Source organism: Micromys minutus, assembly GCF_963924665.1.
Source record: "Micromys minutus genome assembly, chromosome: 4".
NCBI classification, from domain to species: Eukaryota; Metazoa; Chordata; class Mammalia; order Rodentia; family Muridae; genus Micromys; species Micromys minutus.
This window is the reverse complement of record NC_137973.1, coordinates 40746409-40818497: the sequence shown is the minus strand read 5'-3', so window position 1 is coordinate 40818497 and position 72089 is coordinate 40746409. Positions and strand designations below refer to the sequence as shown.

General features: G+C 36.4%; 1 protein-coding gene across 1 annotated transcript; it reads right to left on the bottom strand.

Moving 5' to 3' along the window:
• Window positions 1-27873: 27873 nt before the first annotated feature.
• LOC308420165 (ligand-dependent nuclear receptor-interacting factor 1-like) lies at window positions 27874-41736 on the bottom strand. The gene is given in 5 exon segments (XM_080916067.1): window positions 27874-29022; window positions 29733-30002; window positions 31206-31542; window positions 31544-32662; window positions 41543-41736. Coding segments are annotated over 5 exon segments (2232 nt in total). The 5' UTR covers window positions 41605-41736; the 3' UTR covers window positions 27874-28578.
• Between the last annotated feature and the right edge of the window lie 30353 nt (window positions 41737-72089).

The window sequence follows — 72089 nt, the reverse complement described above, 5'->3', positions numbered from 1 at the left end:
TCCCAACCTTTTACTCTGAGGTAGTTCCTGTCTTTGTTGCTGAGATGAGTTTCCTGTATGCAGCAAAATGCTGGATGCTGTTTATGTATCCAGTCTGATAGTTTATGTCTTTTAATGGGAAATGAGTCCATTGATGTTAAGAGATATTGAGGAATAGTGATGTTTTCTGCTATTTTTCTTGCTAGAGGTAGAATTATGTTTGTGTGTTTTTCTTCTTTGGTGTTTGTTGCAAAAGATTAGTTTCTTAATATTCCGAGGGTGAAGTTTCCCTTTTTGTGATGGAGTTTTCCATCTATTATTCTTTGTAGTGCTGAATTTGTGGATAGATAATGTGTAAATTTGATTTATGGTAAATCTCCATCTATGGTAATTGAGAGTTTTGCTGGGTATAGTAACCTGGGCTGATATTTTAGTTCTCTTAGGGCCTGTATGACATCAGTCCAGTATATTGTAGCTTTTATAGTCTCTGTAAATATCTGATGTAATTCTGATCAATCTGCCTTTATATATTACTTGTCCTTTTTCCCTTAGTGCTTTTAGTATTTTTTCTTTGCTTTGAGCATTTGTTGTTTTGACTATTATGTGTCTGGAAGAATTTCTCTTCTGGTCCAATCTATTTGGGTTTCACTAGGCTTCTTTTATCTTCCTGGTCATCTCTATTCTTAGGTAAGGGAAGTTTTTTCCCCCATAATTTTGTTGAAGATATTTACTTGGCCCTTTAGTTGGAGTCTTTGCTCTCTTCTACACCTATTATTCCTAGGTTTTGTCATCTCATTGTGATTTGGATTTCCTAAATATTTGGGGTTAGAATTTTTGTAATTTTTGCATTTCCTCTGACTGTTGTGTCAATGATTTCTATGGTATCTTCTGTTCATAAGATTCTTTCTTCCATCTCTTGTATAATGTTAGTGATGTCTTTCCTAGGTTTCACACAACTTCAGGGTTGTCTCCTTTTATGATTTCTTCATTGTTTCTATTTCTGTCAGTTTCTTCACCTATTTATTTGTGCTTTCCTTTAGTTTTTTAAGTGATTTTTGTGTTTCCTCTTTAAGGGCTGCAACTTCTTTGCATGCAGTCTTCTGGCTTTCTTGTACTTCTTTAAGTGTGTTATTCATGTGCTTCTTGAGAGTTCTCAATCATCATCATGAAGTATGATTTTATGTCTAAATCTTGCTTTTTTGGTGAATTGGGATATCCACTATTTGCCATGTTGGGAGAACTGTGTTCTGATATTGCCAGGTTGTCTTGGTTTTTGTTTCTTAGATTCTTATGCTTCCCTCTTGTCATCATGTTATTGGGGATGCAAGGTGATCTTGTTGTCTCTTATTGGAGCTTGTGTCTTCTTGGGTCTGTGGGCCCATGGTCTCCAGAGGGAGATTGTTCCTGTGTATTAGGCTCTCAGGGTAGGCGATGAGTTCCAAAGGCAGTCCCTAGTTCTCATACAACAGGGCTGGCTCAGACCTTGGCCCAGAAGTGTCTGTTTCCAGGCAGCACTGCCCCATGAACCCTGAGAGTTGCAAGTTGCATCTCCAAAGAAAGACAGTGGGGAGGGATGTGTACTGTGGTCAAGAGTGGGGGTTCTCCTTCAGCTCTTCCAGAAACCTGGAAACCTGTGGGCAAGCCATCAGTCCTAATAGGTGTTCAGCTCTCTATGGAAAGTATGTGAGTTCCAATGGCAATGGGCCAGCACTAGCTCTGGCTGCAGAGGGATTCCCATGTCCTCCATAGGGAGAGCGCTTCTGAGTCTTCTCTGTACACTCAGTTCTCTGTGGACAGGTTCTCTGCTGGTAGGCAGTGACTCCTGATGGCAGTATGCCTGATCTTTCTGTGGCTCTGGGCTGAGATGGAGGCCATAACAGTCTGATCCAAGACTGCACTGCGATACCTTCATCATGAAAGTTCGCTGTGGTCCTCCTCAGACAATCAGTGGAGAGAGAGCTTGGGCTCACCTGTGGGCTCAATGGGGAGAACATTCCTGTGTGGCCCTTGGGTGCTCAGTTCTCTGCAGGCAGGCCTCAAGTTCTGATGGCAATATGCCTGATCTTCTTGTCGCTCTGGGCAGAGATGGAGGCTCTAGGCTTGTTTTGGGACTGATTATATAGTTAATTTTGAACAAAGCACCATGAGGTAATGAGAAGAAAGTGTCTTCTTTTGTTTTAGAATGAAATGTTCTGTAGATGTCTGTTGTCCATTTGGTTCATAACTTCTCTTACTTTCACTCTGTCTCTCTTTAGTTTCTTTTCAATGATCTGTCCATTGATGAGAGTGGGGTGTTGAAGTCTTCCATGACTATTATGTGTAGTGCAATGTGTGCTTTGATCTTTAGTAAAGTGTTTTTTTTTTTTTAAATGAATGTGGGTGCCGTTGCATTTAGAGCATAGATGCTCAGAATTTAGGGTTTATATTCATAGGTTTCTCTCTTTGATGAATATGAAGGGTCCTCCAGTTTTTTGGGGATTTTTGATAATTTTTTCTTGAAAGTCTATTTTATTCAGTATTATAATGGGTACTTCAGTTGGTTTCCTGGGAACATTTTCTTGGAATTTTTTTCCAGCATTTTACTTTGAGGTAGTGCCTGTCTTTGTCACTTAGGTGTGTTTCTTATATGCAGCAAATGGCTGAGTCCTGTTTACATATTCAGTCTGCTACTGAATAGACATTCTTCCATTGAAGAATTGATGTTAAGAGAAATTAAGGAAAGCTGATTGTTGCTTTCTGTTATTTTTGCTGTTAGAGGTGAAAGTGTGTTTCATGGCTAACTTTTTTTGGATTTGTTTGAATTTTTTTGGATTTGTTTGAAGAAGATTACTTTTTAGTTTTTTCTGTTGTGTACCTTTTTTCTTGGATTGGAGTTTTCTATTATTCTTTTTAAGGCTGGGTTTTGGAAAGATATTGTGTAAAAGATATTGTTGTGTCATGTAATATCTTAGTTTCTCCATCTATGTTAATTGAGAGTTTTACAGTGTATAGTAGCCTGGGCTGGCATTTTTGTGCTCTTATGTTTTCTATGACATCGGTCTAGGATCTTATGGCCTTTAGAGTCTCTTGTAAGAAGTCAAGTGTAATTCTGTAAGGTCTGTCTTTATATATTATTTGACCTTTCCCCCTTACTGCTTTTAATATTCTTTCTTTTTCTTTGTACCTTTGGTGTTTTGTTTATTATGTGATGGGAGGAATTACTTTTCTTGTCCAGTCTATTTGGAGTTCTGCAGGCTTCTTGTATGTTCATGGGCATCTTTCTCTTTAGGTTAGGGAAGTTTTCTTCTATAATTTTATTGAAGATATTTACTAGCCCTTTAAGTTAGGAATAGATTATTATCCTTAGATTTTGTTTTCTCATTATTTCTTGTATTTTCTCAATGTTTTAGGTTAGGATCTTTGTGCATTTTGCATTTTTTGGACTGTTGTTTCAATGTATGCTATGGTATCTTCTTCAACTGAGATTATTTCTTTTACCTTATGTATTCTATTGGTGATGCTTGCATCTATGACTCCTGATCTCTTTCCTAGGTATTCCATCTCCAGGGTTGTGTCTTTCTGTGAGTTCTTTATTGTTTCTATCTCCATTTTTAGATACTGGGTTGTTTTGATCAATTTCTTCACCTCTTTGGTTGTTTTTTCTTATAATTCTTTAAGGAATTTTTGTGTTTCCACTTTAAGTGCTTCTAGTTGTTTTCCTCTGCTCTCCTGTATTCCATTAAAGGAGTTATTTATATCTTTCCTAAAGTCCTCTATCTTCATAATGATATCTGATTTTGAGTCTGAATCTCACTATTATTGGTGTGGTGATGGGGTATCCAAGACTTGCTATAGTACGAGAACTGGGTTCTGATGATGTAAAGTAGCATTGGTTTCTGTTTCTTCTGTTCTTGTCCTTGCCTCTCACCATCTGGTTATCTCTAATGCTACAAGCTCTAGCTGTCTCTGACTGGAGCCTGACCTACTTGTTATCTTTGTTGTGTTAGAACTCCTCAGAGTCCAGCTGTCTTTATGATCCTGTGATTCTGGGATCCCGTAATCCTGGGATCCTTGTTGTGTCAGAGATTTTGGGAGTCAAGTTGCCTTTGAGGTACTTAAATTTTTGTTTGACCAAGCTCCTGGGAGTCAAGATATTTCGAGGTGTTGCAGGAGTGGGATGGGAAGAGCCCTTAGTTTGCTCCGGGCACAGATACAGACTAGAAAAAAAAAAAAGGTTTTGGTTGTTTGACTGTTTTTGGTTCCCTTGTTACTGGGGGTGTAGTTATTCTGGGTGCTGGGAAAGATGTTGATCTTGAGTGTGTCAGAACTCCAGTGTTCCTGGTATGTTTATTCTCCTGGGGGTCACACATCCTCTGTGATCCTATGATCCTGGGAGTGTTGTTATGGTACTTGTGAACCTGGGCATGTTAGAGCACCTTGGATACAAGCTTTCTCTGGGTATTGTGGGAATGGGTATGGAACCAGTGCTCAAGTATTTCTCAAGGCACAAGTTCAGAACAGAGGGACCCCATGCCACTACTGGGTTGGGTTCCTGCATCCTTGGTTCCTGAGGGACCCAGTTATTCTGGACATTAGGTCCTCCTCCCTTGTGATCCTAGGCATGTTAGAGAATCTGGGTGACAGATTTCTGGGTGTTTTGGGAATGGGTGCGGAACCAGCACCCATTCTGCTTAGGGCACAAGTTCAGACTAGAAGTAGAAAGGATTTATTTCATCTTTACAATGTATAATCCATCATCCATGGAAAGTCAGGGCAAGAATTCAAAACAAGGACATGAAGACAGAATCTAAAGACCCCATGGAAGACTGCTCCTTATGGCTTGTTCAGACTGTTTTGTTATTATCTCAGGAAAACCAGTGACACCACTGACAGTGACTTGAGCTTGCCATATCTATCATCAAATAAATGTACCACAGACTTGACTAAGGAAGAACTTAAGGAGGTATTTTGAGAGTAATGTTATCAGTAACTTGACACAAGATGATATAACTAATTAGTACAACATACTCCTTGCTAACTTGACAGAAAAGCACATTACTAAGAAGCCATTACCCTTCTTTTTTTGTTCATCTCCTACAATCTCATGTTAATATAAATATCACATGGTAAACATTTTGACATTTAATAATTTACAGCATTAGAAGAAATGATGGAAGGGAACACACAAATTTCAGTGAGAGGGGAAATAAGATAGATTTGTATGGGTATACTAAGTTCATGGGGCCAGGAACAAGAAAATGTAATGGGGAAGACACAACAGGATGAGGGAGAGAATACAGGCAGAGAGATCTAGAAGTAAGGTGTGTTTGAAGTACAGTAGAAAAGTGGAACAGTAGAAATTTCTTAGAATATATGAAGGCAATCCTAATGAAATCTCCAAAGAATGAGGGAAATGTATTTCAGCTGGCTATATTTTGTCACCAAACAAAACTTTCCATTACTGGGACTGAATCACATACAATTGTTGGCTAAAAGGATCCCATAAAAATTCTCAAATAACCCAAGCTGTTACCAGATAATAGGCTGCTCTCCAACATTTGACAATAAGGTCCTCCTGCAGACAGCAGCCACACAACTCTTTGATAATGGGGAGGTAGACCTGCTGTCTCCATAAAACCTTTACCCTATGCTCCATGTTCTAGTATCTTTGATACAATAAAGTAGTATACAGGCTAGCAAAAAAAGAAATATAAACTCAGCCTCAAAAATCTTTGATCTATAATCTTTGCTGCCCTCAAAATATGCTAGGGTAATGGTGGCACAAACCTTGCTGTGAGTAAGGAAGTGATGTATGATTTACTTAAAGACAAGTTCATGTTTAAAGTCCATACACAACACTGCTTGGGTAACTAGGAATTAGAGACTATATAGTCCATATATCTAGAATAAAACTAAACAATACTACTTTAAAAATAAAATGACAACTATTGATTATTCTATATTCATAGATCAATGCCCTGTTTAACCATCAGCAGAGAAGCTTCCTTATGTAACAGATGAGAAAAAATACAGAAACCCACAGGTAGATATTGGAGGGGGGAGGAGGGAAAGAAAGGAAAGAGAGAGAGAGAAAGAGAGAGAGAGAGAGAGAGAGAGAGAGAGAGAGAGAGAGAGAGAGAGAGGGAGATATTGGAATACACATCTCTAACTGAGATGTGTCCATCAAATCTTTCCCATCATAGCTCAGGGAACCATGTGGAAGAGGAAACACAGGAAGTATGAAAATCAGAGTGTAAGGAGTAATCCAGGAAAACATATCTCTCTATATAAAATAAGAAGAGCTCATATGAACTTACACAGACTAAAACAGCAGGCACAGGTACTACATTATCTAACCGAGTTTTCTTTGTGTTGTGTATGTGTGTGTATGTGTGTGTGTGTGTATGTATGTATGTATGTGTATGTGCGAGTGTGTGCATGTGTGTGCATGCATGTAACTTTCACCTTAGTTCTTTTATGGAAATACTGTATGTGTGAATATGTGGGTATCTAATTCTTGTGTCTTGTTGCTCTTTTTCTTCTGTTTGCCTCTTTCAACTTTGATGTGATAACTTCTGTTTAATCTTATTCTATTTTACTATGTTTAAAAACTAACAATTTAAAAAGTCCCACAGTCTTAAAAATACTGCAAAGTTCAGTATTTTATGTCCAAAGTATTTTTAAAAGTTCAAGACTCTCTAATATAGCCAAATGTCTTAGTTAGTTTTTTTTCCTGTGAATAAACAACATGACTACAGCAGCACTTATATGGAAAATTTTTTATTGGAGCTGGCTTGCAGTTCAGAGCTTAGTCTGTTGCTATCATGACAGGGAGTGTAGCAGCATGCATGAAAACATAGTACTAGAGGGGTAGCTTATAGTTCTACATCTGGATCAGCTGGCAACAGGAAGAGTGAGCAAGCCACTGGTCCTGGATTTAGCTTCTGAACCTAACCACAGTGACACACTTCCTTCAACAAGGTCACATCTACTCCAACAAGGTCACAGCTCTTTGTAGTGCTACTTTCTATGAACCACCAGGGGGCCATATTTAGTCAAACCACATTAAACTTTTGGTTGCTGTAGACTTGTAGTTATATCTTAATGCAAAACTGCATTCAATCCAATTTCTAAAGTCCTCACCCACAATCTATAATGGCCTCCACAGTTCTCACTTTCAAAGTGTCTTACAAGACTCATGGCAATGTCTTAACTATGACCTCCTTTAAAATTAAAATAAAAATCAGATCACATACTTCCAACATACAGTGTCACAGGATGTACATTACCATTCCAAAAGAGATGAAAAGGAGCATAGCAAGGAAATGCTGGACTAAATCAAGTGGGAAAACTCCAAATCCTACATCTCCATGTCTTCTGTAAAAGCACTCTTCAGATTTATAACTATTATCTTTGTTAACTCCCAAGTGCTTCTCCTCTTCCTTGGTCTGGCTCTGCTTCTTGATAGCAGCTTTCTTTATCATGAAACTCACAACTCTGGAATGTTTTATATCTTGGGGTCTCCAATGCTATCCAAGCTTCAGCTTTACACAATGGCCTCTCTAAGACTCCATACAAGGACACACCTAACATATACCTAGTCTCAAAACATTTCCTTAGTTGCAGAGGAAGGCTCCAAATTGTATTCTTGACTCTTAACCTAGGTCAACATGGCTGAAGCTTCTAAGTTCTGCTGAGTGTTGGGGTTGGAAAATCCACCAATCATTCAGATAAATTTTTTATCAACATTTTATTTTCTATGGTTTGCTTCACTAGCCTAAGCTTTGCTGTGATGAAGCTCCTTTAGTAGACCAAGATGCATCAAACTCAGAGATCAATCAGCCTCTACCTTCTGAGCACTGGGATTAAATAATATACCACCATGCCAAGCCTTGATATTTTTAAATTCATTTTCACTTTAAAAAATTCTTCAAGAACACTGACACATATACAACAGAGGACTACCTGGGCTCACCTTAGTAAGAGAAGATGCATCAACCCTTGTTCTTTTCTTGTTCATGTCCCAAGATATCATGCTAATATCAATATCATATTATGAACATTCTGACATTTAAAATTCTACAGCATTAAAATATAGGATTGAGGAAAACACACAGATTTCACTGAAAGAGGAAATAAGATAGATTTGTATGTGTGTTCTAAGTTCAGGGGGCCAGAAACAGGAACATAGGATGAAAGAGAAACATGAGGCCTCAGAGTGAGAAGGTCTGGTGGAATGTATGTGTGTGTATGTATGTATGTGTGTGTGTGTGTGTGTGTGTGTGTGTGTGTGTGTATGTGTGTGTGTGTGTGTGTGTGTGTGTGTGTGTGTGTGTAGATATACTTTTGGGGAATGGGGAGGACGAATGTAATGAAGTATCAGAGAGAAGACCTTTTCATGGGGCATACCCAGCTGCCCTAGATAGCTACAGGATCTCCACCTTGTGAGTTCTATTGTCTGCCCACCAATTTGCTGGTCTCCATCAGGCCCAATAAACAAGGCACATTCAGGCCCTCTGCACAAGGAATAACCAGGCCTGTTACAGCAAGAATATCCAGCTCAAGGCTGGTCACTGGAGGCTAGCTGCATAGGTAATTTCCTGTTTTCTTAATACCTGCTACACCAGAAATAACTTGAGACAAGCAGATGACTAAAGACTACCATAAGAATACTAACAACAAGAGTCCGGGCAACATGGCATCTTCAGAACAAAGTTATCTCACTACAGCAAGCCCTGCATAGCCTAACAAAACAAAACCACAAAAAAATGAGATTAAATCCAACATTATAAAGATGATTGATGGACCTGGACCAGTGGAGCCCCAGAGATAAAGGCCTGGTGAGAAGAGGAACAGGGTAACCAGGGGGCAGAGAGATCTCTGCTGAGCGTGCACGGAAAGCGCGCTCCTGCCCTGAATGATCCAGGGACCAGGAACCCAGCATTGGGACCTCTGTTCCTACCCAGCAGCTTTGGGGCAAAGAACAGGGCTCAGACCAACCACCACCTGGACCAGCCAAGATCCAGGGACACAGGCCAGGTACAAGGGAAAGCCGAGAACATATCACTGACAACAAGATGGCAGGAGAAAAGCAAAAGAGCATACACCAGGGAAACCAAGACAACCTGGCAACACTAGAACCCAGTATTCCCATCACAGCAAACAGTGGAATGCAAAACACGCCAGAAAAAGAAAACTCAGTCCTGAAATCCTACCTCAAGATGATGATAGAGATCCTTAAACAAGAGCAGGAAGAAAAGGATAAAGACTTAGAAACTTTTAAAAAAGAAACAAGAAAAAACACTCAAAGAACAAGAAGAACAGAGAAACAAAGGTATGAAGGAATGGAAGAAGGAACCTAAAACAGAAATGGACACAATAAAGAAAACATTAAAAGAGACAATCCTAGAAGTAGAAATCTTAAAAAAGAAATCAGGAGTTAGAGATGGAAGCATTTCCAACAGGCTACAAGAGATGAAAGAGGGAATCTCGGGAGCTGAAGACAACATTTAAAAAATATAGACAAAACAGTCAGAGAAGATGAAAAGCCAAAAAGGTCCTAACCCAAAATGTCCAGGAGATCCAGAACACAATGAGAAGGCCAAATCTAAGGAAAATAGGAATAAAAGAAGGAGAAGAATATCAACTAAGAGGCATAGTAAATATCTTCAACAAAATTGTAGAAGAAAACTTTCCAACTCTTAAGAATGAGATGACCACAAGCAAAAAAGAGGCCTTCAGAACTCAAAATACGTTGGACCAGAAGAGAAATTCCTCCCGAAACATAATAATCAAAACACCAAGTGCACAAAGCAAAGAAAGAATACTAAAAGCAGTCAGGGAAAAAGGTCATGTAACATATAAAGGCAGACCAATCAGAATCACACCCGATTTCTCAACAGAGACTATGAAAGCTAGAAGAGCCTAGACATACATCATGCAGACCCTGAGAGAGCACAAGTGCCAGCTCAAGCTGCTATACCCAGCAAAACTATCAATCACCATAGATGGAGAGATGAAGATATTCCAAAACAAATCTAAATTTACACAATATCTGACAACAAACCCAGCATGACAACAAATTATAGGTGGAAAATCCAATACAATGAGGGGTATTATGTCCTAGTAAAAACAAGAAAACTCCTAAGAAAAAACCAAAAGAAGAAAGAGACACAGACACAATTCAACCTACAAAAGCAATAATAAAGGGAAACATCAGCCACAATTCTTTGATATCTATTAACATAAATGGACTCAACTCCACAATAAAAAGACATAGGCTATCAGAGTGGATACATAAACAAAAAGCAGCATTATGCTGAACATAGGAAACACAACTTAGAGACAAAGACAGATACTATCTCAGAGTAAAAGGTTGGAAAAAAATTCCAAGTAAACATCCCCAAGAAGCAAGCGGGAGTGGTTATTCTAATATCGAATAAAGTAAATTTCCAACCAAAAGTTATCAAAAGATATAAGGATGGACACTTTTTACTCATTACAGGGGAAATCTGGTAGGAGGAACTCTCAAAGTTAATATATATGCTCCAAATACAAAAGCACCCACATTCATAGAAGAAACCCTACTAAAGCATAAAAAATACATCTCACCCACAAAATAATAGTGGGAGACTTTAATACCCCACTCTCACCAAGGACAGATCAGGGAAACAGAAAGAACAAGGACACTCTAAAACTAATGGAGACTATGCACCAACTGAAATTAATTGATATCTACAGAACATATCATCCTAAAACAAAAGAATACACCTTCTTCTCAGCACCTCACAGCACTTTCTCGAAAACTGACCACATAATTGGACACAGAATGAGCCTCAATCCATATAAGAAAATTGAAATACTCCCACGCATCCTTTCAGATCACTATGGGCTAAGGCAGATTTTTAATAACAACAAAGAGAAAAAAACCCCATATATATATGGAAACTAAACAATGCTCTATTAAACGATAGCAGGGTCAAAGAAGAAATGAAGAAAGAAATTAAGGATTTTCAAGAATTCAATGAAAACAAAAACATGACATACCCAAACCTATGGGATACAATGAAAGCAGTACTCAGAGGAAAACTCATAGCTCGGAGTGTTTCTATAAAAAAACTGGAAAAAGCATACACTAGCCACCTGACAGCACAATTGAAAGTCCAAGAACAAAAGGAAGCAGATACGCCAAAAAGGAGTAGACAGCAAGAAATAATCAATCACAGAGCAGAAATTGACCAAATAGAAACAAAAAGAACCATCGAAAGAATCAACAAAACCAAGATCTGGTTCTTTGAGAAAATTAACAGGATTGATAAATCCTTAGCCAGACTAACTAGAGGGCAAAGAGGGAATATACAAATTAACAAAATCAGAAAGGAAAGTGGAGAAATAATGACTGAAACTGAGTTAATTCAAGAACTCATCCGATCCTACTGCAAAACCCTATACCCCACAAATTTGGAAAATTTGGAGGAAATGGATGAATTCCTAGAGAGATACAAGATACTAAAGTTAAACCAGGACCAGGTAAAGCATCTAAATAATCCCATAACACCTAAAGAAATAGAGGCAGTCATCAAAACCCTGCCAACCAAAAAAAAGCCCAGGTCCGGATGGGTTCAGTGCAGAATTTAATCAGACATTTATTGCCAAAATAATACCAATACTCTCCAAACTATTCCACAAGATGGAATCTGATGGAATACTACTTAACTCATTTTTTAAGGCTACAATAAACCTCGTTCCTAAACCACACAAAGACCCTACAAGGAAAGACAACTTCAGACCAATCTCACTTATTATCATTGATGCAAAAATACTCAACAAAATCCTTGCCAAATGAATCCAAGGTCATATCAAAACAATCATTCACCATGACCAAGTAGACTTCATCCCTGGGATGCAGGGATGGTTTAATATAAGGAAATCCATCAATGTAATCCACCATATAAACAAACTCAAAGAAAATAATCACATGGTCTTCTCACTAGTTGCTGAGAAAGCTTTTGACAAAATTCAACACCCCTTCATGCTAAAAGTCGTGGAAAGAACAGGAATCCAACGTCAATACCTAAACATAATAAAAGCAATATACAGCAAATCAACAGCAAACATCAAACATAACAGTGAGAAACGTGAAGCAATCCCACTAAAATCAGGGACTCGATAAGGCTGCCCAATCTCCCCCTACCTATTGAACATAGTACTGGAAGTCCTGGCTGGAGCAATTAGACAGCAAAAGGAAATCAAATGTATACAAATCGTAAAGGAAGAAGTAAAAACCTCACTTTTTTCAGATGACATGATACTGTACTTAAGTGACCCCACAAATTCCACCAGAGAACTCCTACAGCTGATAAACAAGTTCAGCAAAGTCGCTGGATATAAAATTAATTCAAACAAATCAGTAGCCTTCCTATATTCAAAAAAAAAAAAAAAAAAAAAAAAAAACAATGTGGAGAAAGAAATTAGATAAAATATACCATTCACAATAGTCAGAAAAACTATGAAATACCTTGGTGTGACTCTAACTAAGCAAGTGAAGGACCTGTATGACAAGAACTACAATCCTTTAATGAAGGAAATAGAGGAAGATCTCTGAAAATGGAAAGATCTCCAATGCTCATGGATTGGAAGGATCAACATTGTAAAAATAGCAATCCTACCAAAAGTAATTTACAGATTCAATGCAATCCCCATCAAAATTCCAACCCAGTTCTTCTTGAGTTGAAAAGAGAAATGTGCAATTTCATCTGGAATAACAAAAGACCTAGAATAGCAAAATCCATCCTCAACAACAAGAAAACATCTGCGGAAATCACTCTCTCTGTCCTCAAGCTATATTACAAGGCAATTTTGCTGAAAACTGCATGGTACTGGTATAGAAATAGGTATGTAGATCAATGGAATAGAATAGAAGACCCACAAATGGCCCCAAGTTATATGGTCACCTGAATTTTGACAAAGGAGCTATAAACATTCAATGGAAAAAGGACAGCCTATTCAACAAATGGAGTTGGTCCAAGTGGCACTCAGCATGCAGAACAATGAAAATAGACACTTTTTTATCTCCTTGTACAAAGCTGAAGTGTAAGTGTATCAAAGATCTCCATATTAAACCAGATGAACTGAAACTATTAGATGAGAAAATAGGGAAAACTTTAGAACACATAGGCTCAAGAGAAAATTTTCTGAACAAAACACCAATGGCTCTAGCTCTAAGGTCAAAGATTGACAAATGAGACTTAATGAGATTTCAAAGTTTCTGTAAGGTCAAGGACCCTGTGAAGCAAACAAAATGGCAGCCAACTGAATGGGAAAAGATCTTTACCAACTCCACATTAGAAGAGGCCTAATATCCAAGGTATACAAAGAACTCAAAAAGCTAGACAGCAGAGAACCAAACAACTCTATTAAAAATGGGGTATAGAGCTAAACAAAACATTCTCAATTGAGGAATATCGAATGTCTAAGAAACAACAAAGTAAGTGCTTAACAATCTTAACAATCACGGAAATGCAAATCAAAGCAACCATGAGATTCCACCTCCAATCAGTCAGATTGGCCAAGATCCAAAACTCAGATGACAGCAGATGCTGGCAAGGCTGTGGAGAAAGAGGAACACTTTTCCACTGTTGGTGGGGTTGTAAACTGATACAACCACCCTAGAAATCAGTATGGCAATTCCTAAGAAAATTGGACATAATACTACCTGAAGATCCAGCTATTCCACTTCTCGGCATATACCCAAGAGACACTCTAATATACAAGAAAGACACATGCACCACAATGTTCATAGCAGCTCTATTTATAATAGCCAGAAGCTGGAAAAACCCAAATTTCCTTCAGTAGATGAATGGATACAAAAATTGTGGTATGTTTACACAATGGACTACTACTCAGCTATCAGAAACAGTGACTTAACCAAATTCTTAATAAAATGGTTGCATCTAAAGAATATCATCCTGAGTGAGATAACCCAGTCACAAAAGAACAGACATAATATGCAGTCACTGCTAATGTGATACTAACCCAAAATAGCTCGGCCTACCCCAGAAACAACTCACAGACTGTGTGAAGTTCAAGAAAAAAAAAAACATTATACTCAGTCCTTACACACCAAGAATACTTTGACTTATTCTGGGTTACATCCTGTTTTACATGTACTTTTTGCTCATTGTAACTAGTAAGACCTTAATGCAAAATATCAAACCTTAAAAAATAAAAGCCACGCTCTGACAAAAAATGTATTCATATACAATTATGCAAAAATGCTTAAAATTTGTTTTTATCTTTTTTTAAAATAAAGATTAAAAAACCAACAAAAATAAATTAAAGTTTTTCAATTAAAAATAAAGAAACAATATCAAACACTAAAAAGCTAGAATGGGAACAATTTGCTGAATATATATATATATATATATATATATATATATATATATATATATGTATATAATTAGTAATGTGGTAGGTATAGAAAAAAAGGGTAGTTGATGGCTTCAGTAGGAAATAAATAAATCCCTTGAAGTCATATGAGTAAATACAAAAAACAAAACAAAAGCAAAAAATGCAAAAAAAGCAAAAAAAAAGGAATGGGCAAAATACATGAACAAATCTATTAAATATCTAAAAATGGGTATAGAAGCAATAAAGAGAACACAGATAGCAGCAACCCCAAAGACAAAGAACTACTAAAAAAACAGGAACAGAAAAAGCACGCATCACTAACAATATAAGAAATGAAAGAGAGACTCTCAGGTGTATAAGATCCAATTAAAGAAATTGAACATTAGTTAAAGAAAATGAAAATTCTAATTAATTTCTGAAGCAAACCATTCAGGATATCTGGGGAAATATGTAAAGACCCAACTTAAGAATAATATGAATGGAAGAAGGTAAGGACTCTCAGCACAAGGACAAAAAATGTTTTCTTTCTTTTTGTTAATAATAATAATAATAATAATGGTTTAATTAAAATATTTTTTATTTTAAAAACCAAAGATAGGACTTCAGTGCGCAGAACAGGGCGCGGCCCATCTGCCACAGGGATCAGCAGTACCTAAAGCTTTAAAGACTGGTGAGTAGGAGACCTGGGCAGCCAGGGAGCAGAGAGATCTCTGTGGAGTGTGCACTGTTAGCGCACCCCCAGCCCTGCCTGATCGAGGAACAAGGAACAGAACTTTGGAAATTCTGTTTCCACACGGCGACTCTGAGGCAAAGAACTGGGCTCGGCCCATCTACCACCTAGACCAGTGAAGACCCAGGGACACAGACCAGATACAAGGGAAAGGCGAGAACATATCACTGACAACAAAATGGCAAGAGGAAAGCGAAAGAGTATATCCCAAGGAACCAAGACAACCTGCCAACTCCAGAACCCAGCACTCCCACAACAGCAAACATAGGAATGCCAAACACTCCAGAAAAAGAAGATGCAGACCTGAAATCATACATCAAGATGCTGATAGAGATACTTAAACAAAAATGGGAGGAAAAGCAAAAAGATTCAGAAGCTTTTAAAAAGGAAGCAAGAAAAACACTCAAAGAACTCAAAGAATTAGAGGAAAACAGAACCAAAGAGATGAAGGAATGGAAGAGGGAATATAAAACGGAAATTGACACAATAAAGAAATCACTACAAGAGATAACACTAGAGGTAGAACACCTAAAAAAGAAATCAGGAGTCACAGAAGCAAGCATTTCCAATAGATTACAAGATATGAAAGACAGAATCTCGAGGGGGGGGGGTGGCAGAAAAAAACATTGTAAACATAGACAAAACAGCCAGGGAAGATTCAAAAAACAAAAAACTCCTAACCCAAAATGTCCAGGAAAGCCAGGACACAATGAGAAGACCGAACCTAAAGATAATAGGAATAGAACAGGGAGAAGAGTATCAACTAAGAGGCACAGTAAATATCTTCAACAAAATCGTAGAAGAAAACTTCCTTACCCTCAAGAATGAGATGACCACGAGCATAAAAGAAGCCTTCAGAACTCCAAATAGGTTGGACGCGAAAAGAAATACCTCCCGACACATAATAGTCAAAACACCAAGTGCCCAAAGCAAAGTATGAATACTAAAAGCAGTAAGGGAAAAAGGTCAGGTAACATATAAAGGCAGGCCAATCAGAATCACACCCGATTTCTCAACAGAGACTATGAAAGCTAGAAGAGCCTGGACAGACATCATGCACACCCTAAGAGAGCACAAGTGCCAGCCCAAGCTGCTATACCTAGCAAAACTATCAATCACCATAGATGGAGAGATGAAGATATTTCAAGACAAATCTAAATTTACACAATATCTGACCACAAACCCAGCAGTACAACGAATTATAGGTGAAAAACCCAATACAATGAGAGAAAATACAGCCTAGTAAAAACAAGAAAAATCCTAAACAAGAAAACTAAAAGAAGAAAAAGACATAGACACAACTCAACCCACAAAAGCAATAATGGCAGGAAACAGAAACAACTATTCCTTGATATCTATTAACATAAATCGACTTAACTCCCCAATAAAGAGACATAGGCTATCAGACTGGCTACATAAACAAAATCCAGCCTTTTGCTGCATACAGGGAACTCATCTCAGAGACAAAGACAGACAATATCTCAGAGTAAAACGGTGGGAATAAAACTTCCAAGCAAACAGCCCCAAGAAGCAAGCTGGAGTGGCTATTCTAATATTGAATAAAGTAAATTTCCAACCAAAAGTTATCAAAAAAGATAAGGAAGGACAGTTTTTACTCATTACCGGGGAAATCTGTCAGGAGGAACACTCAATCCTTAACATATATGCTCCAAATATAAAAGCACCCACATTCATAAAAGAAACCCTACTAAAGCTCAAAAAATACATTTCACCCTACACAATAATAGTGAGAGTCTTTAATACCCCACTCTCACCGATGGACAGATCATGCAAACAGAAACTGAACAAGGACACTGCAAAGCTAGCAGAGTCTTTGAACCAACTAGAATTAATAGATATATACAGAACATATCATCCTAAAGTAAAAGAATACAAATTCTTCTCAGCACCCCATGGGAACTGCTCGAAAATTGACCACATAATTGGACACAGAACGAGCCTCAATCGATATAAGAAGATTGAAATACTCCCATGCATCCTCTCAGATCACCATGGTCTATGGCTTGTCTTTAACAACAGCAAAGACAACAAAAAGGCCACATACACATGGAAACACAAAAATGCTCTGTTAAACGATAGCAGGGTCAAAGAAGAAATAATGAAATAAATTAAGGATTTTCTAGAATTCAACGAAAACGATAACACAACATACCCAAACCTATGGGATGCAATGAAAGCAGCACTGAGAGGAAAACTCATACCCCAAGTGCTTCTAAAAAGAAACTGGAGAGAGCTCACATCCTCAACTTGACAGCACAGCTAAAAGCCCTAGAACAAAATGAAGCAGATATACCCATAAAAGTAGATGGCAAGAAATAATCAAAATTAGGGCAGAAATAGACCAAATAGAAACAAAAAGAACCATTGAAAAAATCAACAAAACCAAGAGTTGGTTTTTTGAGAAAATCAACAAGATTGATAAACCCCTAGCCAGACTGATGAGAGGGCAAAGAGAGAGTATACAAATTAACAAAATCAGAAAGGAAAGTGGAGACATAACAACTGAAACTGAGGAAATTCAAGAAAGCATCAGTTTCTACTACAAAAACTTATACTCCACAAAATTGAAAAATCTGGAGAAAATGGACAATTTCCTAGACAGATACAAGAACCTAAAGTTAAACCAGGACAAAGTAAACCATCTAAATGACACTATAACACCTAAAGAAATAGAAGAAGTCATCAGTAGCCTCCCAACCAAAAAAAGGCCAGGTCCAGAGTGGTTCAGTGCAGAATTTTATCAGACATTTATTGCGGACATAACACCAATACTCTCCAAACTATTCCAAAAGATAAAATCAGATGGAATACTACCCAACTCATTTTTTGAGCCTACAATAACCCTCGTACCTAAACCATACAATGACCGTACAAGGCAAGAGAACTTCAGACCAATCTCACTTATTAACATTGATGCAAAAATACTCAACAAAATCCTTGCAAACCGAATCCAAGAACACATCAAAACGATCATTCATCATGACCAAGTAGGATTCATCGCTGGGATGCAGGGATGGTTTAATATAAAGAAATCTATCAAGGTAATCCACTATATAAACAAACTCAAAGAACAAAATCACATGGTCATCTCACTAGATGCTGAGAAAGCATTGACAAAATTCAACACCCCTTCATGTTAAAAGTCCTGGAAAGAACTGGAATCCAAGGTCCATACTTGAACATAATAAAAGCAATATACAGCAAACCAACAGCCAGCATCAAACTTAAGGGCGAGAAACTTGAAGCAATCCCACTAAAACCAGGGACTCGACAAGGCTGCCCACTCTCCCCCTACCTATTGAACATAGTACTGGAAGTCCTGGCTGGAGCAATTAGACAGCAAAAGGAAATCAAGGGGATACAAATCGTAAAGGAAGAGATAAAAACATCACTCTTTGCCGATGACATGATAGTGTACTTGAGTGACCCCAGAAATTCCACCAGAGAAATCCTACAGCTGATAAACAAGTTCAGCAAAGTGGATGGATACAAAATTAACTCAAACAAATCAGTAGCCTTCCTATACTTAAAGGACAAACATGTGGAGAAAGAAATTAGGGAAAAGGTACCCTTCTCAATTGTCACAAAAACTATGAAATACCTTGGTGTGACTCTAACTAAACAAGTGAAGGACCTGTACAACAAGAACTTCAAACCTCTAAAGAAGGAAATTGAGGAGGATCTTAGAAAATGGAAAGATCTACTTTACTCATGGATTAGAAAGATCAACATTTAAATAATGGCCATCCTACCAAAAGAAATCTACAGATTCAATGCAATCCCCATCAAAATTCCAACCCAGTTCTTCACAGAATTGGAAAGATCAATGTGCAATTTCATATGGAAAACAAAAGACCCAGAATAGCGAAATCCATCCTCAACAACAAGAAAATATCTGCAGGAATCACTATCCCTGACCTCAAGCTATATTACAAGGCAATTATGCTGAAAACTGCATGGTACAGAAATAGGCATGTGGATCAAAGGAATAGAATAGAAGATCCAGAAATGAGCCCTCCTGAATATGGTCACCTGATTTTATACAAAGGTGCCGTAAACAATCAATGGAAAAAAGACAGCCTATTCAACAAATGGTGCTGGTCCAACTGGCACTCAGCATGCAAAAGAATGAAAATAGACCCTTTCTTATTTCCTTGTACAAAGCTCAAGTGTAAGTGGATCAAAGATCTCCACATTAAACCAGATACACTGAAACTATTTGATGAGAAAATAGGGAAAATTTAGAACATATAGGCACAGTAGAAAATTTTCTGAACAAAACACCAATGGCTCAAGCTCTAAGGTCAAAGATTAACAAATGAGACTTAATGGGATTACAAAGTTTCTGTAAGGCGAAGGACATTGTCAAGAAAACAAAATGGCAGCCAACAGAATGGGAAAAGATATTTACCAACTCCACATCAGATAGAGGCCTAATATCTAAGGTATACAAAGAACTCAAAAAGCTAGACACCAGAGAATCAAATAACCCTATAAAAAATGGGGTACTGAACTAAACAAAATGTTCTCAGTTGAGGAATATCGAATGGCTGAGAAATATCTGAGGAAGTGCTCGACATCCTTAGCCATCAGGGAAATGCAAATCAAAACATCCCTGAGATTCCACTTCACAGCAGTCAGATTGGCCAAGATCCAAAACTCAGATGACAACAGATGCTGGCGAGGTTGTGGAGAAAGAGGAACACTTCTCCATTGTTGGTGCGGTTGCAAACTAATACAACTACTCTGGAAATCAGTCTGGCGACACCTCAGAAAATTGAACATAATACTACCTGAAGATCCAGCTATTCCACTTCTGGCCATATACCCCAGAGACACCTTAGTGCACAACAAAGATATATGCACCACAGTGTTCATAGCAGCTCTATTTATAATAGCCAGAAGCTGGAAAGAACCCAGATGCCCTTCAGATATGAATGGATACAAAATTGTGGTACATTTACACGATGGAATACTACTCAGCCACCAGAAACAATGGCTTGACAAAATTCTTAAGAAAATGGCTGCATCTAGAGAATATCATTCTGAGTGAGATAACCCAGTCACAAAAGAACAGACATAATATGCAGTCACTGATATTGGGATGCTAACCCCCAGAGGCTCGCACTGCCCCAGAAACAACTCACAGACTATAGGAAGTCCAAGAAATAAGGAAAACAAAACAAAACAAAAAAATCTTTACACTAGAAAACTTTGACTATTTTCATGTTACATTTTGTTTTGCATGTACTTTGTGCTCATTTTAACTATTGGGTTTTCAATGCATACAAGTCAAACCTTTAAAAAGGTCAAGTACTGACTATTCATATAGATTGATGTAAAAATTATTTTAAAATCTAAAAAAAAGTACTGCCAAAAATGTATTGTATAATTTTACGAAAAAAATGCTTGAAATCTGTACATTTATCTTTGTTTTATAAAATAAAGATGTTAAAAAAACAATGATAAATGTACAATTTTTCAGCATTTTTGCATAAAAGTATACAAATACATTTTTAAGGTTGCAATTAATTATTTGTGCATACACATACATACACATATGTATATATGAAACAATAATGTAGGAAAAAAGGCTATTAATTTGAGGGGATAGGATAGAACCTAGGAGGGGCTGTAGGGAAGAAAGGGGGATATGATACATTTCTTTTTTAACTAAAATATATTTGTTTTTTGTTGTTGAACTTCACACAGTCTGAGAGTTGTTTCTGGGGTCTTCAGAGATTTCTGGGGTTAGTATCCCATTATCGGTGACTGCATATTATGTCTGCTTTTGGTGACTGGGTTATCTCACTCAACATATTCTCTAGATGCATTCTTTTTCTTAATTAATTCATAAAGTCATTGTTTCCCGATAGTGATTCCCATAGTTGTTTTCTTTTTGTTGAGGATGGATTTCACTATTCTAGGTTTTTGTTTTTCCAGATGAAATTGCACATTGATCTTTCCAACTCAATGAAGAACTGGGTTGGAATTTTGATGGGAATTACATTGAATCAGAAGATAGCTTTTGGTAGATTGGCCATTGTTTAAATGTTGATCCTTCTAATCCATGAGCATGGGACATCTTTCCATTTTCTGAGATCTTCCTCTATTTCCTTCTTTAGAGGTTTGAAGTTCTTGTTATACAGGTCATTCACTTGCTTAGTTAGAGTCACAGCAAGGTATTTCATCGTTTTTGTGACTATTGTGAAGGGTTTCTTTGCCCTAATTTTTTTCTCCACCTGTTTGTCCTTTGAGTATAGGAAGGCTACTGATTTGTTTGAGTTAATTTTGTATCCATTCACTTTGCTGAACTTGTTTATCAGCTGTAGGAATCCTCTGGTGGATTTTGTGGGGTCACTTAAGAACACTATCATGTCATCTGCAAAAGGTGAGGTTTTTACTTCTTCCTTTATGATTTGTATCCCTTTGATTTCTTTTTGGAAATCAAATTGTGGTACATTTACACAATGGAATACTAGTCATCGACCAGAAACAATGACTTGACCAAATTCTTAAGAAAATGGCTGGATCTAAAGAATATCATTCTGAGTGAGATAACCCAGTCACAAAAGAACAGACATAATATGCAGTCACTGATAATGGGATGCTAACCCCCGAGGCTCGCACTGCCCCAGAAACAACTCACAGACTGTATGAAGTCCAAGAAATAATGAAAACAAAACAAAACAAAACAAAATTCTTTACAGAACAAGAAAACTTTGACTATTTCCATGTTACATTTTGTTTTACATGTACTTTATGCTCATTGTAACTATTAAGTTTTCAATGCATACTATCAAACCTTTAAAAAAATCAAGTATTGACTAAAAAATATATTCATATAGTTTTATGTAAAAATTATTTTAAAATCTGAAAAAAAGTACTGACAAAATATATTGTATAATTTTATGCAAAAAATGCTTAAAATCTGTACATTTACCTTTGTTTTGTAAAATAAAGTTGTTAAAAAGAAATTCATCCATTACGTCCAGATTTTCCAGCTTTGTTGCATATACGCTTTTGTAGTATGATATTATGATTTCTAGAATTATCTTAATTTCAGTTGTTATGTCTCCACTTTCCTTTCTGATTTTGTTAATTTGTATACTCTCTCTTTGCCCTCTAGTTAGTTTGGCTAGGAGTTTATCAATCTTGTTGATTTACTCAAAGAACCAGCTCTTGGTTTTGTTGATTCTTTCAATGGTTCCTTTTGTTTCTATTTGGTCAATTTGTGCTCTGAGATTGATTATTTCTTGCCATCTACTCCTCTTGGGTGTATCTGCTTCCTTTTGTTCTAGAGCTTTTATATGTCCTGTCAAGTTGCTGATGTATGCTCTCTCCAGTTTCTTTTTAGAAGTGTTCAGAGCTATGAGTTTTCCTTTTAGTACTGCTTTCATTGCATCCCATTGGTTTGGGTATGTTGTGTTTTTTTTTTTTTTTTTTTCATTGAATTCTAGAAAATCCTTAATTTCTTTCTTTCTTTCTTCTTTGACCCTGCTATAGTTTAACAGAGCTTTGTTTAGTTTCCATGTGTATGTGGGCTTTTTGTTGTCTTTGTTGTTGTTAAAGACCAGCCTTAGACCATGGTGATCTGAGAGGATGCATGGGTGTATTTCAATCTTCTTATATCGATTGAGGCTAGTTCTGTGTCCAATTATGTGGTCAATTTTCAAGAAGGTGCCAAGGGGTGCTGAGAATAAGGTGTATTCTTTTACTTTAGGATGGTGTGTTCTGTAGATATCTATTAATTCCAGTTGGTTCATAGTCTTTGCTAGTTTTACAGTGTCCCTGTTCAGTTTCTGTTTTCATGTTCTGTCCTTTGGTTAGAGTGGGGTCTTAAAGGCTCCCACTATTATTGTGTGGGGAGAAATGTATTTTTTGAGCTTTATAAGGGTTTCTTTTATGAACGTGGGTGCTTTTGTATTTGGAGCATATATTTTAAGGATTGAGAGTTCCTCCTGACATATTTCCCATGTAATGAATAAGAAGTATCCTTCCTTATCTTTTTTGATAACTTTTGATTGGAAATTTACTTTATTTGAGATTAGAATAGCCACTCCAGCTTGCTTCTTGGGGGTGTAAGCTAGAGAGTTTTTTTTCCAACGTTTTACTCTGAGATAGTGTCTATATTTTTCCCTGAGATGAATTTCCTGTATGCAGCAAAATGCTAGATTTTTTTTTTTATGTATACTGTATGTTAGCGTGTATCTCTTTATTGAGGGAGTTGAGTCCATTTGTGTTAATAGATATCAAGGAATAGTGTTTTTTGTTTCCTTCCATTATTCCTTTTGTAGTTTTTTTTCCGCCTATAATTTGTTGTAGTACTGGGTTTGTGGTCAGATATTGTGTAAATTTTGATTTGTCTTGAAATATCTTCATCTCTCCATCTATGGTTATTGACAGTTTTGCTGGGTATAGCAGCTTGAGCTGACACTTGTTCTCTTAGGGTCTGCATGATGTCTGTCCAGGCTCTGCTAGCTTTCATAGTCTCTGTTGAGAAATCGGGCGTAATTCTAATTGGTCTGCCTTTATATGTTACCTGACCTTTTCCCCTTACTGCTTTTAGTGTTCTTTTTTGCTTTGGGCACTTGGTGTGTGTACCTGGTTTAATGTGGAGATCTTTGATCCACTTATACTTGAGCTTTGTACAAGGAGATAAGAAAGGGTCTATTTTCATTCTTTTGCATGCTGAGTGCCAGTTGGACCAACACCATTTGTTGAATACACTGTCCTTTTTCCATTGAATGTTTACAGCTCCTTTGTCAAAAAACAGGTGAACATATATGTGAGGGCTCATTTCTGGATCTGCTATTCTATTCCATTGATCAATGTGCCTATTTCTGTACCAGTACCATGCAGTTTTCAGCACAATTGCCTTGTAATATAGCTTGAAGTCTGAGATAGTGATTCCCACAGATGTTTTCTTGTTGTTGAGGATGTATTTCACTATTCTAGCTCTTTTGTTATTCCAGATGAAATTGCACATTGCTCTTTCCAACTCATGAAGAACTGGGTTGGAATTTTGATGGGGATTGCATTGAATATGTAGATTGCTAATGGTAGGATGGCCATTTTTAAAATGTTGATCCTTCCAATTCATGAGCATGGGAGATTTTTCTATTTTCTGAGATATTCCTCGATTTCCTTCTTTAGAGGTTTGAAGTTCTTGTCCTACCAGTCCTTCACTTGCTTAGTTATAGTCACACCAAGGTATTTCATAGTTTTTGTGACTATAGTAAAGGGTATCTTTTCACTAATTTCTTTCTCCATATGTTTGTCCTTTGAATATAGGATGGCTACTGATTTGTTTGAGTTAATTTTATATCCAGCCACTTTGCTGAACTTGTTTATCACTGTAGGAGATCTTTAGTGGAATTTGTGGGGTAACTTAAGTATACTATCATGTCATCTTCAAATAGTGATGTTTTTACTTCTTTCTTTCCAATTGTATCCCTTTGATTTCCTTTTGCTGTCTAATTGCTCCGGCCAGGACTTCCAGTACTATGTTGAATAGGTAGGGGGAGAGTGGGCAGCCTTATTGAGTCCCTGATTTTAGTGGGATTGCTTCAAGTTTCCCACCATTAAGTTTGATGTTGGCTGTTGATTTTCTGTATATTGCTTTTATTATGTTTAGGTATGGACTTTGTATTCCTGTTCTTTCCAGAACTTTTAACATAAAGTGTTGTTGAATTTTGGCAGCTGCTTTCTCAGTATCTAGTGAGATAACCATATGTTTTTTTTTTTGAGTTTGTTTATATGGTGGATTACATTTATGAATTTCTTTATATCAAACCATCCCTGCATCCCAGGGTTGAAGTCTACTTGATCATGTTGAATGATCTTTTTGATTTGTTCTTGGATACGATTTGCAAGGATTTTGCTGAGTATTTTTGCATCAATGATCATAAGTTAGATTGTTCTGAAGTTCTATTTCCTTGTAGGGTCTTTGTGTGGTTTAGGAATAAGGGTTATTGTAGCCTCAAAAATGAGTTAGGTAGTGTTCCATCGGATTCTATTTGTGGAATAGTTTAGAGAGAAGTGTTATTATGTCGTCAATAAATATGTGATAATACTCTGTACTGAACCCATCTGGACCTGGCCTTTTTTTTGGTTCAGAGGCTTTTGTTGAGTGCTTCTATTTCTTTAGGTGTTATGGGATTATTTAGATGGTTTACCTGGTCCTGGTTTTACTTTGGTATCTGCTATCTGTCTAGGAATTCATCCATTTCCTCCATATTTTCTAACTTTTTTGAGTATAGGCTTTTGTAGTAGGATCTGATGATTTCTTGAATTTCCTCAATTTCAATCATTATTTCTCCCCTTTTCTTTCTGATTTTGTTAATTTAAATACTCTCTCCTTGCCCTCTAGGTAGTCTGGCTAAGGGTTTATCAATCTTGTTAATTTTCTCAAAGAACCAGTTCTTGGTTTTGTTGATTCTTTCAATGGTTCTTTTTGTTTCTGTTTGGTCTATTCCAAAAAAAATATTTTCAATAAAATCTGAATAGAAAACTTTCCCAACCTTAATAAAGAGAAGCCTATAAAATACAAGAAACTTACATAATAGCAACGAGATTGGAGCACAAAAGAAAAATCTTACTGATTGAATAATAAAAACACTAAATCTAGAGAACAAAGAAAATATTAAAAGCTTCTAGGTGAACAGGCCAAGTAACACACAAAGGTTGCAATATCAGAATTCCACCTGACTTCTCAACAGAGACTTTTGATCTGGAATGTCCTGGACAGATATCTTTCAGCCTCTTAGCAACCACAAATGCTAACCTAGACTACTATACCTGAAAAACTCTCAGTCACCATAGGGGAAGAAAATAAGACATTCCATGACAAAACCAAACTTAAACACTATATAACCACAAATATAGATCTACATAAAACACTTGAAAGAAAATTCGAATTCCAGAATTTTAACTACACACAAAGAAACACAGAAAATAAATACTTCTGAACCAACAAAAACAAGAACAAATTGAAGCACACATAAACACACAAGTACACTTACATCCACCACGACCACCACCACCACCACCACCAATATTCCCAGTGTGGTGTTGGAATCCTGCAAAATTTCAGGAAAGTTGGTGAACTTTGTACTATGTCATTATCCCAAAGAATTTGGTTCTAATATCAATGAAAAAAATGATCCAGCAACTGGATAGATGAACTTGAGGCAAGAATGATAACAATTCGGCAAAAGGCAAGGTTTATATCATGCTGTTTATGTGTGGTCCAGATTTATAGTGGGTCTTTCTGCTTCAAATAATCTGATTAAGAAAATCCATGAGCTTCTGGATTCCACCTGCACCAGGTCCTGACCTGGTACCAGAGTACTCTTTATCCAAACCCTGCTGGGAGAGAGTCAGTCTCATAGGAACACTGATGCATCTGGGAACACAGGGTAGACCATCACCCCTGCTCAAATACCTGTCCCAAGAGGAACTAGCCAGAGTACTCTGGACACAGAAATTGAAGAGCAGTCTGGGATAGGATCCTTCCAGTTTCTATCTGTGCCCTGTGCTGACCCTGTGCCATAGCCACCTCTACCCAGATCCTACTGGGAGGGAATTGGTCACAAACAGAGCTGACACAGAGGCTTACAGAAGGGACAGGCCACTGTCAGAATCAGCAAAACCAGGGAACACCAGAGATAAGCAGATGTTGATGAGCAAGTAAAAAAACCGGAGTAGCAGAAACCAAGGCCACATGGCATCATCATAATCCAGTTCCCCCAACACAGCAAGTCATGGATACCCCAACACACCAAAAAAGCAAGATTATGGTTTAAAATTACAACTCATAAGGTTAGAAGACTTTAAGAAGGTCATAAATAGCTCCCCTAAAGAAATGCAAGGCAACACAAGTAAACAGGTAGAAGTTCTTAAAGATGAAAACAAAAATATAATAAAAAAATACTGTAGGATTCCATGAACAAGAAACACTCACAAATGGCAATTTTTACTGAAACATGGTGTGTAGGTGAGCCTAATTTTTATGCTGTGCAAATTATACTTCAATTAAACTATTACTAAAACTATAAAAAAGCAGAAGAATCTAATTGATTTATTTTATTCCTACTTAATATTTTGCTTTATGATATTTCCTTGTTGTTCCTACACTTTTCCGGATCTTATTACTAGGCATTTACTAGTTTAACTTGTGAGTCTTGCTTTCTTATTCTCCATCTGCTCACTGTACTCTCAAACTATCCCAAATCAAAGATGAACCAGAGAAAATGATGGATGCTTTTAAAGAAAAACGGCAGTTTGAGAAATGTATTACATGTGACTACAGTCCAGATCTATCTTTCAGATAATCTATGCAACACATTATGTACATGTACCAAAAAAAGCCAAGTAACATATAACTTAAAAATATAGTATTTATGTGTATGTCTGAGGTTATACCATATATACGTAGTTGTTAGAGGTCAGAAGGCAGCATTTGGTCCTCTGGAGCTCTAATTACTGGTGATTATGAGCAACCCCATGTGGGGGCTGAGAACTAAATTTAGGTCCTTGTGAAAAACAGCAAGTGCTCTTAACTGCTGAGAGATCTCTCCATACATTACATTTTCATAAGACATAATATGTAAGCCAAAAATAAAGTATATCACCAAATAGCCTAAACTGCAAACCTTTCTTTAGGAATACAAAATTGTAAATATGCAAAATATATATGCCCTTCAAATTAAAAAAATATTGGAATATATTATTATAATAAATTTTATTGATGAAATAAAAATATCAACAAGTACAAATAGATCGTATCATTTTTATGTTTAAGAAGACCAAGACAATTCACATATAAACTCAATGGAAAAATTACACTTACAGCTGACTTCATATCTTGAATTGCAGAATTTTAGTACACAGTATTTTTAGGGTAAGACCTGAGGAAATTAGCTGAAGATAAACAACAGAAACCTTGTACAAAATATTCAAATTTTAGGGAGTTGCCTTTCACAGAAAAATATTCAAACTTTTCTTCCAAAACAAGTAAGTCAAAATACTTCTTGTAGATTATTGACAAGTCATATGACTCAAACCTTTTTGGAAATCCTCAAGTTTCATATACAAAGACACCTTGAGAGCGCCTTTCCATAGGGCAGTCCCTTATAATTTGAAGTTGCTTTTAATTTTTAGTTCCTCATCATACACAGTTAATTTGTAACATTTAAATGATCTTTCTGAGTAGCATGATAAAAATCCCAGTGTTCTGTTGAGGGTACCAATTATTCTCTTCATTCAGTGTATTTATGCTGTATATAACTTGCCTGTTATTTATCTAAGTAGACATTTAGTTGTTAACAAATGTCATGACTTTACAGTAGTTTTATACAAGATTTGGTATCATCTCCAGTTTTCAGGCATCCAGTGGGGATCCATGACAGGTGGGAGGGAACTACTGTAGTAATAGAAGTCTTTAGCCCATAGATATTTTATTGTTTTTGGTGCATCTTCTTACGCAATTCTTCAAGAGCTGCTTCTTTTTCTCTTAGAATTTGCTTAAGTCTTCTTATTTTTTCATCTCTGACAGTTTCTTCTAGTTCTGGTGGTGTCACTAGAAAAATATCTTCAGTATAGTTTTTATTAAAATAATTACTTTGTTCAAAAGATGTACTTAATGTGCCTTTTTCCTGCTTCTCATGAGAGCAATGTTCTACCTCAGTTCTCTTGTCTTCACTGGTTGTACTATGGCTTGTGACAATGTTTTGTTGTGATATGTCAGATGTTGGTAAAATACTATTAAGGAGCTGGGAACTGGCAACATCAGTTCCATTCATGATGTTTTTGTCTGTGTCACCAGCATTCTCAATTTTTCTCCTTTTTGTGTAATTCATCCTCTTCATAGTTTTTTCTTTTCTTTTCTTAGAGAAACTCTGCTGCAATGTTGAATAAGAAAAAAAAAATATTATTACTATGCTACATGCTCCCAAATCAAAGTTGGCACACAAATAACAGCAATTAAATTCAACTCCACAAATTTCAATGGGGACAACTATAGTAAACTGAATTCTAAGTGGTAGCTAAATAAAAAGTCATAATTATAGTCTTGGAGAACAAGCTGGTTTACTTTCTGGCTTAAACTGGGTATTAGAAGCCATGCTAGCCCATCACTGAAATGAAACCATAACTAAGAAGTACCAAGATTTTCATTTCATTTGCAATACAGACACATGGAGAAACTTTTACTTCAAAAAGTTTACCTGTAAAGATTGAAGATCAGAATGCTACATTACAATGTTTAGAAGTATAACTCTAGTGATGTACTGAAAATGTAGTATTAATACTCTAATGAATATCAACATGCTTATATTTTCCCTACACTTATTTCCTTTAAGTAATTCTTTAAAACAGGATAACTGTCTATAAGGCTTTTAACTACTTTCTTACATTACAAACAAAAAAAATGAAAGTAACTGAAAATACTTAACTCAAATTAACTAGAAATATATTCTTATGTGTGTATGATTTATCACTGATTAATATGACAAAAATCATCAATCTAAAGTACATTGAAACCCAAGTAAAAGATAATTATAGCCATGTTTGTCACACCAACAAAAATGTGATACACTTTAAAAACTATTACCTGTTTTTTCTCTTCCTTCACTACAAAGCTTGCATTGTTGTAAGAACTATTTTTCACCAAACTGTTAAAGGAATCACAACCTTTTCTAGAGCCCAGATGGTCAGGAATTCGAGTTAGACATACTCTCAAATCTTTAGTGAGACCAAATATCTTTTTAAATTCAGCATCATTCTTCAGATGTGATGCATTAGTATGGCTTCCTTGAGAATATTTCTTTTGACTTCTTTCTTGAATATCTTTTTTTAATATTGATGCCATCTCATAATGGGTCTGGAAAAGAGAAAAAAAAAAAAAAACACAATATTGCTAATTCCTTGGGTTACTGTGTAAGACTAAGCAACTTTCTAATCTTCTACAAGAGACCAGTTCATGCTTTAAAAGGTTTGCATTACAATTATATTTATCATGCATCCAAACAACTGAATTCAAATAAATACAAACTTAAAATTTTCACACAATTAATCTTTAATTTATTGTACATAATAGTAACAAAGGTCTGTTCTCAGGTAGATTAGGTGATGCTAGGTATGTCAACAACTTTAAAATAATCTAGGCTGGGCATGGTACCCTGTAAAGCAGGCACTCAGTAGGAAGATGCAGGATAATGGTAAAGTCAAGGCCAGCCCCAGCTACACATTGAGACACTAAAAAACGAAGTAAAAAAAAAAATTACAGTAAAATCTGTACAGAAAGATTGTAGTTTTCTGGGAAAGTCTAATATCTTCAACCCATCTTGCTTGTATTGCCATTTATCTCTTTTTATTTAAAATTCAATTACTGAAGAGGACAGCCACTAATATTAAATCATTATCTAAGTAAGCAAGGATAGTGGCTACACATGTATTTTAAGAAGAGAATGGTACCTGATAGATATGTTTGTTATTCAATTAGAATCAATAGAAAGAAAGGCTGAAATAAACTTGTCTTTAAAAAACCAAAAACTCCCGCTATGTCCTCCATAAATTTAAGGCACAAACACTCAACGGCATGGATAAAATCTTATTTGACTGAAAGGTTCTAATGACTTCCATTTCACCCTTTTCATGGCCATGTTTTTCTCATAACCATCACCAAAAACAAAGCAAGAAAATATTTTAAACCCATAAAATATGACTTATATACATAAAACTGTATCTTTTATATACAAATACGTGTATATACAGCATACACATGTACTCATATTCACACAATTTTACAATTTTACTCATCTTTGAAGACCTATCACTCTCCAACTCTTCTGAACTTTGTTCTGTGATTGACTTTGTCTTTTGGATTTGGTGAGCTAAATAATGAAAGAGAAAGAAATTGCTTAGGCTTTACCACTTGTAATCCTCAAACAGTTATTCAGATAAAAATATTAAGTAAGCATGTGGATGGGGTATGTGTGTAGGAGACAGGAATCAGATAATTTTGAGAATTAAGAAATAGTTTCCACACATATATAAAAAGAGCACCCTGACATGGGAAAATTACCTGTGATTCTGGGTCTCTGTAAACATACTGTTGAGAAGTAACAGTTGCTGCATCAACAGAGGAACACTGGATGAAATTTCCTTTTCTGGGGGCATTCTGTCCTGTCCTAAATCCACCTGGAAAACCTGGGTTTGTAAATACAGTCTTACTTTGTTTAAGGCAGTGAGTGGACTGGTTTGTAGTATGTGGTTTAGTGACAGAAAAAAAAGGTGGTCTCTCCACTTTTTCATTCTTCTCTGCTCTTAGATTGCCCACGGAAGCAAGTTGGGAATTTGAAAGTGATTTTGTCTTCAACTGCAAAGATTTACTTTCAACCAAAACACTATTTAAAAACTCTGGATATTTTTGTGACCGGACATGAACTTACTACCTGTAATGAATCTTTTAGTGGAATATCAGAAGAAACAGAATTCTGCTGGTCAATTTTTGATGGCAGACCATATGTCCCTTTTTCATTCAACAAGACTTTCTCATTAAACATTATCAAAGCATTATCTTTAATAGGCACACTTATGTACTGTGTCCTGCTAGAACTGTTAGTACTCAACAGAGGTGTATCTACTGTATTATCTCCCAGATTTTTCCTATCTACAAAAGTATTTAAAACCTTTGAAGCCACATTATTTGAAGACTTAACAGGAATAAGACATGGAATTCCAGGCTGTAGATACTCTTGAAAAATCGAGTTCACTGGAGCAGTTTGAGGATGCTGACCACCTTTTAAATGCGTTTCTGTAGCAACATTTGGTGGAATTTGCGAGATACTGAATGCCACTGGTTTGGAGTAAATATTCTGAGTTTTCTTGTTAATAATTTTCACTGGATTTACAGGAGATACATAAATAACTCTTGGTATTTGGGAAGCCTCAACTGTTCCTGAGGCTGTGGTTGCAGTTCCAAGTATCTTTTGCTGAACCAAAGGAGGCAAGGATGATGCAAGTACAGATTTCACTTCAGTCTGTACTGGAATCTTTAAATGATGCCCAGAAGGCAAAACTGAAGAATTCACATTTGCTGGAAAACTTGGGGAATTGACTATAAAATAAGATGAATCATTTTGTATTGAGGGAGGAGTAGTAAATGTTTGCCTGGTGAGTCTATGAATTTTCATACCATGATTCTGAACATTAGAAATTGGTGGTGTAAAATTTCCAGTGCCCACAGAAGTAACTCTATCTTGTGATGTATCTATTGTTCCTGTAAAAAAATATTTTGTAGTACTGGCTGGCTGAGAAACAGGCAATTGAACTGACGCACTTGTGGAAGAGCTGGAAATATGAGTTTGAAAAGTAACTTGAACTGGTTTTTCTGTATTCTCTTTTAAACCATGAGACACGACTGCAGACTGAACTACTGGGATAATGTTTCCAGAAGATGTAGGAAGTGGATGTAAATGCAGAAGTTTTTTTCCATCGGTGCCAATCATAGGAACTACTTGGTATATGCATCCTGAAATACTTAAAAGAACATTTAAGTAAATAAACACAACATACTACAAGTTCTATACATTTTATTTTAAAACACATATTTTCAATTATTTTAGGTAGTAAAATCTAATAACAGTATGCGATGTTGAGTTTGCAATGTAAGACATTATAGAATAGACTTTGAAGAGAAGATAAAATTATATCAACTTTAATTCAGATCTTACAAACAGGTTATGAAATCTTAACATTTATTCCAAAATGAAAAGGTTTCTAATTTTTTATTCAAACATAATGCTATTAGAAAAGACTCTTCACACTATAATCATTCTTCTCTTTTAATCCTTTCCAATTCTCTTCCTTTACTTTTAATGAGCAGTTCTTTGATTCCATCTCTCATCATGCTACTTCTAATACTCTCCCCTCCTCCAATTTGTTCTGTCTTCTTTCCTTGGCAAATTCTACTACCACCTTTTTGTTTCTCCTTTTTGAGATCTCGCATGCTGTGATACTTCAATTTCCCATGTTTTTATACTGTAGACTTAAAGGACACGCTCATGTATTAAATATTTCCATTTTATTATTTCCTGTGTACATTAGGTTTCATGTTCCACATTGAGTATAGCAATTGTTTCTAATAATTTACTATCAAACAATTCATACTTAATACCAAGGAAATTTTTGTCAAGGGGTTTTCCCCCCAATAAATGTGGAGTATACTGGAGAGAAAGAAAAGTTTAAAACTAGTTCACTGCAATGTCCATTATTATGAACTATATTTTAAATACAAATTATCAGTTTTATAAAAAAATCAATATACATAAATCTCTGTATAATACATTTTTTTTTTATTTTACTTTGTATAGACTTACCAAATTATTTATACTTAAAATGACCTTTCAGATCCTAAAAAGCATAGTGCTCTCAAGGAATGCAGGACAGTCACATTACTCTACCTGGGTGCTTCTCTCCTATACAACTCTACTTGGAGCTTCAATCAACATAAATGATGCTTCCTAAGAGATAAATTTTCTAGCCAACTTAACTATTTTTGTTTTATATATATTATTATATATCTTTGTTTATATATCTACAGACTGTCTTCCATGCTAAACCCTAAAAACATAACTAAAAAGTAGATATTTAATTGACTCTTTATTAGATGACAAAGGAGAAATAATGGAACACTTAAAAAGACAAACATTAATTTTCAACAGTGTCTATTTCTGTTTTATAACCTAAAGATGTGATTTTAGAATCAAGTATAAATGAAAAAATCCATACTCAACATTCTATGTATCCTCACAACTCAAATAACATGTTATCTTCAGAAAGTTTTGAAGCAGTCTTCAATGTATAAAAATGCATACTAAATTTTAGTAAAGTTAAAGTGAAATATGGAGGGGTGTCTTAATTCTTGCTTTTGAATTTGAAAACCCACTTGTATTACCTCTGCACAAATTACACTGTCAATTCAACATCAATTTATTTAGCAGTAAATAAATGTCCTCAAGAATGGTTCAAGCATGGTAGGTAGGCCATGCATGTAAACTTAGCACTTGTAGATAGAAACAACTGGAGTTGAATCTGAACAACAATACAATACCAAGTTTTGAGCCAACAAACCAACCATCCAAGTACTGAGTTTTATGGTTCAAACACTAAGCTCTCTTAGGGGAAAGGGGCCAATGAATTATAGCCTGAATGCTAAACCTAAGCCATTTTGCTTTTATGTTACTTCTAACGTATGTGTATTTTTCACATTTTAAATGGATGGAAAACATTTCAAAAAGGAATTCTGTACCTTAAAAGATAATGAGACTGAATTACAGAATCCTCTGGATGAAATGGACAGTTGCCTAGACAGATACTAGGTACCAAAGTTAAATCAGGATCAGATAATCCATCTAAACAGCTCCATAACCCTTAAAGAAATAGAAGCAATCATTAAGTCTCCCAACCAAAAAGTGCCCAGGATCAGATGGATTTAGTGCAGAATTCTATCAGACCTTCAAAGACAACCTAATGCCAATACTCTTCAAACTATTCCCCAAAATAGAAACACTACCAAATTCATTCGTTGAAGCCACAATTTTCTTATAAAAAATTATACAAAGATCCAACAAAGAAAGTAAATTTAAGACCAATTTCCCTTATGAATATTGATGCAAAAATACTTAATACAATTCTTTCAAACAATATCCAAGAACACATCAAAATGATCATTCACCATTATCATGTAGGCTTCATCCTAGGGAATGCAGGAATGGTTCAATATACGAAAGTCCAAAATAATCCATTATATAAACAAACTCAAGAAAAAGAAAACCCACACATGATCATATCATTAGATGCTGAGAAAGCCTTTGACAAAATTCAAGACCCCTTCATGACAAAAGTCTTGGAAAGATCAGGAATTCAAGACTCATAACTGAACATAGTAAAAGCACTAAACAGCAAAGTAGTAGCCAACACCAAACTAAATAAAGAAAAACTTTAAGCAATCCCACTAAAATCAGGGACTAGACAATGCTGCCCACTCTCCCTATTCAATGTAGTACTTAAAATCCTAGCCAGAGCAATTAGACAACAAAAAGAAGTCAAAGGTATACAAATTGGAAAGGAAGATATCAAAGTATCACTATTTGCAGATGCTCTGAAAGTAGACTTAAGTGACCCCAAAATTTCACCAGATAACTCTTACAGCTGATAAACAAACTTCAGCAGAGTGGCTGAATATAAAAGAAACTCAAACAAATCAGCAGCTTTCCTCTACTCAAAGGATAAACAGGCTGTGAAATGAATTACAGAAACACTGCCTTTTACAATAGTAACAATTAATATAAAATATCTTGGTGCAACTCTATCCAAGCATTGAAAGGTATGTATGACAAGAATTCAAGTCTCTGAGGAAAGAAATGGAAGATATCACAAGATAGAAATATCTCCCACGTTTATGGATTGAAAGGACTAATATAGTAAAAATGGCCATCTTGCTGAACACAAACTACAGATTCAATACAATCCCCTTCAAAATTCCAACTCAATTCCTCATAGAGTTAGAAAGAGCAATTTGCAAATTCATTTGGAATAACAAAAAACCCAGGATAGTGAAAACTATTCTCAAAAATAATAGAACTTTTGGGGGAATAATGATTACCAATTTCAAGTTGTATTATAGAGCAATAATGATAAAAACTCTATGGTATTGGTACAGAGAGAGGCACGTAGATCAATGGAATAGAATTAAAGACCCAGAAATGAACCTACAAACCTATGGTCTCTTGACCTTTGACAAAGGAGCTAAAATTATCCACTGGAAAAAAAGACAGGATTTTCAACAAATGATGCTGGTCAGCATGTAGAAAAAAAGCAAATGAACCCATTCTCATTTTCTTGTACAGGGCTCAAGTCCAAGTAAATCAATGACCTCCACATAAAACCAGATACACTGAAACGAACAGAAGAGAAAGATCCTGAACAGAACACCAGTGGCTTATGCTCTAAAATCAAGAATCAACAAAAAGACCTCATAAAACTGCAATGCTTCTGTAAGGTAAAGGGCATTGTCATTAGGACAAAATGGTAACCAACAGATTGGGAAAAGATATTTCCTAATCCTATATCCAAGGAAGGGCTAATATCCAATATATATAAAGAACTTAAAAAGTTAAGACTCTAGAGAATCAATTAACCCTATTAAAAGAATGGGGTAAAGAGCTAAACAAAAATTTCTCAACTAGAATCCTAAATGTCTGAGAAATATCCAAAGAAATGTTCAACACCATTATTTGTCATGAGGGAAATGGAAATCAAAACAATCCTGAGATTCCACCTTTCACCAGTCAGAATGGCTAAGATAAAAAATTCAGGTGACAGCAGATGCTGGTAAGGATTTGGAGAAAGAGAATCACTCCTCCATTGTGGTGGAGCTGTAAGCTGGTATAACTACTCTGGAAAACAGTCTGGTGGTTCATCAGAAAATTAGACATAGTACTACCCGAGGACTCAGATATAGCATTCCTGGGCATATACCCAATATATGCTCCAACATATAACAAGGACAAATGCCCAACTATCTTTATAGCAGCCTGATTTATAATAGCCAGAAGCTGAAAAGAACCCAGATTCCTTCAACAAAAGAATGGATACAGAAAATGTGGTAAATATACACAATGGAGTACTACTCAGTTATTAAAAACAATGACTACATGAAATTCTTAGGCAAATGGATGGAACTAGAAAATATCATCCTGAGTTAGGTAACCCAATCACACAAAAACACACACAGAGGCTCTACCAGAGTCTGACAAATACAGAGGCAGATGCTCTCAGCCAACCACTGGATTGAGAATGGGGGTCCTCAATGGAGGACTTAGAAAGGACTAAAAAAGCTGCAGAGGTCTGCAAACCCATAGGAAGAACAACAATAACAACCAAACCACCAGAGCTCCCAGAGGCTAAACCACCAATCAAAGAGTACATATGGAGGGATTCATGGTCCAGCTGCGTATGTAGCAGAGGATTGCCTTATGGCCATCAACGAAAGAGAGGCCCTTGGCCTGTGAAGGCTTGATGCCCCCAGTGTAAGGGAATGCCAGGGTGGGGAGGTGGGAGAGTGTGTGTGGGGGCACTGTCATAGAGGCAGGGGAAGTTAGGGATGGAATAGGGGTATTTCCGAGGGAAACCCAGGGAAAGGGATAACGTTTGAAATGTAAGTTAAAAAAAATGCAACCAAAAAAAGGGGGAAAAAAAGGAATTAAATATTGTTTATCATAGTAACACTGAAATTCCTTAAGATGAGACACTCAATATTCCTACAATATTTTTTTCAAATACCAATAGTGAACCCTCAGAAATATTACACAAAAAGCAATGCAGATCATTCCAATTGCCAATCTAAGAAACTCAGTTCAATACCTTCGTTTAGTCCTCTTTAATATAAATACTTCATTTATCAGAAAAATTTGCCTTAGTAGAAGAATCAACAGAAATAACCTATTTTTACAATTATTTGTGTAAGCAATATTTCAAAAGAAATAGAACTGAACAAGTAACAGTCTTTTAATACTTCATATGCTGTATGCTAAAAGGTTTCCCTATTTTTGCTTGACAAAAATATGCTACATACAGTATATTTCTATCTCTATTTATCCGACTATCCATCTATCCGTCCATCTATCCATCCATCTATTCATCTATCCGCCCATCCATCCATCTATCCATTCATCCATCATATACCCTCTGTGTCAAATAGAGCAAATTAACATGGTAGCTGAATTGATTACTACAAACTCTTAAAAGTGATAAATCAGAATAAAATTCATAATACTCTTTCAATCAATATATAACCTTTTCCAGATTTAGTAGGAATCCTTGCTTTAACAATTTAACCAGAAATCACTAAAAGACTCCACTTTCTTCAAGATAGTTTATTTTCTTAGCTATCACATTCTGTAGTCTAATGTGATCAATAGGTCACTTAAAATAATTAGCCAGTTTGGTCACTTAGAATAATTAGCACACTAATTACATTAAACTATTTGAATGAAGAAATGACACTGAAAAACCCATATTTTAAGACCTAAAAAGAAAAAGGGGAAATATAAAGATTACAGGCTTCTAATTCTGGCTCTTACACACACTGGCTAACTAATTTTGGAAAACCTACTTAATCACAGAAGCATATATCTATAGTTTCAGGTACTTAGAAACTCAAATAGGAGTCGGAGGATTACTGAGTCTTGGTTCAAGACAGCCTGATTAATGAAGCCATAGCCCATCTCAAAATTAAAAGTCCTGCTAAATGTGCTAAGAAAACTATATAATTTCCGAGGCTCTTGTTTTGTATTTTACTATTCTATATGAATATTCATCACTCATGTATTAGAAATGAAATAATGAATATGTTGGAGGCTACTGAAATTTAGTTTTGAAAATAATGATCTTCATTTGTTAAGAGACAAAGCTTTCCCTTCTTACTACTTATAAATACATATAAGAAGTTATGTTATAATACATATAATAATAAATTCTATATATTACTTATGTAATAAAATCACCATTAATTTTAATCCTAAAAGGCAATCTAGATAGACCTCCACTGTCATTAACATTTTAGCTGAAAAAATACAAGGGTTTAATATATTTTTAATAACATACAGAATTTCATGCATCCTTAAGGAGTCTTATTCATATTTTATACACAAAGCAAGGTTCACCATGTCAACTGCATAAGCAACTAGACTAGTAACAGAGTATAGTTAGCTTATATGATATTAATGTATCTCCTAGTGTATTCTTTAAGTTGTAAAGATAAAACTTCACAACCAGCAATGAAATATTTTCAGCCCAAGTGAACAAAGTCACATGATGAGAGTAGTAATTTTAACTGGATATTTCTGTTTGTCTCATTTAATTCACAAACATTGACAAGAAAACTGGTATAACATTGTCCCAAAAAAGAGTAATTTCTTAATCAGGTATGTGTATTTTTCATTCCATTTCCTCAAATCTAATCCATATTCTTGCCATCTTATCCAACCCCCTCACATTTCTCAAGTCATCTGAAATACAATCCTCATTCTAAATCAGCACTGTCATTAGTTATTCAAACTCCACAGCTAATCTTGTGAATCCCATTCCAAAGATTTTCTGAGCAATCAATGTCCAGTAGATGGGACAGCTACCAGAGTGAAGCAGCCTTCAGAGCGATCATGCTACTGTGGTACACAGCTGAGAAAATGAAAATTCCAAGAAAATCTAATGAGCTAAATGGGCACTGCACTGCAAATATACAGATTTTTGCATTGCTCTTGTAAAATGGGGTTTCCTATTTTATGCCTGATAAGATAAATTAAGTAATAAACATTATCACAACACTGAATTTTAAAAAAGAAAGATTTCAAGGAAAGCTGAAGTATCTACAGAAAAAAACCCAATCCTATCATTTTTAGAAAAAAATAAAGGAGAATGCTATCAAAATATAAAACCAAACAACTTCCAATAAAACAAAGAGGTAAAAGTAAACAAATTATTTACATAATTACATTTCAACAGCAGGTGTGGTGTTATTAAAATAAAATAATCAAATATGTAAACAGTAATCAACTTGTCAAATATCCTAGGAAACTATTTTGTGTTAAATGCTTCAAATATGTTATGATAGTATCAGAAAATTTAAGAAATAGAAGCATAAAAGTATAACAAGGCACCAAAACATATAGCAATGAATCAATGAAGTAGAAAGTACTTATGAAAGTAAGCAAAAGATAAATGAATTTAAAATATTTTTCAGTGTTCAAAATTTACCAAAATTGTTATAAGGTATTTAAAAGAAAGCCCAAGGGCACAATTAAAAAATGTTAAAGTATCACTTAATCTTACTTCTAGGATTGCAAAAGAATACGATCTTACACACATAAGTTAATCAACTATGTCATAAATATACTGGTAAAATATATAAAATTATTCATTAAAAAGCATTTCTTCTACTTTAGCTTCTCTTCATAGAATTTAATCTGTCTTTAAATCTCCACAAAATATGTATTACCCAAGAGCTATCTCTAATGATACACGATATAATGGTTCCTTCTGTATCAACAGCTATTTACTACTAATAACTTTTTTTTGGGGGGGGGTACTTACACAGTAGCAACTTCCTATAGATCCAGTTACTAGGAAGGCTGGCACTTGTTTTTATTAGACCATTGTTTTAAGGGAAAATGTATTTTAAAAAATAATCCTTTTTTTAAAATTGCAATTGGGGTTTGTATATACTTGTAACTAAAATAAACTTACCTCGACTAAACACAGGACACAAATTCATGTCTTAAACTTGGAGCAAATATTTAAATAATCTTTTCTTTCTTAAATTATTTCTTTGCTGTTGTCAAAATATTCCCATGTACCATTATTTTTATTAGAAAGTGAAGCATTAGTCTCATATATAGTAACAAATAAAGCGGCAAAGAACACCAGGTAGGTTTTCTTTTTTCAACCACTATCCTCTTTCATTAGTTTTGTTCTTAGATTTCATGCTATTCATTTACCTTCTACAGACTTACTAATCTTGCTTCTTAACAAATATACTCATTAACGTTGGAAAGCATAAATCAAAACATTGTTCCTCAGTAAATATTTTGTTGTTCTTGCTTTTATTTCATCTGGATTAACACACACACACACACATACACACACACACACACACACACACACACACACAAATGTTACTGAGGATATATTTTCTAACCAAAGAAGACTATCACAGCAGCCCTTCATAATCCTAATACTAACTAGATAAACCCAGGCTGGATTGTGGGCAGCCTTGGCTAGATAGTGAGTTTCCTACCCAGGTAGAGCCATTCAGTGTTAGAACTGTTCCTTTGTAGACAACCGATGAGATGTACTCCCTTTAGACCTGGAAAAAGTGACTTCACATTTCAAGTTTTTACTTTTCTCTGTTGAAGTTTTCAAATCCTACAGCCCGTTGTTCTAGAACACATTGTGTAAGGACATTAAAATGCGACTATTTTCACTTGAAGGTCCAGCGCCCTGGGGTTGTACTTGCTAATTCACAATGTGTGTTTGAGATACTTGGAGCATCGCCATGTTGGTTTTCTTCAGTGGGTATCTACTTGGTCCGCCTATGAGATTCAAGCTGATGGCGTTGGGAGCGCCAGAGTCCAGGAGACACTAACTGCGTTGTAATCGCGGGCTGTTTTACATTTTCGGGAGGACTGAGAGTCAGGGGCTTTGGGGCGCGTGGGGTGGGAGGTGTGCGGAGAAGGCGCGGCGACCCCACAGACCCTCAGGAAAAACCTGCTGCACAGCTGAACGTCAGCTGACGCGGCCGTGCCTACCTAAGTCACATGGTGTGGGCGGGCGCATGGAGGGCTGGGAACTGGTACTTACCAGTGCGAACCAGACTTTTCCTCTGCGGCTTTCGGAAAGACGTTCTGGAGACTACTAGACATTTTAGATGGGTGGGAGGGGACAGGGCAGTGAGTAGCGTGAGGACAGGGTCCCCAAGTAGGCACGAACCACAGCGCAAGTGTGGAACCTCAGCCACTGAGGTGAGCGAACAGAAGTGTTTGACCGGAGATAGACAAGAGGGTGGCTCCCCTGACTTCCGTGGGAAGTGGCTGTAGAAGCCGGAAGACGCAAGACTGCAACCATACCCTCCCACTTTAGGCAAGCTCACTGTTTTCCGGCCGAGTCTCTGGCTACGTGACGCATCGCAACCAGTCAGAGCGGACCTGGGGGCGTGGCACCAATGGCACCGCCCTCAAACTGAGCCTGTTCTGGGACCGCGCTCACTGAAACCCGCCCCCTAGAGCCCGCGAGCCTAGGCGTACAAGCTCCTTAACAGACCAGTTACCAAGGCGAATGGATCGCCGTGACTCCGCCCTTATGACGTGGTCCAATCGACAGCGAACGTTGTCTTCTTCCGGATCAAAGCAGGAACCAAAAGAGAAAGTTCTTTCACTGCCTACTTGAAAGTTAATACTTCCGGTGTCAGGCTTAAATTGTCTGCACTTGTACATACGCTTTTGCCAGCCAATGTATTAATAATTTCCTTAGCAGTTTGATTCAGTAGGGTAGACGTTTGGTAGTTGCCATAAATTGTTGAGAACCTTTAAATCCCTTCTTGTGGCTAGAATTGTCTCCTCACTCGGCCCGTTTCTTTAAGTTTTGCCTCTACATTAATCGATTAACCATTTTCTCCATCCCCACACTCATACCTCAGTTGAAACTGTATCTTACTGTCGTGTATTCAATTCCTAGAGTCTCCGTGCATGAAATTCCTTGTATAAACTTTTTGCAATTCTTCTTAAAATTTCCAGAGACCTGCTCTCAGAATTCTCTAGACTCCTGCTGTTAAGTGACTATTTGAGAATTGGGAGCATGCTGTTTAATGGGTAGAAAGACTTCTAGTTTCATTAGGTGTGGAATTTATGAAAGTGGGTTCAAAGATACAATATTATTTGGCATAGGCAATCTTGTATGCTCCACTGTTTAAATTCAGGACATTGATAATATACACAATTTAAAGGTTTACATGGTTATTTAAAAATGGAATTACTTAACCAGGCTTGGTGACACACATATGTAATCCTAGGACCTGGGAAGTACAAGCAGGCAGATGGGGACTTTAAGGTCACCCTTGGCTACACAACAAGTAGAAGACCAGCAAGTACTACATGAAAACATGTTTCACAAAAAAGGAAGAAGAAAAGGTTTACTCATACCCTTAATTGCTAAACATAAAACACTTTAAAGATCTTTAGGTCTTGATATATTAAGAGAAAGTGACTTTTTGCTCTTTCTGTAAAATACATATTTTTCAAATAAAGGGCAACCCCCACCTCAATACTAAAGGCGTCAGGGAAGATAGGCAACCTTTAATGCTTTCAAGCGTCCTGGCATCTTTTATTTATAAAGTCAAAGTCACTAGGCAAAAAAAAAAAAAAAAAAAAAAAAAAAAAACAAAACAAAAAAAAAAAACCAGACCTAACCAGACAAAAGCAAATGCCTTTTGCTACACATTGTGGTGCTTGCCTTTTATTCCAGAACTCAGGAAGAGGCATGTGAGTCTCTAAATTTGAGGCCAGCCTAGCCTCCATAGTGAGATACAGGCTAGCCAGGATTATAAAATGAGACCCTCTCTAAGTCTGTGGTGGGGGAGTAGTTGGGGGGCTGCCTACCGTGTTTACTATCTTATCAACTGCCATTCACTGATTTTATATTTCAGTCTGGCTTTTCTTACTCATTAGGACTAAGGCTTCAAGACTAATTGTCACAGGTTGGGCTAGTCAGATGTTGGGAAGGAGGCAGGAAGCTTATTAGAGATCAGTTTCTGTGAAAGGAAAGGGAAAAAAATGGCAGAGAGAAAAGTTAACCTGATACTGGATTTCAAGCAGAATCTTCGCTACCTCAGTTCAATTCTGCAATAGCCTTCAAAGGTTTTCTTGTAGAGGAAGAAAACACGAGGCTTTATGCTTCATGGTTATCAGTCATTGCATCCACACTGTGACCGAAAGAAAAATGGAGTTTCATCCCCATGTTTAAGAAATAATTCTGTAGTCAAGGCAGTTATGGAAAGAGTCTGACATCTGAGGGATGTCTACTGGCAAGAGTCCAAGTGCTATAATAATAAGACTATGGCCACATCAGAAGAAAATCCCAGGAGTTGAATCACAGCATCCTGTATGCTCATTAAATAACTCATGCAGTTTATTATAATTAATGCAGTTTATCTCACACTTAAAATCTTTACTCAAAAATACCATTATTCTCTCATCCTTGAAGAAATGGCAATACTTTACTGTATTTTTTCCTAACTTTTGATCTACTTGGTGTGCAATAAGAGCCCATTTCTGTTTATTAAAATAAATTAGTTATTATTCCTTGTTCCTCTTATTTTCTCAAACTGTTTTTCTCTAGCTGATTATATCCCTAACCATGATTTTAATTATTACCTCTTACCTATTATTACTCTACAAAATGTATATATAATAACATATTCTAGGTACTGATAAGTACTTTATAAATAGACACTCCCTTTGCTGCAAACAAACTAGTAAAAAAAGTTTTACAGAAATTAAGAAACTAGCCATTGAAAGGGCAAATAACTCTCTGGAAGTCACATAATTGGTGATTGGTGGAGCTATCTTTTAAATTTAGGTTGTTTGTCTGAAGATTCTATGTATGTCACACCTAATTCACAGATACAACTTCAGTAATTCTTATCAGATTTGTATGTAGCTGGGTTTGAATGTGCATTGTTGAGATCTATTGAGTGTTTTAAAAATCATCTTCAAATGAAATATGCTCAAAGATAGCCAGAACTGGAAACAACTCAGATGTCTCTCAGCTGAAGAATGAATACATAAAATATGGTTCATTTACACAATGAAATACTATATAAATATTAAAAATGAGTACATCATGAATTTTTCAGGCAAATGAATATAACTAGGAATTATTCTCAATGAGGTAACTCAGACTGAAAAGACATGCACAGCATGTACTCACTGATAAGTGATATTAGCCAAAAAGTACAGAATACCTAGGGTACAATTTACAGACTACAAGAAGTATAATGTCCAAGAGAGGAGGCTTCAATCCCACTTATAAAGGGGAGGAATATGGGTGGGTGATGGAAGTGGGAAAAGGGAAAGAGGCTTAGATATGGAGGGAGGAAAGGGGACAGGAGAGAAACCTAGAAGGCCAAGAGACTAAGTGTAGATAAGCAGCCTCAGGGAGTGATCGGCGAGGAACCCTCTAGAGAGCAGTATCAGAGACCCAGAAGGTAAAACACTCTCAGGACTCACTGGGGGTGACATCAGCCAACATACGCAACATTTATTTGGAAAGGAATCTTGAGGAGTCCAAGTCAAGTAGATAGATAGGGCCTCAAGTGGAGGGACAGGGTTACTACTTAACCCACAGTCAAAATTCCTGACCCAGAATTTTTCCTGTCTAAAAGAACTGTGGGGACAAAAATGGAGAAGAAACTGAAACAAAAGAGGTCAAATGACCTGCGTAATTTGGGATCCATCTCATTGGGAGGTATAGGGGGAACCAAGGCCTGACATTAGTATGCTATGACAGGCTTACAGGAACCTACCATGGCTGTTCTAAGAGAAGCCCTACTGGTAGCTGACTGAAACAGAAGCAAATACTTATACCCAAAGATTAGACTGAAGTCAGACTCATATGGTTTAAAAGGGGAAGGATTGAAGAAGCTGAAAGGAAAAGCGACCCCAAAAAAGAATGACAGTCTCAACTAACCCAATGCCCCATGGAACTTTCAGAGACTGAGCCACCAACTAAAAGAATGCACAGGCTGATCCAAGACCCTGCCACGTATATAGCAGAGATCTGCCTGGTCTGGTCTCAGTGGGAGAAGATGCACTCAATCCTTGAGAGCCTCGAGTTCCCAGGGAATGGGGAGGCCTCATGAGGGGGAGCACCCTCTCAGAGGCAATAGGGAGGAAGAGTCTAATAAGAAAATGTGGGAGGGGGAGACTGAGGGTGGCAATGACTGCAATGTAAATAAATCAAATAATTTAAATGAAAAAAGAAAACACAAAAAAAATAAATTAATATTTTTAGTGAATTTTCCATTTTGTGTCATCTAAAATAACAAATATCACTGGAAATCAGCGAAATAAGACAGAATAATGTATTATAGTTGATACAGCACACATGCTTCTGTATCCAAGAATCACATTTTAATACAAGGATAGATGTGAAAATATATTCCAAGCAAATGGACCCAAGAAGCAAGCCGGTGTAGCCATTTTAATATCTTGCACAATAGACTTTAAACCAAAATTATTCATAAGAGAAAAGTAAAAGGACTACATATTCATTAAAAAAATGTATCCACCAAGATGATATTGCAATTCTAAATAATTATGCACCAAACACAAGAGCACCTGAGTCCATAAAAGAAACACCACTATAGCTCAAATAATTTATTGGTCCTCACACAGTGACAGGGATGGTTTAAATAATGCACTCACACCAATAGACAGGTCATCCAGACAAAAACTATGCAAAGAAATACCAAAGCTAAATGAGATCATTAATCAAGTGGACCTATTTGAAATTTATAAACCACTTAAACACAAAGATACTTTCCTCTCAGTAGTTCAGGGAACTTTCTCTGAAATTTAAACACATGATTGGACACAGTTCAAATCTAAATAGCTATAAGATTAAAATAACCATCTTCATCCTATCTGACCACATCAAATTAAATTAAATTATATTAAAGAACAAACTCATAGACACAGAAAAAAATCACTACTGAATTTTTTTTTTAAAATTAAAAGAAGCAAAGAAAGAAATATAAAAATTATTAGAACTTAACTAAAATGAAAACACAACATACGCCAGCCCATGGGACACAAAGAAGGTGGCTCTAACAGCAAAAGTGCCTATAAAAGAAAAGGAGAACTCTGGAGATATCTCAAATAAGTAAATTAACAGCACACCTAAAAGCGCTAGAACAAGAACTAAAACAAAACAAAATTTTAAAAAGAGCCACAGCAACCAACTAACCAACTAAACAAACAAAAAATAAATGAAGAAAGGAAAAAAGAAATTACATCTAAAAGGAATAGCTACCAGGAAATAATCAAATTTGTGTTGGAAATCAGTAAACTAGGCACACACAAACAAACAAAACTATAAAGAATCAACTGAATAAAATGTTGATATTTTTGACAAAATCAACAAGATTTATAAGCTCTTGGCCAAATTAACTAAAAGAGAAAGAAAGAAGATCCTAGTTAATAAAAATAGAGTCAAATTGGGTGACATTGCAACAAACACCAAGAAAATCTACAGAATTATAAGTAACATTTAAACAATCTGTACTCCATCAAATATAAGTCAAGATTAGATAAGCAATATGTAAAGATGTAAAACCTCTAGTGAAGTAGAATCAGCAATTAAACATCTTCCAAATAAAAAGGTAGATAGATATAGAGCAGCATTAATCCACAATTTAAGGAATAATTAACACTAATACTCTTAAATTATTCTGTAAAATAGAAACATAAGACACATTGCCTCGTCCTTAGGAGACCACAGTTACCTAAACCAGACTCATCAAAGAACCAATTCACATTATGAACATAGGCAAAAGTTCCCAATATAATATTTTCAATCCAAATAAAAAGAAAAATGAAGAAGATCATCTACCAAGATCAAGTAGGTTTCATCCTAGAGATGATAGGATGATTTAACATACAGAAATTGGTAAAAGTAATCCACCATATAAACACACTGAAAGGCAACCTTTTACAAAAATTGATATCCCTTCATTTTAAATTCCTGGGGAAACTAAGGACACCAAGAACACACCTCAATATAATACTGGTGATTTACATTAAGCCCCAAGCCAACATTAACCTAAACGGAGAGAAACACAAAGAATTTCTTATAAAATGAAGAACAAGACACAAACTTCCAATGTCTTCATACCTGTATAGTACTTGGTCTTAAACTAGGGCCTATTACAAGGATACAGATAGGAAAGTAAGAAGTGAAAACGTCTGTATTTGTATAAGATATGATTGCAGGCAATGATACTAAAAACTCCACCAGGAATTTCCTATAGCTGAAAATCATTTTAAGTAAAGAATCAGGATACAAAATTAATACTTAAAAAATTAGTAGCCCTCTTACAATTCAGTAACAAATGGACTGAGAATGAAATCAGGAAAACAGTATCTTTCACAACAGTCTAAAAAAAATCTTGGAGTGACTTTAAGCAAGCATGTGAAAGACTTGTATAAAAACCTAAAATGTGTTTTAAAGAAACAGAAGAAAACATTTAAAGGTGGAATATTGTCTGACAGCCATTGCTCAGTAGGATTACTATAATAAAAATAGTCAACAACAACAAAGACAACAAAATGCCCACATACACATGGAAACTAAACAACACTCTGTTAAAGGATAGCAGGGTCAAAGAAGAAATAAAGAAAGAAATTAAGGATTTTCTAGAATTCAACGAAAACGAAAACACAACATACCCAAACCTATGGGATGCAATGAAAGCAGTATTGAGAGGAAAACTCATTGCCCTAAGTGCTTCCAAGAAGAAACTGGAGAGAGCTCACATCAGCAACCTGACAGCACAGCTAAAAGCACTAGAACAAAAGGAAGCAGATATACCCAAAAAGAGTAGACGGCAAGAAATAATCAAAATTAGGGCAGAAATAGACCAAATAGAAACAAAAAAAACCATTGAAAAAATCAACAAAACAAAGAGTTGGTTCTTTGAGAAAATCAACAAGATTGATAAACCCCTAGCCAGACTAACTAAAGGGCAAAGAGTGAGTATCCAAATTAACAAAATCAGAAAGGAAAGTGGTGACATAACAACTGAAACTAAGGAAATTCAAGAAATCATCAGATCCTACTACAAAAACTTATACTCCACAAAATTGGAAAATCTGGAGGAAATGGACGAATTCCTAGACAGATACAAGGTCCCAAAGTTGAACCAGGACCAAGTAAACCATCTAAATAACCCTATAACACCTAAAGAAATAGAAAAAGTCATCAAAAGCCTCCCAACCAAAAAAAGCCCAGGTCCAGACGGGTTCAGTGCAGAATTTTATCAGACATTTATTGGGGATATAACACCAATATTCGCCAAGCTATTTCAAAAGATAGAATCAGATGGAATATTACCCAACTCATTTTTTGAGGCTACAATAACCCTCGTACCTAAGCCACACAAAGACCCTACAAAGAAAGAGAACTTCAGACCAATCTCACTTATGAACATTGATGCAAAAATACTCAACAAAATCCTTGCAAACCGAATCCAAGAACACATCAAAACCATCATTCATCATGACCAAGTAGGCTTCATCCCTGGGATGCAGGGATGGTTTAACATAAGGAAATCCATCAATGTAATCCACCATATAAACAAACTTAAAGACCAAAATCACATGGTCATCTCACTAGATGCTGAGAAAGCATTCGACAAAATCCAACACCCCTTCATGTTAAAAGTCCTGGAAAGAACAGGAATCCAAGGCCCATATTTAAACATAATAAAAGCAATATACAGCAAACCAACAGCCAACATCAAACTTAATGGCGAGAAACTTGAAGCAATCCCACTAAAATCAGGGACTCGACAAGGCTGCCCACTCTCTCCCTACCTATTCAACATAGTACTGGAAGTCCTGGCTGGAGCAATTAGACAGCAAAAGGAGATCAAGGGGATACAAATCGGAAAGGAAGAGATAAAAACATCACTCTTTGCCGATGACATGATAGTGTACTTGAGTGACCCCAAAAATTCCACCAGAGAACTCCTACAGCTGATAAACAAGTTCAGCAAAGTGGCCGGATACAAAATTAACTCAAACAAATCAGTAGCCTTCCTATACTCAAAGGACAAACATGTGGAGAAAGAAATTAGGGAAAAGGTACCCTTCACAATAGTTACAAAAACTATGAAATACCTTGGTGTGACTCTAACTAAGGAAGTGAAGGACCTGTATGACAAGAACTTCAAACCTCTAAAGAAAGAAATTGAGAAGGATCTCAGAAAATGGAAAGATCTCCCATGCTCATGGATTGGAAAGATCAACATCTTAAAAATGGCCATCCTACCAAAAGCAATCTACAGATTCAATGCAATCCCCATCAAAATTCCAACCCAGTTCTTCATGGAATTGGAAAGATCAATGTGCAATTTCATATGGAATAACAAAAGACCTAGAATAGCGAAATCCATCCTCAACAACAAAAAAACATCTGCGGGAATCACTATCCCTGACCTCAAGCTATATTACAAGGCAATTGTACTGAAAACTGCATGGTACTGGTACAGAAATAGGCAAGTGGATCAATGGAATAGAATAGAAGATCCAGAAATGAGCCCTCATGTATATGGTCACCTGATTTTTGACAAAGGAGCAGTAAACATTCAATGGAAAAGGGACAGCCTATTCAACAAATGGTGCTGGTCCAACTGGCACTTAACATGCAAAAGAATGAAAATAGACCCGTTCTTATCTCCTTGTACAAAGCTCAAGTGTAAGTGGATTAAAGATCTCCACATTAAACCAGATACACTGGAACTATTAGATGATAAAGTAGGGAAAACCTTAGAACACATAGGCACAGGAGAAAATTTCCTGAACAAAACACCAATGGCTCAAGCTCTAAGGTCAAAGATTAACAAATGGGACTTAATGAGATTGCAAAGTTTCTGTAAGGCTAAGGACATCGTCAAGAAAACAAAACGGCAACCAACAGAATGGGAAAAGATCTTTACCAACACCACATCAGATAGAGGCCTAATATCCAAGGTGTACAAGGAACTCAAAAAGCTAGACACCAGAGAATCAAATAACCCTATTAAAAAATGGGGTACAGAGCTAAACAAATCATTTTTAGTTTAGGAACACCGAATGGCCGAGAAACATCTGAGGAAGTGCTTGACATCCTTAGCCATCAGGGAAATGCAAATCAAAACAACCCTGAGATTCCACCTCACACCAGTCAGATTGGCCAAGATCCAAAACTCAGATGACAGCAGATGCTGGCGAGGCTGCAGAGAAATAGAAACACTTCTTCACAGTTGGTGGGGTTGCAAGCTAATACAACCACTCTGGAAATCTGTCTGGCGATACCTCAGAAAATTGGATATAGTACTACCTGAAGACCCAGCTATTCCACTTCTGGGCATATACCCCAGAGACACTTTAATACACAACAAAGATATATGCACCACAATGTTCATAGCGGCTCTATTTATAATAGCCAGAAGCTGGAAGGAACCCAGATGTCCTTCAGAAGACGAATGGATACAAAAATTGTGGTACATATACACAATGGAATACTACTCAGCCACCAGAAACAATGACTTAACCAAATTCTTAAGAAAATGGCTGCATCTAGAGAAGATCATCCTGAGTGAGATAACCCAGTCACAAAAGAACAGACATAATATGCAGTCACTGATAGTGGGATGATAATCCCAGAGGCTTGCACTCCCCCAGAAACAACTCACAGACTGCATGAAGTCCAAGAAATAAAGAAAACAAAAACTATACATATATTCACAAAACAAGAGGACTTTGACTATTTCCATGTTGCGTTTTGTTTTGCATGTACTTTACGCTTATTGCAACTAGTACGTTTTCAATTCATACTGTCAAGCCCTTGAAAAAAATCAAATACTGACTAAAAAACATATTCACATGGTTTTATGTAAAATTTATTTTAATGTCTGAAAAAGCAGTACTGACAAAAATGTATAATTTTAAGCAAAAAATGTTTAAAATCTTTAAAAAAATAATAAGCTGTTAGTCTTTTGTGTAGATGGAAATATCTCAAGAAACACTTCTTGTTATGATTAATAATTTGTGTCTTATTTGTAACAGATAAGAGACCAATGTATTTTCCATGTATTTTCATGTTTAAAAAAAAATAAATCTTGTTTTGAAGACAAAAAAATAAAAAAATAAAAAACAAAAAAAAAATAGTCATCCTATAAAATTGAATGTATATATCAAACTAAATCAAAACATTATGCATTTCTATTGAAATTAGAGACTAGACAAGGCTGCCTACTCTCACATTACCTATTCAATATAGTATTAGAAGTCCTAGCTGAGTAATTAGACAACAAAAGGAGGTCAAATAGAGAGACATTGCAAAGGAAGAAGTCATCGCTTCTTGGCCTTTTGGCTAAGATCAAGGGTGGAAAAGAAGAAGTAAAAATATCACTCTTTGCAGATGATATGATTGTATTCTTTTTAAAGAAAGATTTATTTATTATATATAAGTACACCGTAGCTTTATTCAGAGACACCATAAGAGGGCATCAGATCTCATTACAGATGGTTGTGAGTCATCATGTGGTTGCTGGGATTTGAACTCAGGACTTCTGGAAAAGCAATCAGTGCTTTCAACCACTGAGCCATCTCTCCAGCACGATGATAGTATCCTTAAGTGACCCCAAAGGTTCCAGTACAGAACTCCTTCAGCTGATAAATAACTTCTGCAGAGTTACTAGATAGGAAATTAACTCTAACAAATCAGTAGCTTTCCTCTATTCGAAGGATAAAAAGGCTGAGAAAAAAATTAGGGAAATGACAACGTACACAACAGTCACAAATAATGTAAACTACCTTGTGTGATTCTAACCAAGAAAGTTAAAGATCTGTATGACACGATCTTCAAATCTGAAGAAAAAAAATCGAAGATGATTCCAGAAAATGGAAAGATCTCCCATTCTTTTGGATTAGCAGAATTAATATAGTAAAAATAGCCATCTTGCTGTAAGCAAACTGAAGATTCATCAAAGTTGCTGGAAAAAAAATTAACTCAAACAAATGAGTATCCTTCATTTACACAAATGATAATTGGGCTGAGAAAGAAAATAGAAAAACAACAACCCTCGCAATAGTCACAAATAATACAAAATGTGTTGGGGTGAGTCTAACCATACAATCAAAGATCTGTATGACAGGAACTTAAAGTCTCTCAAGAAAGCAGTCAAAGAAGAGCTCAGAAAATGGAGAGACCTTTCATGTTTATGGATTGGTAGGATTAACCCAGTAAAAATGTCCATCCTACCAAAAGCAATCTACAGATTCAATGAAATCCCCATCAAAATCCCAACACAATTCTTCAAAGACATGGAAATACCAATTCTCAATTTCATATGGAAAAACAAAAAATCCAGGACAGTGGAAACAATTCTTAACAGTAAAAGAACTTCTGTGAGTATCACCATCCATGACCTCAAGGTATGCTACAAAGGAATAGTGATTAAAAAACCAACAAACAAACAAACCTGCATGATATTGTGGTATCCCTGTAAAGACAAACAGGCTGATCATTAGAATAGAAATAAAGACCCAGAAATAAAACCACACATCTATGGACACTTGTTCTTTGACAAAGAGGTAAACAATATACAACTTAAAAAGGAAAGCATTGTTAATATATGGTGCTGTTGTAAACTGTCAGTCAGTATGTGAAAAAATGAAAACAGATCCATATTTTTCACCTTGTACAAAGCTCAAGTCCAAGTGGAAAAAGGACTCCAGCATAAAACCAGAAACACTGAATCTATTAGAAGAGCATTTGGTAGAGAGCCTTGAACTCCTTGGCATGAAGGAATATTTCCTAAACAGAACTCCAATGACTCCAGCTCTTAGAACAATAGTCAATAAATGTGACTTCATGAAACTGAAAAGCTTCTGTAAAGCAAAAGTCATGGTCATTAGGACAAATAGGCAACCTACAGATTAAAAAAAAAACTTCACTAATCTTATATAGGGCTATTATTTAGAATATATATTAAAAACAACTTAAGAAGGTAACCTTCAAATAAACCAAGCAACCCAATTAAAAATGGAGTATAGAACTAGATAGAAATTTCACAACAAGGAAATCTGGGATGGCTGAGAAGCATTTAAAAGAAATGTTCAAAGTCCTAGTGATCAGGGAAAAGTAGGTAAAAAAGACCCTTACACCAAGGGGAAGGCTCCAGGGCCTGGAACTATTAATGATTTTGTGGTGTGCTTACAGACAGGAGCCTAGCATGGTTGCTCTATGAGAGGGCCAATAAGCACCTGACTGAGACAGATGCAGATACTTACATCCAACCAATGAACTGAAATTGGGGATCCCTGTGGTTGAATCAGGGAAAGGTTAGAAGAAACTAAGGAGGAGGGTAACTTGATGGGAAGACCAGAAATCTCAACTAAACTGCACCCTGAGATGTCTTGTACACTTAGCCACCAACCAGTGGCATACACTGGCTGATGAAAGGTCCCTGAAACATACACAACAGAGGAGTACCTTGTCTGTCCTCAATGAGAGAAGATGCATTTAGTCTTTGAGAAACATGGGGCCCCAGGGAGTGGTGGGGTGTGGGAGGATGTGGAGGATAAGGAATGGGATGGGGAACTGTTGAAGGGCAGAACGGGAAGGGATGGTGACTAAATTGTAAAAGTTACTTAAAATATTTTAAAAATGAGATATATACTACCCCAGGGGAATCTCTGTTTTCCTGTTGCCTCTCTGCCCACCTCTATCAGACCTGAGACTCTTGAATCATAGAGGATAACTTCTTTTCCCCCACTTAGAATCCCACTATGCCTTAGCCCCATATGTTAACTGATCTGGACCTCCACTTGAACCTGTGGCAGATCTGTGTGCTTGTCCCCTGCCCTCCATCTACCAGCCTCCAAGGAGGTCTGCCATAACAAGGATCATACGTAAAACATTCACTCCAATACCTATATCAACTGGGACCATCACAGAGCCGAACAGACAGGGAATCTGCCCATTTCTGCATTAACCTCATTGTTCTTTTATTTTCACCTCCATCTGAACCCATGACAAATCAACATGCCTAACCCTGAACCCAAAAGTCAGTCTGTCTTTCAGGAGTTCTATACTAACTGGGGACACAGGAAAAAGGGATACAGGATACAGACCTATAAAGGATACTAGAAGAAAAATTCCAACACAAGGAGGGTAACCACATGCAAGAAAACACAATAAATTAATCAGCTCACAACAAATCCAAAAGAAGAAGAAACACACATACGTAATACTACCCAGAACAACAGAAATAACAGGAAATAACAATCATTGGTCTTCAATAACTCGCAATATCAACACACTCAATTTCCCGAAACAAAAAACAAAAACAAACAAACAACAACAACAAAAAAAAAAAAACAGTTAACAGACAAGATACAGAAACAGAATCACACATTTTGATGCATGCAAGAAGCAAACCTCAGCAACAAAGATAGAAAATACTTCAGTGTAAAGGGCTAGAAAAAAGTCTTCCAAGCAGACGGGTCAAGAAAAAAGCTGGAATAATTGCTTATGAATATGCTTATGAATATGATGCAGAAATAATCAATAAAATTCTTATAAACAAAATCCAAAAGTACATCAAAAGTATCATTCATCATGATCAAGTAGGCTTCATCCAAGGGATATAGAAATGGTTCAATATATGAAAATCCATCAATGTAATCCACTATATAAACAAACTCAAAGTAAAAAACCCCACATGTTCATGTCTCTAGATGCTGTCCTTTGACCAAATATTTGAATAACCCTTTATGTTAAAAGTCTTGGGAGAGATTTGGAATTAATATGATATAACTAAACAGAATAAAGGCCATATACAGACGACTAAGAGCCAAAATCAAATTAAACAGAGAGAAATTTAAATAAATCCCACTAAAATCAGAAATAAAACAAGGATTCCCACTTTTTCCATATCTGTCTAATAGAGTACTCAGGCTTCTAGACAACAAAAGGAGATCAAAAGGATACAAACTGGAAAGGAATAAGTCAAGGTATCACTATTTGCAGATGATATGATAGTATACAAAAGTGACACCAAAAATCCTATCAGAGAACTCCTACAGTTGATAAATAACTTCAGCAAAGTCGCTAGATATAAAATTAACTTTAAAAAATCAGCAGTGTTCTTGTATATCAATGAAGGGGGAAAGGATATGGGAATGGGGAGGAGGAGATAACATCTGAAATGTAAATACAGAGAATATACAAAAAAGAAAACAAAAAAAGAAAAGAAAAAAAGAAAGAATTTCAAGTCTCTGAAGAAAGAAACCAAAGAAGATATCAGAAGATCGAAAGATCGTCCAAGCTCATAGATTAGTAGAGTTAACATAGTGAAAAAACGGGTCATCTCACCAAAAGCAATCTACAGATTCAGTGCAACCCCTAGCAAAATTCCAACACAATTCTTTACAGACATGGAAACATCAATGCTCACCTTCATAAGTAAAAACAAAACACCTAGGATAGCTAAAACAATTCTGTATAATGAAAGAAATCCTGGAGGTAATGCTGTCCCTAACTTCAAGCTATACTACAGAGTAATAGTAATAAAAAGTACATGTTATTAATATAGTAACAGACAAGTTAATCGATAAAGTAGTATTGAAGACCCAGAAATAAATCCACACACCTAAAGACACTTAATTTTTGGCCAAGAAGCCAAAATCATACAAAGTAAAAGGGAAAGCATCTTCAACACATGGTGCTGGTCTAACTGAATGTCTGCATGTACAAGAATGGAAATAAATCTATATTTATTACCCTGTGCAAAACCCAACTCCAAGTCGATCAAAGGCCTTAATATAAAACTAGATACACTACATCTCATAGAACAGAAAGTGAGGAATAGCCATAAACTTATTGATACAGGTGACAACCTTCTGAACAGAAGAGAACCCATAGCTCTGGCAGAAAAATTAACAATTAATAAATGGGACCTCATGTAACTGAAAACGTCTGTAAGGCAAAGAATATCATGAACAGGACAAAATAGCTTAAAGACTAGAAAAAGACAATCAACCCTATATTGACAAAGTGCTACTAATATCCTAAATATATAAAGAAAAAAAGTTAGACACTAACAATCCAAATAACCCAAATTAAAAATTTGGGTTCAGAGCTAAGGAGAATTCCAAACAAAGATTGTCTAATGGCTGAGAAACACTTGTAGAAATGTTCAACATTCTTAGTCATCAGGAATATATAAATCAAAACAACTCTGAGATTCTACCTTATACCCATTAGAATAGTTAAGATTAAAAAAAAGAAACCCTCAAGGGATAACAAATGCTAGAGAGGGTGTGACCCAAGGCAACACTACTTCATTGCTGGTAGGAGTAAAAACTTGTACAACCTCTTGAGATATCAATTTGATGGTTTCTCAGAAATTTGGGAATAGCTCTATTTCAAGACCCTGCTATACTACTCCTGGGCATATACCCAAAAATTCCTTCACCATACCACTACGACACTTATTCAAGTATGTTCATGGGAGCTTTGTTCATAATAGCCTGAAACTGGAAGCAACCCTGATGTCCCTCAACTAAAGAATAGAAAAAGAAAATGTGGTTCATTTATACAATGAAATACTGCTCAGCTAATAAAAACAAGAACATCGTGAAATTTGCAGGAAAATGAATAGAACTAGAAAATATCCTGAGTGAGGTAACTCAGAACCAAAAAGACATGCAGGGTATGTGTTCACTGATAATACTAGCCATAAAGTTCAGGACAACCATGCTACAATCCACATTTCCAAAGAGCCAAATTACAAGGAGGGTCCAAGGAAGGATGCTTGACTCTTTCTCAGAAGCAGAAATAAAATAGATATAGGAGAGCTGAGCACCCAGAAGAGACACAGGAGCGCTCTACATCCTGGCTCCATATGTGAACCCCCACTATCTCTCAACTGACTATATGGACAGAGACCTCCTGGAACAAAAAGGATGCAGGGATCACAGTGCAGTTTGAGATCAAACTGGTCCAGCCTCCATCCATGACCAGAGCTACATGCAGAGCCAGCACACAGACATCAGGACTCGCAGCCTGACTGCAGAGAGCTCAGAACCCAGAGGAGACACAGGAGACCTTTCTCTCCTGTGCCAACTGGTGAGCCTATATTCTCTCTCCACTGATTATCTGTAGAGAGAACACAGGAAACTCTCAGGGCCCAGGTATCACCATGCCATTTTGGTCTCTATCCTTCAAGCCTCCATCTGCATCCAGAGCCAGAGCCTTCCCATTGCCATCAGAGCTCACAGCCTGCCCATAGAGAGCTAAACACCCAGGACTCATCTCCTTCTGGAGCCCACAACCCACAGACACACAGCAGAGACAGGCTCCATTCAGAGACAAAGCTGGTATAGCTACTCTGGAAATCAGTCTGGCGGACCTCAGAAAATTGGTCATAGTTCTACCTTAAGACCCAGTTATTCCACTTCTGAACATATACCCCAAAGATGCTCCAGCATATAATAAGAACATATGTTCTCCCATGTTCAAAGCAGCCTAATTTATAATATCCAGAAGCTGGAAAGAACCCAGATATCCTTCAGTAGATGAATGGATACAGAAATTGTGGTACATTTACACAATGGAGTACTATTCAACTATTAGAAAGAAACAACTTTATGAAATTTCTAGGAAAACGAATGGATCTAGAGAATATCATCCTGAGTGAGGTAACCCAGTCACAAAAGAACAAACATAATATTCAGTCACTGATAATTAGATACTAGCCCCAAATGGCTCTGAGTACCCAAGAAACAGCTCACAGACCATATCAAGCTCCAAAAAAAAAAAAAAAAAAAAAAAAAAAAAAAAAAAGCAAAAAAAGTGTAAGCCTCAGTCCTTCTTAGAACAAAAACATATGGCAATTTTAGGTATTTAAAAATCATTATGTTTAATCTTTACACAACCAAGAAAACTTAGACTATTTTCATGTTAAATTTTATTTTACATGTACTTTATGATCATTGTAACTATTAAGATTTTAATGCATAATATCAAACGTTTAAAATCAATCCAGGACTGGCTAAAATATATTCATATAATTTTATGCAAAAATGCATTTAAAATCTGTACATTCAAATCTGTTTTTAAAAATAATGTTGTTTAAATAAAAATAAATAGGCACAACAGGCACTTGAACCATCTGCCACCAGGAAGAGCAGAGACCCAGAAACACAGGCCTGGTGAGAACAGGGAGAAAACGGGTTCCAACTAGCCAGGGGGCAGAGAGATCTCAGCAGAGTACCTGGAAAGTGCACACCTGCCCGGCTTGATCCAGGGACCCAGGAACCCAGCATCTGGCCAGCTGTTGCCAGCCAGCGACTTTTCAGTGCACAACAGGCGCTCGAACCATCTACCACCAGGAACTATAGAGATCCAGGGAAACTGGCCAGGTACAAGGGAAAGGCAAGAACCAAACACTGACAACAAGATGGAAAGAGGAGAGCGAAAGAACGTACCCCAGGGAAACCAAGACAATTTGGAAACACTAGAACCCAGCACTACAATCACAACAAACAACAGAATGCCAAACACTCCAGAAAAAGAAGACTTAGACCCAAAATCCTACCTCAAGATGATGATAGAGAGCCTTAAACAAGAATGGGAGGAAAAGCATAAAGAATTAGAAGCTTTTAAAGAAAACAAGGAAAACACTCAAAGAACTCAAAGAACTAGAAGAAAACAGAACCAAAGAGAAGAAGGAATGGAAGAAGGAACTTAAAACGGAAATGGACACAATAAAAAAACACTAAAAGAGAAAACCCTAGAGATAGAAAACCTAAAAAAGAAGCCAGGAGTCACAGATACAAGCATCTCCAACAGACAACAAGAGATGGAAGAGAGAATCTCGAGGGCCGCGGACAACATTGAAAACATAGACAAAACAGTCAGAGAAGATGCAAAAACCTAAAAGCTCCTAACCCAACATGTCCAGGAGATCCAGGATACAATGAGAAGACCAAACCTAAGGAAAATAGAAATAGAAGAGGGAGAAGAATATCAACTAAGAGGTACAGTATATATCTTCAACAAAATCCTGGAAGAAAACTTCCCTATCATTCAGAATGAGATGACCATGAACATAAAAGAAGCCTACAGAACTCCAAATAGGTTGGACCAGAAAAGAAATTCCTCCCGACACATAATAGACAAAACACCAAGGTCTCAAAGCAAAGAAAGAATACAAAAAGCAGTAAGGGAAAAAGGTCATGTAACATATAAAGGCAGACCAATCAGAATCACACCTGATTTCTCAACAGAGACTATGAAAGCTAGAAGAACCTGAACAGACATCATGCAGGCCCTAATAGAGCACAAGTGCCAGCCCAAGCTGCTCTACCCAGCAAAACTATCAATCACCATAGATGGCGAGACAAAGATATTCCAAGACAAAACTAAATTTACACTATATATGACCACAAACCCAGCACTACAATGAATTATAGGTGGAAAACCCAATACAATGAGGGGAACCACCACATAGTAAAAACAAGAAAACTCCTAAGCAAGAAAACCAAAAGAAGAAAGACACACAGGCAAATTTCAGCCTACAAAAGCAATGATAGCAGGAAACAGCAACCACTATTCCTTGATATCTGTTAACATAAATCGACTCAACTTCCCAATAAAAAGATATAGGCTATCAGACTGGATACCTAAACAAAACCCAGCATTTTGCTGCATACAGGAAACTCAGAGACAAAGACAGACACTGTCTCAGAGTAAAAGGTTGGCAAAAATACTTCCAAGCAAATGGCCCAAAGAAGCAAGCTGGAGTGGCCATTCTAATATTGAATAATTAGATTTTCAACAAAAAGTTATCAAAAAAGATAAGCATCTGGGTTCTTTCCAGCTTCTTGCTATTACTAATAGAGCTGCTATAAACATTGTGGTGCATGTATCGTTGTTGTATATTAAAGTGTCTCTGGGGTATATGCCCAGAAGTGGAATAGCTGGGTCTTCAGGTAATACGATGTCCAATTTTCTGAGGTATCGCCAGACTGATTTCCAAAGTGGTTGTATCAGTTTACAACCCCACCGACAGTGGAGAAGTGTTCCTCTTTCTCTGCAACCTTACCAGCATCTGCTGTCATCTGAGTTTTGGATCTTAGCCAATCTGACTGGTGTGAGGTGGAATCTCAGGTGTGTTTTGATTTGCATTTCCCTGATGGCTAAGAATGTTGAGCACTTCCTCAGATGTTTCTCAGCCATTCAATATTCCTCAATTGAGAATGTTTTGTTTAGCTCTGTACCCCATTTTTTAATAGGGTTGTTTGATTCTCTGGTGTCTAGCTTTTTGAGTTCTTTGTATACCTTGTATATTAGGCCTCTATCTGATGTGGAGTTGGTAAAGATCTTTTCCCATTGTGTTGGCTGCCGTTTTGTTTTCTTGACAATGTCCTTAGCCTTACAGAAACTAAATGGATACAAAATTGTGGTACATTTACCCAATGGAATACTACTCAGCTATCAGAAACAATGACTTAACCAAATTCTCAAGAAAATAGTTGCATCTAGAGAATATCATCCTTAGTGAGATAACCCAGTCACAAAAGAACAGACATAATATGCAGTCACTGATAGTGGGATGCTAACCCCAGAGGCTCGCACTGCCCCAGAAACAACTCACAGACAGTGTGTGAAGTTCAAGAATAAATCAAAACAAAACAAAACAAAACAAAACAAAAAAAGTCATGCTCAATCCTTACACACCAAGAACACATTGACAAATTCCGGGTGACACCCTGTATTACATATACTTTTTGCTCACTGTAAAAAAAAATTGTATTGATTGATATTTTTTACACATTCTTTTCTTTCTGTTAAACTCTCTAAAATGTTCTTCTAAAGTCTTGGACAACCAGGGGACTATTGCCTGTAAATTTTTCACTGCCTTATTTACCATGTGGAAAGAGTTTGATTAAATTCTGTGTATTAAAAACACTGTGCTTCTCCTTTAGATGTTTTGTGTACTATTGTTTTTTCTAGGAAACCCCATTGTGGTTTTTATTTTTTCTATGTGCCCTTTTATCAATAAAATATGGTCTATGAAAAAAAAAAAGATAAGCAAGGACACTTTTTACTCATTACAGGGGAAATCTGTCAGGAGGAACTCTCAATCCTTAACATATATACTCCAAATACAAAAGCACCCACATTCATAAAAGAAACCCTACTAAAGCTCAAATACATTTTACCCCACACAGTAATAGTGGGAGACTTTAATACCCCACTCTCATCAATGTACAGATTATGGAAACAGAAACTGAACAAGGACACTGTAAAACTAGCAGCGACTATGAACCAACTGGAATTAATAGATATCTACAGAACATATCATCCTTAAAAAAAGAATACACCTTTTTCTCAGCACCTCACAGCACCTTCTCGAAAATTGACCACATAATTGGACACAGATCGAGCCTCAATCCATATAAGAAGATTGAAATACTCCCATGCATCCTTTCAGATCACCATGGTCTAAGGCTGGTCTTTAATAACAACAAAGACAGCAAAAAACCTGTATATACATGGAAACTAAACAATGCTCTATTAAATGATAGCAGGGTCAAAGAAGAAATAAAGAAAGAAATTAAGGACTTTCTAGAATTCAATGAAAATGAAAACATGACATACCCAAACGTATCTGATGCAATGAAAGCAGTACTGTGAGGAAAACTCATTGCTCTGAGTGCTTCCAATATAGTACACAAACTGAGGAAGAGCTTAGAACACATAGGCACAGGGAAAATTTTCCTGTAAAGAACACTAAATCTGTTCTCTAAATCAAAAATCGAAAAATGGGACTTCAGGAAATTTTGAAAGTTATGTAAGGAAAAGGGCATTGTCAAAAGGACAAACCAACAAAGACCTGATTGGGAATAATCTTTACTAAGATACATCTGATAGAGGGCTAGTATCAAATATATATAAAGAATTTATGAAGTTAGACTCTAGAGAATCAAATCATCATATCATAAATGGGGTACAGAGCTAAACAAAGAAATCTTAACTGAGGAATACCGCATGGGTGAGAAGTACCTGAAGAAATGCTCAGTGCTGGAAAAATGGCTCAGTGGTTAAGAACACCAACTGCTCTTCCACAGGTCCTGACTTCAAATCCCAGCAATCATATGGTGGCTTACAACCATCTGTAATGAGATCTGATACCTTCTTCTGGTGTGTCTGAAGACAGCTGTAGTGTCCTTATATATAATAAATAAATAAAATCTTAAAAAAGAAATGCTCGAAATCCTTAGTGATCAGGGAAATTCAAACCAAAACAACTCTGAGATTCTACCTCACACCAGTCAGAATGGCTAAGATCAAAAACTCAGGTGACAGCAGATGCTGCCAAGGATTTGGACAAAGAGGAACACTCCTCCACTGTCGGTGGGGTTGTAAGCTTGTACAACCACTTTGGAAATGAGTCTGGAGGTTTCTCAGAAATTTGGACATAGAACTATCTGAAGATCCAGCTATACCACTCTTGGGAATATACCCAAAAGAAGCTCCAACATCTAACAAGGACACATGCTCCACCATGTTAATAGCAACCTTATTTATAATAGTCAGAAGCTGGAAAGAAACCAGATGTCCTTCAACAGAGGAACTGGATATCAAAATTGTGGTACATTTAAATAATGGAGTACTACTCAGCTATTAAAAACAATCACTTCATGAAATTTCTAAGCAAATGGATGGAACTTGAAGCTATCAACCTAAGTTTGGTAAGCCAGTCACAAAAGAACACTTGTGCTGTGTACTCACTGATAAGCGGATACTAGCCCTAAAACTTGGAATATGCAAGAAACAATTCACAGAAATTATGAAGCTGAAAGAGAAGGTAGGCCAGAATGTGGATGCATCAGTCCTTTTTAGAAGGAAGAACAAAACAGTCATGTGAGGAAATAATAGAACAAATGAAAAGCAGGGATTGGAGAAAAGATCATCCAGAGACTGCCTCACCTAGGGATCCATCCCATATGCAGCCACCATACCACACAGTACTGCTGATGCCAACTAGTGATGACTGGCAGAAACATGATATGGATGCCTCCTCAGAGGCTCTGCCATCCTCAGAGGAAGATACTTGTAGCTAAACATCAGACTGAATATGGGGACTGTCATAAAGAAATTGAAGAGAACCTCTATTAGCAAATTAAAAGCACAACTGAAATCCCTGGAACAAAAAAGAAGCAAACACCCAAGAAGAGTAGAAAGCAAGACATAGTAAAAAGTCATCAGATTCTACTACACAAGACCATATTCAACACAACTAGAAAATTTAGATGACATGGATTACTTCTTTCTAGTCAGATGCCACATACCAAAGTTAAATAAAGAACAAGTAAACTATCTAAACACATCCATATTACCCAAAGAAACAGAAGTCATTAGAAATCTACCAAAAATAATAAATAAATAAATAACAAACCCAGAGCCAAATGCTTTAGTGCAGAATTCTACCAGATCTTCAAAGATAAGATAATAACAGCATTCATCACTCCTCAAAATTTCCATAAAAGAGAAACAGAAGGAACACTACCTAATACTTTCTATGAAGCCACAATTACTCTGATACATAAACCACACAAAGATTCAACAAAGAAGGAGAATATCAGACCAATTACGATCATGAATATCGATGCAAAAATACTCAATAAAAATCTAGGAAACTGAATCCAAGAACACGTCAAAATCATTATTCATTATGATCAAGCATGCTCCATCCCAGGGATTCAAGGTTGGTTCAATATATGAAAATACATTAATATAACCTACGACTTAAACAAACACAAAGAAAAGAATCACATGATTATCTCATTAGATGCTGAAAAAGCTTTTGACAAAATACACCACCCTTTCATGTTAAAAGTATTGGAGATATCAAGAATTCAAGACCCATCCCATACCTAAACATAATAAAAGCAGTATATGGCAAACCAACAGGCAATATCAAATTAAATGGAGAGGTACTTGAAGCAATCCCACTAAAACCAGGGATAAGACAAGGATACCTACTCTCCCATTAATTATTTAATATAGTATTTGAAGTTCTAGCCAGAGCAATAAGACAGCAAAATGAGATCGAGGGGATAGAAATTGCCAAAGAAGTCAACATATCACTATTTACAGATGATATAATAGTATACATGAGCAATGGCAAACATTCTACCAGAGAACATATACATCTGATAAACAACTTCAGCAAAGTGGCTGGATATAAAATTAACTCCAATAAATCAGTAGCTTTCCTTTACACAAAAGATAAATGGGCTGAGAAAGAAAATTGGGGAACAACACCTTCAATAATAGTCACAAATGATATTAAAAAGATCTTGGGGTAACTCTAACCAAATAACTGTATGACAAGAACTTTAAGTCTCTCAAGATGGAAATCAAAGAAGATGTCAGATATTGGAGAGCTCTCTCATGTTCAAGGATTGATAGGATTAATATGGAAAAACAAAACAAAACAAAACAAAACAGCCATCCTACCAAAAGCAATCTACAGATTAAATGCAACCCCCATTAAAATTATAAATATTCTTCAAGCACATGGAAAGATCAATTTACAAGTGCTCATGGAAAAAAAATTCCAGGATAGCAAAAAAACATTTCTTAACAATAAAAGAACTTCTAGAGGAATAACCGTCTCTGATGTAAAGAGTTATACTACAGATCAATAGTGATTTAAAAACTGCATGGTATTGGTACAGAGACAGACAGGTAGATCAGCTGAATAGATTTGAAGACCTAGAAGTTAAACCACATACTTATGTATATTTAATCTTTGATAAATTGCCAAAAATATACAGTGGACAAGAGAAAGCATCTTCAATAAATGGTGCTAATATAACTGGCAGTCAGTAGTTAGAAAAATGAAATAAATCCATATTTGTCACCTTACACAATGCTCAAGTCCAAGTGGATCAAGGACCTCAACATAAAACTAGATACACAGAATCAATTAGAAGAAAATGTGGGCAAGAACCTTGAACCTTGTGGCCGGGGGAATTTCCTAAACAGAACTCCAATGGCTCAGGCTCTAAGATCAAGAAATGATAAATGAGACCAAATTAAACTGAAAAGCTTCTGTAAGACAAAGTACATAGTCAATATGACAAATCAGCAACCTACAGATTGGGAAAAAAATCTTCACTAATCCCACATCTGCTAGAGGGCTAATATCCTAAATATATAATGAACTCAGAAAGCTAAACTCCAAAAAAAAAAAAAAAAAACTACAACAACAAACAACCCAATCAAAAGATGGGTTATAGAACTAAATAGAGAACTCACAACAGAGCAATATGAAAATCACTTAAAGAAATGTTCAAAGTCCTTAGTTAGCCAGGAAATACAAATCAAAATGACCCTGAGATTCTACCTTGCACCAATCAGAATGGCTAAGGTAAAAATCTCAGGTGACAGCACACAGTGGCAAGGATGTAGAGTGCCAGAACCACTCTTGCACTGCTGGTGGTTTTCAAAATGGTAAAACTACTCTGGAGATCAACCTGAAGGTTCCTCAGAAAATTGGATATTAATCTACCCAAAGACCCAGTTATACCACTCCGCTGCATATACCCAAAAGATGCCCCACCATGCCACAGAAGCATATGATCCACTATGTTTTTAGAAGCCTTATTTGTGATAACTAGAATCTGGGAACAACCCAGGTGTTTCCCAACAGAAAAAAAAAAAATGGATACAGAAAATGTGATACATTTACACAATAGAATACTATTCAGCTATTAAGAAAGAGGATATCATAAGTTTTTCAGGATAGAACTAGAAAATATCATTCTGAACGAGGCATCTCAGACTCAGAAGGACATGCATGGTATGTACTCGTTAATAAGTGGATATTAGCAAAAAATGTACAGTATACCTAAGATTCAAGCCACGGAACTTAAGTAGGTTAACAAGTCAAAGGGCCCAAAGGAGGATGCTTCAATCCCACTTTGGAGGGAGAAGAATGCAATCACAGGGTAGGTAGCGGAGGGAGGAAGGGACTTGGGTGTAAAAGGGGAGCTGGAGAGGAATAGAGGAACATTAATCGGGTATTTGGGGGGGGGGGAGGAATGAAGCCCTGAGAGCCAGCAGAATGAATGGAAGAAACAGGCAACCTCAGGAGATCTGAGGTGGGGAGACCCTCTAGAATGTTCCAAAGACCTGGGACATGAGAGACTCTCAGGACTCCAAGGGAAGAACCTTAGACAAAATGCCCAACAGTGGGGAGAGAGTATTTATATAGAATCCATCTTCAGTACAAAGTCCGGCATCAAGTGGAGCCACGGGGTTCCATTCCTACAGTCAAATATTCTTGTCTCACCCAGAATTGTTTCTGTCTAAAAGAACTGCAGGGACATAAATGGAGAAGAGACTGACAGAAAGGAGGTCTAGTGATTGGCCCAAATCAGGATCTATCTCAAGGGAGGACTCCAAGGCCTGACACCATTACTGATGCTACAGTGTGCTTACAGAGAGGAACCTAGCATGGCTGCCCTTGGAGAGATACATCAAGCAGCTGATCGAGACTGATGCATAGACATACACCCAACAAAAGGACTGAAGTTGGGGAACCCTGTGGTTAAATTAAGGAAAGGCTTAAATAGGTTGAGGAATGGGGTGACCTTACAGAAAGACGAGTGGTCTCTGCTAATCTGGACCCCCGAGCTCTCTCAGATACTGACCCACCAATCAGGCAGCATGCATGAGCTAGTCTGATTCCCCAGACACATGCATACCAGAGGACTGCCTGGTCTGGCATTGTTATATAAGATGTACCTAAACATTGAGAGACCAGGGAATAGGGAGGCCTGGTAGGGTTCGGGTGGGGTTTAGTAGACATATCCTCTTGGAAACAGGGAATAGGAAGAAAGTGATGAGGAAATGCAGGAGGGATGACCCGGAGGGGAACTGCAGAAAAAGATTGAAGATAAAAAAATTATATCAGTACTCTCTAAATCATTCTATAAACCAGAAATAACAACAGTCTTTTAAAACTAATTAAAAGGGACCAGTCATACCTGGATACAAAAACTATAAAGACACAATAAAAACAAGAAACCCGAGTTCAACATACCTGATTAATGCAAATCTAAATTCTTCAATAAATTATTTGCGAGCCACATTAGAAAGATTATATATAATAATCTCGTTGTTTGCATGCCAGAAATGCAAAGAAAATTTGCCATATGCAAACTAATATACAAGTGCAGTACAATTATGATGGAGGATAAATCACACGTTCATATCAATAGCTGTAAAAATGCCTTTGATAAAATGAAGAATTTATTCATATTAAAAACTCAGACTAAACTAATAATGGAACTTTCATACTTTAGTGAAAAACAGTATAAATGACAATAGCATTATATTAAATGAAAATGTTTAAAGAATTTTATTTAAAATTACCATCCTTCATCTCAAATTATACAATAGAGGTACCGTAATTAGAACAGCATGATATTGGCAGAAAACCAGAATGTGTTTATCAAAGAAACTACACTGAAGACCCAGAAATAAATTCATACACCTAAGGACACCCATTATTTTACAATGAAAGCAAAAATATAAACTGGGGGAAAAATCAACTTCAATAAACAGTGTTAGTCAAATTGGATAAATTCACATAGAAAATTCAACTCTAAATAGAACAAGGATCTCACCATAAGATCAGAAACCCCATATCTGATAGACGATAATATGGGGGAATTGTTGAATTAGTTGACACAGGAAAGAACTTCCTAAACAGAATGCCAATAGCACAAGTTTTGAGAACAACAATTAATGTATGGAACCTTATAAACTACAAGTTTCTGTAAGGCAAAGGATACCATTTCTTAGAACAAAGTGGCAAGCTACACTTTTTACCACATGGTAAAATTACTAGTGCCAGCAATGGGTTACATCTAATTGAATTTTTGTCCAAAGGGGCCACATGAAAACCCCCAAACAACTCAGGCTATTGCCAAGATTATTAGTTGTACTTTACAAACTGAAAGAAGCCCCTATTGCTAAAGACAACATTTACATATCTCATTGAACACAGAGAAGTTAAGCTAGGTTCTATCAGAATATTTACCTCTACTGACTAGTACTCGTAGTATTGGAAGGTATTCCCAGTGCTACCAGGAGAGAAAGGTAATATACCAATTATATTACCAACCAAGATATAAACCCAGTGATCTACAATCATGACCAGCTTAGACGCTATATTGGCCAATAGAGGCATAAAAGTTGTAAAAGTAAATACTAACTGATTAGATTTCATGCCCATTGTGTGAGATGGAACTCATGCCTGAAACTGCCTGGGTGGTCAAAAATTTGAGAGTACATAGGCCATGGGTTTAATAGAAAACAAAGTACTACTATTCTGATAAAGGTACATATCAATAAAAGGATGCCTAAGGACATTCTACTATACCCACAGATTAGTGTCCTGATCAGCTATCTTAAGAAAAGTTTCCTCCTTATGATAAAGACCCTTAACAAGACAATGCTCACAAAGTAAGAAACTTAGAAAACTAAGTGCTAAATTGAATGTCTTCAGCAAATTCCTACCATTGGGGCTCAGGGAGTGGTGTAGGAAAAAAAGCAGGAACATTGTAAGAGCTAGAAGGGGCAGATGACACTAAGAATACATTTTTTCAGACACATGAGGACTGACAGACATATGAATTCACAGAGAATGTGGTAGCATGCGCAGAGCCTGTACAAGTCCAAGGCAGATGGAGTCTGAGCACTGGGAAGGGTTGTAGACATGAGCTCCCATTTCTAACCAGGAAAATATCTCCAAGTAAGCTTGCAAAGAAAACATTGGTTTCCTCCAATGGAGTCTCACTGGATATATAAACTTTTTAAGGTAAGCCCCAGACCAAGCTTTAGATGTCAACATAAAATATGTTTAGTGGTAGTTTGTAGATTTTTTTGTCTCATGATGATTTAGAAAATAAAAAAAATGTATTGGTCCTTTGGTTGTATATATGGTTTCTGACTTTGTGATTGTGTGTATGTGTTTCTTGTGTATTTTCTTTGTTTTTTCTTGGTTTTGGGGGCAGGAGCTTGCTTGTTTGCTTATTATTGTTTGTTTTCAAGGAAAAAGAGAAAGAAAGCAAGGCATAATGTTATATGGGTGGAGGGGATGGGAGGAGAAGAGGGGTGTGAAACTGTAATCAGAATGCATAATATGAAATAAATATTTGTGACAAAAACACAAATATATCTACTTATACCATGTTGATTCAACATGGCACTTAACATTTAATCAATAAAACAAAAAAAGAAAGATAATAAAATTCAAATTTGAAAAAGAAAAGCAAAAACCATCCCTTTTAACAGCTATTACATACTCAGAAGACCTTAAAAGTCTACTGAAACAATCTTGTTGCTAATAAATGAATTCTTCAAATTAGCACAATAAGAAATTAATATAAAACTGGATTTTCTGTGTACCAATGAAAAAGAAATTAAAGAAACCATCCTAATAATAATACTATGAATATTAAAAATATACTTAGAAATAAACCTAATAGATGAGTGGAAATATATTTACAATGAAAATAATGCTGGAAAATATGTTGAAGTTACTAAATTATGATGTTCTCTATTACCCAATGACCATTGCTGTGAAGACTATTATGGTGGAAAGGGGCATAATCCTGAAAGGGATTTACAAGTTCATTGAAAGTTTACTAATACAGTGATGACATTCTTTATCACAATTGAAAAACAATCATAAAATTCATATGGAAGTACAAAAGATCCTGAACAACCAAAATAATTCTGGGCAAAATACACAATGCTGGCATTATTAGCGCAATTAATTGAAGATATAACAAGGTGCTATAGTAAAAAGATTATCATGGATTAGCACAAATACAAACATGAAAACAATGAAGTAGAATACAAGACTCAGCAAAAGCCACAGACATCTACAATCAATGAATTTTGGCAAAGTTGCAAAACCTACACCTCAGAGAAAAGAAAGACTCCAAAGAATGGTAGAACAAACACCGAATGTCTACATGTAAAAAATTAAAAGCAGAGTTCCCAAAGGTAAAGGCCTGGTGAGAGCGAGATCCGAGTAGCCAGGTGGCAGGGAGATCTCTGCCGAGTGCACATGGAAAGCGCGCCACTGCCCTGCCTGATCCAGGGATCAGGAACCCAGCATTGAAAACTCCGTTCCTACCCGGCGGCTTTGGGGCACAGAACAGGGCTAGGACAATCTGCCACCTGGACCAGCGGATATCAAGGGACACAAACCAGGTACAAGGTAAAGGCAAGAACATTTCACTGACAACAAGATGGAAAGAGGAAAGCGTAAGAGCATATCCAAAGGAAACCAAGACAACCTGGCAACACCAGTACCCAGCTCTCCCATCACAGCAAACATCGGAATTCCAAACACTCCAGAAAAAGAAGACGCAGACCTAAAATCATACCTCAAGATGATGATAAAGATCCTTAAACAAGTACAGGAGGAAAAGCAAAAAGAATCAGAAGCTTTTAAAGAGGAAACAAGAAAAACACTCAAAGAACTCAAAGAACTAGAGGAAAACAGAATCAAAGGGATGAAGGAATGGAAGAGGGAATTTAAAACGGAAATTGACACAATAAAGAAAACACTAAAAGAGACAACCCTAGAAGTAGAACACCTAAAAAAAAAAAAAAAAAAAAAAAAAAAAAAAAAAAAAAAAAACCCAGGAGTCACAGAAGCAAGCACTTCCAATAGACTACAAGAGATGGAAGAGAGAATCACGGGGGGGGGGGGGGGGGCAGAAGACAAAACTGTAAACATAGACAAAACAGCTAGAGGAATGCAAAAAAAAAAAAAAAAAAAAAAAAAAAAAAAAAAAAAAAAAAAACTCCTAACACAAAATGCAAAATGTCCAGGAGATACAGGACAAAATGAGAAGATCAAACCTAAGAATAATAGGAATAGAAGAGAGAGAAGAATATCAACTAAGAGTCACAGTAAATATCTTCAATAAAATTGTAGAAGAAAACTTCTGTACCCTTAAGAATGAGATAACCACGAGCATAAAAGAAGCCTCCAGAATTCCAAATAGGTTGGACCAGAAAAGAAATACTTCCCGACACATAATAGTCAAAACACCAAGTGCCCAAAGCAAAGAAAGAATACTAAAAGCAGTAAGGGAAAAATTCAGGTAACATATAAAGCAGACCAATCAGAATCACACTCGATTTCTCAACAGAGACTATGAAAGCTAGAAGCACCTGGACAGACAACAGGCACACCCCAAGAGAACACAAGTCCCAGTCCAAGATGCTATAACCAGCAAAACTATCAATCACCATAGATGGAGAGATGAAGATATATCAAGACAAATCTAAATTTACACAATATCTGACCACAAACCCAGTACTACAAAGAATTATAGGTGGAAAACCCAATACAATGAGGGGAACTACATCCTAGTAAAAACAAGAAAACTCCTAAGCAAAAAAACCAAAAGAAGAAAGAGACACAGACAGAACTCAACCTACAAAAGCAATAATAGCAGGAAACAGCAACCAC